The sequence below is a fragment of the Pinus tabuliformis genome, chromosome 4_1 (genome assembly GCF_031772625.1).
Source record: "Pinus tabuliformis cultivar Carrire ecotype Pingquan chromosome 4_1, CPIR1, whole genome shotgun sequence".
Taxonomy (NCBI): Eukaryota; Viridiplantae; Streptophyta; class Pinopsida; order Pinales; family Pinaceae; genus Pinus; species Pinus tabuliformis.
In genome coordinates, this window is record NC_142303.1 from 793522096 (window position 1) to 793593831 (window position 71736).

Consider the following 71736-nt stretch of genomic DNA (forward strand, 5'->3'; position numbering starts at 1 on the left):
GTCAGTGGAAGAGGCTTTCCCCCTCCTCTCGATCTTTAGGCTCAATTTTCTGGATCTTTGTGGTGGCCACAATGGCATTGGGCTCCGCATCAATTATTTGCTTCTCTTTTTTAGTTCCCTTATCAGGTTATGATTTAGATTTAGAACATGTGTTTGATTCAGAAGCCTTCAGCTCGGCCACTAGTGACTGCTTGGCCCGACACTAACTTGTATTGTGAGTGGAGCTCTTATGTAACTCACAACATTTTCCCGTGTCCTTCTTCGTCTTCGTGGTTTTGTTCTTTGCTTGCAACTTCAGTGGGTTGTCCTGGGTAGCCCTTCCTTGGCTTCGTCCTTTGTTTTGTGGTTTGGGGGCGCCTTTTCCTTGCTTTGGATTCGCAGCTCCAAAGTCTCGCTTCTTCTATTTAAACTTATGCTCAATCTTTACAGCGTACCAATATGTCATGTTGAGCGAGGAGATGTCTAGGAACTCCATCTCATCCTAGATGTACTTGTGTAGATAACTGCGGTACTTGAGCACCAAATTCCGCTCAGTATCCTTGATACCCAACTTCATGCGAAGGGTATGGAAATTATTTTTGAACTTTGGCACATCTTGATCCCTTCCCTGTCATAGCGTGGTTCACTTTATGTATTTATCTTCATAGCTTCCAAAAGGATAATACTATTCCTTGATGCGTCTCAGAAAGAATTCTAAGTGGGTGCAGCTGAAAATAGAGAGGGTTCACTCTCTTCCTTTTGTTCACAGTAGGTTTCCCACGAGTCCTTGACGTGTGGGGCAGCTTTGAGAAGTGTAAAAGTAATATTTTCCCGATTGGAAAAGTCATGAACTGAAAAATATCCTTCCAACATATTCAACCATATATCTACAGCGTCTGCATCTATCAAGACTTCAAATATGGGAATATCGAAGTTAACTTGTACCTTAAAAGGAGTAGTGCCTCCAGAGTGGCTACTGGATGAAGATGCATCGCCTGTGGGTAGCTGTCGAAGGATCTGGGCAAAGTTATCCATCATCATGTCCCTCTGTCACTCGAGGGCTTCCTCGAGCAACATTTTGAAAGGATCACCTATCCCTCGTCTTTCTTTTCTTCTGCTATGGGAGATCGTCGGGTTTTGCGAGGCTGATCCTGCAATGATTCAACCAGATCGAGCCCTAACTCCTTATACCCTGACCTCATTGGGGACATGCAAAGAAACACAAAGAAAGAACAGACCCCTCTGATACCACTAATCTGAACTTAAACAGGAACACTATAACTTACACATATAATCATAAACACAGAGGTGCAACACAAAAACACTTCATTTTTTAATAGAAAAATATTGAACTATGCTTACAAACAGAATGGAAATAAGATATCTTGGGCGATGGTAGCTTATCTCTGAGAAGAGATGTGGTGGCTACATGTAACTAAACTAAGTTACAATGAGGCTCAAGGGTCTTTTTATTATTGAAAAATAAGAGAAAACCATAAACAACCAAAACCCTAATACGAGCAGATGTAACACCAAGAGTTTATAGGGCCCGTTGGGATTAGTTGGGCAACCAACTTCCTGGGGTTGTAACTTGGTCATATTATATATGTTTGATGCGTATGATACCTCGTTGGAAAGATCTCTCTGAGGACTACAACTGTCAACGTGATTTCCATGGCAATAGTTGCATTGCTATTTCGCCATAAAAACATTGTTTAGGGCCTCAAAACGGCTTTGGAAGTTCATGACCTGAAAAAACTGCCAAAAATAGTAGTTTCTGATACAATTAAGGAAACTGAAAAATTGAAAGAAGCAATGGTGAGGATCAAAGTGTAATAGGCGAGTGGCCACCAATATCTACCTAGATCAGTCCTCTCCCCTTAGGAAGCAATGGTCCCCATTGCATTGAGTTCCTCCATGAGATGAGGACACTTCTGCTGAACTTGGTCCCTAGTGAGCCATTTGCCTTGGTGAAGGAATTGGCCTGCTTTAGCAACTTGATATAGTTGTATCCTCTGTTACCAATTGTTCTTGATCTACGTTTCCATGATTTGATCAGTTGTAGCCTGTTCCATGCATTCCGGGTTTAGCTCTGTTGGAGTTGTTATGCAATGTAAGATGTGTCCAACAATGGTGGAAAGTATGGCTGAAGGCGATCTACATTGAACATTGGGTGCAAACCAAGGAATGGTGGGATGCTGAGCTCGAAGCCTTGGTGATGGTGTGTGGCCCATATCAGAGTGGGTGAATCTTGGGGTGGGGTCCAACAAGGCGCTCCTTCAGCAGATGTAGCCAAACTTTGTCGCCCACCAAGGACTTGTGTGGCACTCGATGTTGATCATGGCATTGCTTTTACTTAGCATTAGATCTGTTCAATATATCATGGACCTATTGGCATATGTGTTGAATGCACTCAACGAAGTTATTGGCCCTTTCAACTTTAGACTACACATGAGCCGAATCTACCTGAGTGGCCGCAAATCGTATGGGCACGTCGATGGGGCACAATGACTGAAATCATTGCCCTACCTGAAAGGGGTTGTGGCCTGTTGGGCTGTGGAGAGCTCTATTTTAGCTGTGTTGGACATAGGGGAGACTTTCATCCCATGTGCATGGATGCTTTGAGTTGTACATGTGCAAAATGTGTACGATCATCCTATTGACAACCTCTATTTGGCCATTAGTTTTGGGATGGAAAGCCATGGACTTAGTAAGTCTTGCATCCAACATCGACCAAAAACTTGACAAAAATGAACTTAGGAATTATCTCTCTCAATCTCAGATAATGGACTGTGGGATCCAAAAGTGTACCCACACTCGCTCAAAGAAGAGCTTAACGGTGGCCTCTGATGTGATATTCTTCTTGCAGGCCACCATGATGGCCATCTTAGAGAATGTGTCGACAACCACGAAAACTCAATCATTGTCCTACTTAGTAGAAGGAAGGCCCGACATATCATTCATGGAGACATATTCCCAAGGCAAACTAGGAGTAGGTACAGGAGCATACTGGCCTTTCTTGTTGATGGTTGGTTTGGAAATGGCGCAGGCGGTGCAGGATTTAATGTACTTCCCCACATCCTGATGAAGTTTCGGCTAATAAAAATACTTTTGCAATACCACCATTGTTTTCTCTACTCCGAAATATCCAACGACCCAACTATAATGCGCCTCCCAAATCATCTTTGCATGCTCACTTGAAGGAACACAGATGTGTCCCAAGTGGCATAACAATACATCCTAAAGGTGAAAATTTGGAACTTTCTTCCCTTCCAGGAGTGTATGGTATATGCTGCCTAATTCTAGATCTCACTTGTAAAGATGTGGCCACCCCGATGTCTCGTGCTCACAGGAGTTGGGCACAGTGATTAGCACCATGACCGGTGGTCGGCTGAGGCAATCAACGAAATTTTTGGTGTTGCCCCTCTTATACTTAACGTTCGAATGGAACTATTCCAAATAGGTGGACCATTTTTTATGGTGATCGTTCTGCAACTTCCCTTGTGTCTATATGAACTCTAGAGGTCGATGGTCTCTGTGGATGATCATTTCCTTCCCCATAATGTAATGCTTCCGTTAACGGGAGGCCTACACAATGGAATACATTTCTTTGTCGTATGTGGGGTACTTTCGGACTGTGTCTGAAAGTGTCTCATTGTGGTAAGCCAATGGATGCCCATGTTGAGTAAGAATTGCACCAATAACATAGCCATAGGCATTTGTATCAATCTCAAATGGTTGTTATAGATCTGGTAATGTGAGCAATGGTGCAAAACAAAGGTGATTCTTCAACTCAGAGAATGCTCGTTTTCAGGTTTCCAACCAAAAGAAATTTTCTTTCGCTCCGCCCTTGGTGACTTGACTTAAAGGCCAAAATATATGAGAGAACCCCAACACGAATCTGTGGTAGAAATTGGCAAGACCCAAAAAGTTGCGGAGCTCTATTAGAGTGGTTGGGGCTAACCAATCCCGAATGACTTGTATCTTGGATGGGTCCACATGTACACCCTTCTCATCAATGATGTACCCCAGATATTGAACTTGGGTCAAGCCAAAGGTGCATTTCTCCAAGTTAGCACACAACTTGTGTTGTCGAAGGGTTTGAAGCACTTGTCTAATATGGTGGAGGTTATCTTCCCAACTCTGGCCAAAGATCAAGATGTCATCTAAATACACCACCAAGAATGCATTGGTGAAGGGTCGCAAGATGTCGTCCATCATTCTCATGAAGGTTGCAGGGGCATTCATCAATCCGAATGACATGATCAACCATTCGTAAAATTCCTCCTTGGATTTGAAGGCATTCTTCAACACATTGGAGGGTTCGATATGCACCTAGTGATAACCTGACTTAAAGTCAATCTTGTTGAAATATTTTCCCCCGTTGATTTGGTCCAGAAGGTCATCAATTCGCGAGATTGGGTACCTATTCTAGACAATGATCTTGTTCAATGCTCAATAGTCAATACAGAGTCTCCATGTCCCCTCCTTTTGTACCAATACAATCAGGCTCACACAGGGTGATGAGCTTGGCCTGATGTGCCCTTTTTGTAGTAGTTCCCGAATCTACCCCTTGATCTCATCGTTCTCCAAAACAGAGCATTGATAAATCGATCCATTGGGTAGTGTAGTGACGCGCCTGGGGTTAGATCAATGGAGTGCTTGACCTGATAGTGCAGAGGTACCCCTATGGGTGAGGCAAAATTATCCCTGTACTCCTCCACGACTTTGTCCATCTGCTATTGATGTGCAGAGAAGCCCTTCTTGGAAGCCTTGGCCACAACCTTCTTCTTGCCTTGGGGGTGAATCATAAATAAAAAATAAAAATAAAAAAAAATAATAAAATAATAATAATAATATAAAATAAAATTATTGGTTTGGGAAATGATCTTACTGCATTACTTTGCAGTGATCAAAGAGATGAAGGTAGGCGGGGATATCTTCGGTATCCTATACAACTTATGAGCCAAAGTAATAATCATAGAACGACGTCTAGACTCATATACAACATCTGTGAGTGGTAGAGCGTTCCCCCTCCTCTGGATTTTCAGGCTCAATTTTATGGATCTTTGTGGTGGCCAAAGTGGCACTAGTCTCCGCATCAATGATCTTCTTCCCTTTGTTAGTTCCCTTATCGGGTTTTGATTCAAAGTCAGAACCTGCGTATGATTCGAAAGCTTTAGCTTGGCCGCCAGTGACTGCTTGGCCCGACACTTACTTGTATTGTGAGTGGAGCTCTTATGGAACTCACACCATAATCATAAACACAGAGATGTAGCAAAAAAAAAAACCTTCATTTCATTAATAGAAATATATTGAACTATGCTTACAAACAGAATGGAAATAATATAGCTCGGGTAATGGTAGCTTATCTATGAGAAATATGTGCTGGCTACATACCTCTAAATCAAGTTACAATGAGGCTCAAGGGCCTTTTTATTATTGAACAATAAGAGAAAACCCTAAAAAACCAAAACCCTAACCCGAGGAGATGTAACACCAAGAGTTTATGGGCCCTGTTGGGGTTAGTTGGGCAGCCAACTTCCTGGGGTCGTAACTTGGTCATATTATCTATGTTTGATGCGTATGATACCTCATTGGAATATCTCTCTGAGGATTACAACTTTTGACATGATTGAAATAGCAATTATTTGATTGCTATTTCGCCCAAAAAAACGTCGTTTAGTGCCTCAAAACGGCTTCGGAAGTTCAGGACCCGAAAAACTGCCAAAAATAGTAGATTTTGCTACAATTAAGGAAACTGAAAAACTGAAAGAAACAATGGTGAGGGTCCAAGTGGAATATGAGGGTGGCCACCAATATCCACCTAGATCAATCATCCCCCCTTAGGAAGTAATGTTCCTCATTGTGTTGAGTTCCTCCATGAGATGTGGAAACTTCTGTTGAACTTGGTCCCCGATGAGCCATTTGCCTTGGTGAAGGAGTTGGCCTGCTTTGACAACTCAATATAGCTATATCCTCTATTTTTGAGTGTTCTTGATCTGTGTCTCCATGATTTGATCAGTTTTGGCCTGTTCCATGCAGTCTGGGTTGAGCTTTGTTGGTGTGAGTTGTTTTGCAATGTCAGATGTGTCCAACAATGGTGGAAAGTATGGTTGAAGGCGATCTACATTGAACACTGGGCGGCAAGGAAAATTTTAAGAATGGATATTTATCTTAAAGTTTAGAAACCTTGGAAAATCCCACTAGTCCATAATATGTAATCTGTAAAATGTTCGGAGATATTTTTGTAAAAATATTCAAATTTATAATAATTTTATATAGTCTCTATATAAATTTTTGGCAATTTTTGCGGTAAAATAATTTCATACTATAAAATTTTGGCAAATCATTTTTAGATAAAAATGGAAATTAGCGAATCCTATTTTTGGAAAAGGTATAGAAAATTAGACCACCTGCGAATATTAGCCCCTAAAATTTTCCTTGCTGGGTGCAGGCCAAGGAATGGTGGGATGTTAAGCTCGAAGGCATTATCACCAACAACCTTGCTCATGGTATATGGCCCATATGGTAGTGAATGAAGCTTGTGGTGGGGTCCAACAAGGCGCTCCTTCTACAGATGTAGCCAAACTTTGTCGCCCACCTGGAACTTGTGCAACACTCGATGTTGATCATGGCGTTGCTTGTACTTAGCATTAGCTTTGTCCAATATATCATGTACCTATTGGTGGATGTGTTGAATGCACTCACTAAAGTTGTTATCCCTTTCATCTTAGGATTGTACGTCAACCGAATCTACCTAAGCGATTGCAAATGGTATGGCCACATCAATGGGGCATAATGGCTGAAATCCCAGCCCTACCTAAAAGGGGTTGTGGACTGTTGAGCTGTGGAGTGCTCTATTGTAACTTTGTTGGACATAGGGAGACTTTCATCCCATGTGCATGGATGCTTTGAGTTATACATGTGCAAAATGTGTACGATCATCTGGTTGACAACCTCTATTTGGCCATCAATTTGGGGATGGAAAGTCATGGACTTAGTAAATTTTGTATCCAGCATCGACCAAAGACTTGACCAAAATTAACTTAGGATTCTATTGTCTCGATCTGAGATAATGGACTGTGGGATCCCAAAGTGTACACACACTCGCTCAAATAAGAGCTTAACCAGTGGCCTCTGATTTGATACTTTTCTTGCAGGCTGCCATGATGGCCATCTTAGAGAATCTATTGACGACCACGAAAACACAACCATTGTCGTGCTTAGTAGAAGGAAGGCCCGACATATAATCCATGGAGGCAGATTCCCAAGGCCGACTAGGAGTAGGTAGAGGAGTATACATGCCTTGCTTCTTGATGGTTGGTTTGGAAACGGCGCAGGCGGTGTAGAATCTAATGTACTTCCCAACATCCTAACGAAGTTTCGGCCAATAAAAATACTTCTGCAATACCACCAATGTTCTCTCTACTCTGAAATGTCCAACGACCCGACTGTAGTGCGCCTCCAAAATCATCTTGGCATGCTCACTTGAGGTAATACAGATGTGTCCCAAGTGGCCTAACAGTGCATCCCGAAGGTGAAAATTTGGAACTTTCTTCCCTTCCAGGAGTTTCTGGTATATGCTGCCTGTTAGGACTCCAAATTGACCACTTTTGACCTTGTATTTTTGTTATAATATTACCCTCTTCAGTCCATAAGTTGAAAGCCTTGATTATATAATGACCTAATCATTCCAAGGTATGAAGTAACTCTCCTCATTACTATATGTTTAATCATTCATTACATATTCATGTTATCTTTATAATTAATCTTTGGAGAAGTTAACCAAGTTGCTAAGTAACCGTTGAACTGTCTAAAGTCTGCAGAAATTATAGTTCGTAGTTGCTGCAACACCAGAAACAACAACTATCTAAAGCAGGGAAAACGTTATTTTGCAACAACTGTAACACCAGAAATGGCAAGTGGAAATAGCAACTATCAGAAGATCGGCAGAGCTCCATGCTGACACAGCACGATCAGCAACTGTCCAGAAAGGGTAAAACACAGTTACAGTTGCTGAAACACCAGGAACAACATGAGTTTACTAAATCAGCAACAATGGTGAAGCGGCAAAGGATAGTACGAGGATTCCAAGAAGACGGTTGAGGTTCGTTTACCAGTTGTGTAACAGTAAGAGACCCAAGAAAGAATACATCGTCACACTGTTGTAACGACATCCTGTAACAAGGATGGATTTCTTATTTTTGACAAAAAGGTTAAACTGAATGAACTATGACGGTCTATTGTAATAGATGTCTCCTCTATAAAGAGGAGACATCTACATTAGAAAGGGGGGGAGAAAAAAACAAGTTGTAAGGGAAATTTTGAAAAACAAAAGCAAGTCTGAATCTTCATTGTAACTGGACATTTTGGCAGATGAATAAAAGGTTGTTCTGAGCATTTAATTCAGCATCTGTGTTCTGGGGAATCTTGTGAGAGGGACAGGGCCCACCTTCTTCACAAGATTCACCCATTTATTTTCTGTTAGTGTGTGAGTGTGTTTGAATTCTGTAGCATTACCTCTGATAATTTCCTTTTGTTGATACTCTGTTTTGTTAGTTGCTTGATATTGTAAAAGAGTACTTCACCGGTGATTAGGAATTGCAGTGTGTATTGGAAACTTGGTTACAGGGGCAGGTGCTGAACATCCTTACCCTGAGGATAGGGTCCTGATCCTCTGCTAACAGAGCAGCCATTATTTTTCTTTGCAGATTTGTATTCTTAGTTAACTGCTTTCATTTCATCTCTGCAATATATTTTAACTACTATAACATAGAGTAAGGAGTTTGACAGAAAACATAATTGTGTATACTACAACTTTTAATGCTTTTAGAGTTAAGTACATACAGTACGAGGTCACCTTTGAAATAAAAGGACTTTCCTGGGTTGACAAATTAATGTGGTACTCGACTGTTTAATCAATAAACAATTCGAGTAGCCAACATTTTGGCGCCATTGCCGGGGAAGGCGACTAGAGATTTTAAAAGCATTAATGATTTCCTTTTAAGAATAACAGGTGCATGAGAGGACGCAGGAAACCTAATTTCACAGGTGGCAAAGGCGGGGGAGGAAGAAAGACCTTCATTTACGAAATTATTTCAAAGGCTGAGACATCACAGAGGACGAGTTCCCGGAGACCTCAGATCCAGTATTCCTCACAAATAGATCGACAGACGAAGGAAGTACTAGGACCTGAAAGGAAGCTGGAAGCACCAGAGCACACTGAGGAATCGGTAGAAGAACCTAAAGAGACAGAAGATACTGAAGATAGAGCAAGCGATTCAGGAAAAAGACCAATGGAGGATAACAGAGCGGAAGGAAGGGGGGAAAACTCACTCTCTACCCTGGAGTTCCCTATTGGGGAGCTCCCAAGAGGGGCAAACCCTATGAAGAACATTCCACTTTCAGCATTACCCAACTTTCATGGGTTATCCTCTGAAGACCCGGATGAATTCCTCTTTGAATTTGATAGACTATGTAGGAGTTATGATTATGTGAACCCTAATCAGAAACTAAAACTGTTTCCAGCAACACTGAAAGGGAATGCGTTAAGGTGGTTTATGAGCTTAGGAGCTCAGGCAATCACTACCTGGGATCAGATGAAAGAAAGTTTTCTAGCCAAATACCAGGATTACTGCCGAACAAGAGAGAGGAAGGAAGAGTTGTTTAAAATGGTTCAGAAGGAGGACGAGAATCTGGAGGACTTTGTGGAAAGACTGCAGTATAATCTGCAGCGGTCTGACCACCCTACCATGAGTAAAGATATTCTGAAAGCAATACTGTTGAAAGGGGTACGAGATGACTACTTGGACATGTTGAATATGCTTGGAAAAGGGGACATTTCCAAGGAACCATTTGATGAAATTATCAACCTCTGTATGAGATGTTCAAGAGGAGCAGTAAGCAGACCAAAAAGCAGGGACAGCATATATTCAAGAGTCCAGAAGTCAGCAAGTGGAGGAGCAACAAGGGCTGAAATAGGTAATTTGTTGGAAGAATTTAAAACTGAAATGTTAAGCTCTTTTGCTTCACAAATTGGTGCTCTGCAGGTAAAAAAGAAGCAGGCAGAAGCAGAAGCTGCCCTAGCTATTTTTTGTTCTAAATGCAGAGAAAAACACCCACTCAGGGAATGCCCACTAGATAAGGTACCAGTCTGCACGATCTGTGAAAAAGACCATGAGACCCAGCAATGCCCCTCTCTGCCGGGAATAAAAGCAGCACTGCAGTCAATTGAAGAAGAGGCTGAAGCAGTGTACCTGATGACACAGAGGAGGCAATGGCCACAAAGACAAGGTATGAATTCTAACACAGCATTTAGTCGTTGGAATAATCATTCTCCTTTTCAAATGAATTACCCACCCATGAACCAAATACAGTACCCACCCTTTAATCCGATGAATTTTCTACCCATGCAGCAACCAAGTCTTCCTTTTCCTGATCCTACCATGTGGAATCCTTGGGCTCCCCGGCAATCGTATTTTAATCAATGGAATCCGAACTGGGCAGCCCAGCAGATGCCATTTCCTCAGCATCAACAATCTCTTTCCTTACCATCCAATACTCCTCCAAATAATCAAGCAATTAGACCACAGCTGCCTGTGCAACCTAACCCCAACCCAAATAACAATAAAGCTCTGCAAGTAATTGATGTTCAAAATCAGCCTGTCTTCCCTATGCAATGTAATGATATCCATCTTTGTTCTGGGAGAATTGTTGAACCCATCATTGATGACATTACTGACTCTGATAAAGAGGAAGTTGGAAAAGAAAAACCAGCTAACAATAATGCTGAAACAGTTGAATCAGCATCTAACAACACTGCTCAAACAGCAGATCCGCCATTCCCTGAACGTCTGGCTCTCACCAAAACGCTTGAGCAACCTACTTTTAACCTTTTAGGTGAACTGCAGAATTTATATGTCAAAATTCCATTGTTGCAAGCGCTAAGAGATGTTCCCATTTATGCTAGGACTGTTAGAGATATCTGTATAAAAAAACCTGGGAGAAAAGCTAAGGACCCCCTCACAGTTCATGTGATGGGAGAACTGACTGCTTTGATGACAGAAAAAGATCCTCCTGTGAAATATGGTGACCCTGGTCACCCTACAGTAACAGTTCAGGTTGGAAAAACCTTTGTCTCTAAAGTTCTAGTAGATTTGGGTGCTGCAATAAACATTATGACGCTTGAAACATCACAATTGCTGCAGTTAAAAAACTTTATTAGGGAAACTCCAACCATTCTAGAGCTGGCTGATCGCTCTACAATTAAACCTGAAGGAGTCATTGAAGACCTGATAATTTCTGTAGAATCCTGGAATTACCCAGCTGATTTTGTGGTGTTACAAACTAAAACAAAGTTGGGGGGTCATCCACTGATTCTAGGAAGACCTTGGCTAGCTACAGCAGATGCTTTCATCAGTTGTAGATCAGGATCAATGACCATCTCTAATGGGCAGGAAACCAAACAGCTTACCCTTTATCCTCATGCTACACCCATGATTAATAATGACAACTCTGTATGGGTAGATTATGAGGATGAAGAAACCCAACCTATCTTGACTATCGGACAAGCTTTAACTTTCAAAGATTCTACCGAATATGAATTAATCAGTAGCTTCATTTCTGAACCTTTTTCGGTCAGCCCAGAAATGCATAATCACTTCACTGCAATCTTGGAATCTGAATCTCAGCAGAACCTGAAAACTGAAAATTTATCTCAGACAATAGCAGGCAGCTCCTCCAAAAGTACAACAATAGAAATTGAGCCTGGCTAAACATTAAATATAAATCCTAACTTAACTGATAATGAAAAACAGCAGTTAATAAAATTACTCCAGGAGAGTAAAGAAGCATTTGCATGGGATTATACAGACATGAAGGGGATTTCTCCTAAGCTATGCACCCACCGCATTTATATTAAAGAAGGATCCCACCCAGTCTGTCGACCCCAGTGATGGATGAATCCCAATTTAAGGGAAATTGTGAAGGAAGAACTTCAAAAACTGTTGAATGCAGGATTTATATATCCTATATCTGATAGTGAGTGGGTTTCCCCACTTGTAATTGTACCTAAGAAAAATGGAAAATGGAGAGTATGTGTGGATTATAGAGCTCTAAATAAAGCCACCCAGAAAGACCATTTCCCTTTACCATTCATTGATCAGGTATTAGATAATTTGGCAGGTAAGAAATTCTTTTCATTTTTGGACGGATTTAGTGGATACAATCAGATTAATATTGCACCCCAAGACCAGGACAAGACCACGTTTACTAGCTCATGGGGGACCTTTGCTTACAGGGTTCTTCCATTTGGGCTATGTAATGCTCCAGCAACATTTCAAAGAGCAATGATAGGGATTTTTTCTGATATGCTAAATGATTCCCTAGAAATATTTATGGATGACTTTACTCCTTATGGAGTGACTTTTGAGGATGCACTGTAGAACCTTGAAAAAGTACTTAAGCGATGTATAGAAGCACACCTTGCCTTAAGCACTGAAAAATGTCATATGATGATAAATCAAGGTATTGTATTGGGTCACTTCATCTCATTCCTAGGAATTCAAGTCGATCCAGCCAAAATACAGGTAATTCAAACCCTCCCTATCCCCAAAACACAAACTGATGTAAGAAGCTTTTTAGGACATGCTGGATATTATAGAAGATTTATCAAGAATTTTTCCAAAATAGCTTCTCCTCTATTTGTGTTATTAACAAAAAATGTTGAATTTAAGTGGACTGATGATTGTGAAAAAGCATTTAATGAACTTAAACATCAGTTGTCTACAGCTCCCATTTTGAGAGGACCTGATTGGGCACTACCCTTTCATACATCCTCTGATGCCTCAGACACTGCAATTGGAGCTGTCTTGGGCCAAGAAGAAAATAGTCTTCCCTATGCTATTTATTTTATCAGTAAGAATATGACACCAGCTGAACTGAATTATATAGTCACTGAGAAGGAATTCCTAGCAGTCATTTATGCTATCAATAAGTTTCGACATTATATTACTGGCTACATTACTTTTGTGCATACTGATCACTCGGCCATTAAATATCTAATGAATAAATCAGTTACAAATGCTCGAGTTACCAGATGGTTATTATTATTACAAGAATTTGACATCACAATTGTAGATAGGCCAGGAAAAGAGAATGTAGTTGCTGATTTCCTTTCTCGATTAAAAACTGATGAAAATATTCCAGTAGATGATTCTTTTCCTGATGAATATTTATTTGCAGTATCTGCTCACTCACCTTGGTATGCAGACATTGCCAACTATTTAGTTGCAGGAAAATTACCATCGCACCTATCACACAGGGAAAAAAGAAAGATCATTCAGCAAAGTGCTAGGTACAGCTGGATAAGCGGGTGTCTTTTCCATACAGGACTCGATCAGGAAATCTGGAGATGCATTGGTGAAGATGAAATTTATGATGTGTTAAAAGCTTGTCATGATGGCCCTTGTGGAGGGCATTTTGCAGATAAAAGAACAACACACAAGGTACTCAGAATGGGTTATTATTGGCCCTCACTCCTCAAAGATGCAAGGAAATATGTGAAGGCTTGTGATAGCTATCAAAGAATGGGCCAGCCTAATCACAGGGATGAAATGCCACTCAAACCCCAGGTAATTCTTGAACCTTTTGAGAGATGGGCATTAGATTTTATAGGTCCCATTAATCCCCCATCCAATCAAAGAGTGTACATACTAGTGTGCACAGATTATATGACTAAATGGGTAGAAGCTAAGGCACTCCTTAAAGCTAATGAAGAATCAGTACTAACATTTTTATTTGAAGAGATCTTTGTTAGGTTTGGATTGCCTAGAGAACTAGTCACGGATGGAGGACCTCCTTTCAACTCTCATGGCTTCAAGGATACACTTCAGAAATATCATATTAAGCACAAAATGACTACACCTTATCACCCCCAGGCAAATGGGCAGGTAGAAAGCACCAATAAAGTCATAGAATCCATCTTGACAAAAACAATAAAGGAGAATAGAAGGGACTGGTTTCAAAGGTTGCCTGAGGCACTATGGACCTATAGAACTACTTGGAGGAATACTACGGGCTTTTCACCTTATGAATTAGTTTTTGGAAAAAATGTTGTTTTCCTTGTAGAGTTTGAAATCAAAACTTTAAGAACTGCTTTAGCTGTTAACCTTGACTTGACTGATGCACAGACAGCCAGGTTGCAGCAGCTTCAGGAATTGGACGAGAAGAGACTGGATGCCATCCATCAAACAACCATGATACAACAACAAAGAAGTAGGTGGCATGACAGAACCATCAAGCAAAAGCAGTTCTAGAAAGGTAACTGGGCTCTACTCTATGACTCCCGTTTTGAGAATTTCCAAGGTAAGTTAAGAACAAGGTGGTTAGGGCCTTATGAAGTAGATGTTGTTTTTCCAAATGGGACAGTCAGACTTTTAACGATTGATGATAGCAGAACACCACTACTAGTGAATGGGTATCGACTCCGTTTGTATCAGCGACCTGTTTCTAAAGAAGATTTTAAAGCTACTTGCATGACAGACATACACTATGCTTTCTTGGGGGAACTTGCTGTCCCTCAAGGCACTTAAATTTCTGTTCATTTATTTATTTTTTTTAGATTAGATATTCTTTTCAACTAATAATCCCTGCCAAGGGTTGCCATGTTACAATTCATTATTTTGCAGATCTTAGTTTCGGAGAATGGCTGAGAACAAAAACTTCAAAAGAATCACTCTGCAGACTTGGGAACGTTTTTGGACCATAAATCAGTCTTTCACCAATTCCCCGTTGCTGCAACACCAACTCCCGTTGCTGCAACACCAACTCCCGTTGCTGAAACACCAACTCCTGTTTTTGCAACACCACTCCCCGTTGCTGCAACACCAACTCCCGTTGCTGCAACACCAACTCCCGTTGTTGCAACACCAACTCCCATTGCTGCAACACCATTTCCCGTTGTTGCAACACCATCTCCCGTTGCTGCAACACCAACTCCCGTTGCTGCAACACCAACTCCCGTTGCTGCAACACCACTTCCCGATGCCGTAATGCCTTTTTCAGTATTTTTCTCATTTATACTAAAAAAGCACCAATTTCTCCATTTCAGTTCCCAAGAAATGAATTATTATTTGCATAAAACATACCATTTCCTACCAAAAGAACCAGCCATGTACTATGATGATTACAATCCTCCACTATTACTTCCCGTCAGTAATAAAAACCGCCGGTATTCTCATACTTTTAGACCCGCTTTAATCATTATTAATCCAGCAAAAGACAAGATAAGACTTTTTGACGCAGCAACTAAAAAGGTAAAATATAAAGGTACGCATGATTATGCATGGATATTAAATAATAGTTAATGTGGAGACGTTGATAGGACTACCGAATAATTGTACTTCCAATCATATCACTTAGCCGTAGCTTTTGGGGGGGGATTACCAAAGCACTCTCATAATTGTATAGCACGCCAATGGCCGCCGCCCTTAACTCTCCCGGTAATATGTAAAAGTCACCTCATCGTGTCATGTTACCATTTGCAACAGTTTACTCTGGATTGAACTCGGAAACTCGGCTCTGTACTGAGAATTCTCACTGAAACAGCAGCTATGGGAGGAAATCTCATCACATACGAACCTGGCACAACAGCACTTCTTGAGCTCTATCCCGAGGCCTACCAAATCTTCCTGCAAGCGGGATGGCTAGATTATTTTAGGAGACTCCTAGATTTCGACGCACAGCAAGTCCTTGAGTTTGCATGCAATTTAACAGAGGGGTTTTCCGTCGTTCAGGGAGTACAAATTCCAGTCACAGAGGAAGTCATAGCCCAAGTTACCGGGCTACCAGCTAATGGCACGCGCTGGTTCAGTAGGAAGCATCTGATCCTCAACGCGCAGCAGGATTTTCTTCAACCAGGCGAGCAGGTGGAACCCAAGGGCAGAGGCGTAGCACTTCAATCACTGCCTCAACCATGGCCGAAAGTTGTTGAGTTTGTAAAGCAATACCTGACGTGCGAAGGCCGGTACCAAGTAATTTACCAGCACGATTTCGTCTTGTTGAATCACTTGAGGCATGGTCAGTTGATAAATATGCCATACTATCTATTGGGATGTCTTAAAAATATGTCACATTACACTGTCAACGCAAAGCATCCGCTCCATTCCTTGAAACACCACCGTCTAGCTCAATTATTGATAAATAGAGGCCTTGCCTTAAATAACCCCCCTCCCCTCATTAATCCCCACCAAGAGGAAGAAATCCCTCAGCCAGAGCAGGAAATTCCTCATCAGGAAGAGGAAATTCCTCACCAAGTTGAGGACATACCTCAGCAGGATGAAGAAATTCCTCAGCAAACAGAGGATACTTCAGAGCAAATACCCCAAGAAATTCCCCAGCAAACTGAAAAAACTCCCCCACAAGTTGCTGAAAATGTACAATCAGCAGTAGAAACACCCATGCAAATGACCCCATCCCCCAATAAAACTGACCCATCCACTCCCATACTTAGTATTTCTACCGACGACTCTGATGATAACATCCCTATTACCCTTCTCAAACGAAAGAAGCAGCAGAAAAATGAAACCCCACCGAAAAGAAGAAGAACTAGGGCTTCGGTCAAGACAACTGTTATTTCCGCCACTGCCCCTATTTTAAAGGAAGCTAGCCGAAAAAGAAAAATATCTGAATTCCCTGCTTCTCTACCAAAGCGAAGGACTCGGTCGTCTGAAACAGCTAAATCCCCTAGCCCCACTCTCCCCAGCTCTCCACCCATCATGTTAAGAACCCGTACTTCCACCAGCCCTGAACACTCCCCTTCCTCACCCTCTGGGGCTGAGATGCAGAGTGTTCACAGTTTCGTGACATTATCTTTTGAGGCAGCTGTCACACAAGAACCAGCTGCTGACACCCAAGGTAATATTGGCCAAGTGGCTGCGACAGAAACAACCACTACCCCACCAGGTGACACATAAGAACCACCTGTTGGGGCTATAAATGATCAAATGAGTGTTGAAACACAACCTTTGCCTCCACTGGAACCTGCAGTTCCACAAGCTCAGCCTACCATATCTGCCTTGCAGGAAGAAATTGAATTTCTGAAATCCCAAATTCAGGATTATCATGAGGAAATAATAAGGGTCAAAGAAGCTTATCAAAATGAACACAACCTACACATTTTAGCACGAGTAACATCTGCAGCGGAGAAGAGTAAAGAGAGTGAATATATGTGCACTAAGTGTGGTGAGCTCTACACTCAAGCAGGATAAAAGATAATTGCAATACCAGTGATTGGAGTCATTCCAGAACCTTCTGTTGTTGTACTTAAAATGGAAGAACCTGCTGTAACACAAGAACCAGCAAGTTCTCCAAAAACTGTACAGGAGGAAACAGAGCAACCTGCTGTAACACAAGAACCAGCAAGTTCTCCAAAAACTATACAGGTGGAAACAGAGCAACCTGCTGTAACACAAGAACCAGCAGGTTCTCCAAAAAGTGTAAAGAAAGAAGTAGAAGAACTTGCTGTAACACAAGAACCAGCAGGCTCCCCAAAAATTACAGAACAAGAAGAAGAAGAATTGGTTGTTACACAGGAATCAGCAGGAAATGGAGAAGAAGACATAGAATCACCCCGGCCTACCCAAATTGTTATGGAACAAGAAGAAGAAGAATTGGTTGTTACACAGGAATCAGCAGGAAATGGAGAAGAAGACATAGAATCACCCCGGCCTACCCAAATTGTTATGGAACAAGAAGAAGAAGAATTGGTTGTTACACAGGAATCAGCAGGAAATGGAGAAGAAGACATAGAACCACCCCGGCCTACTCAAATTATCACAGAACAGAAAATTCTTGTTGATGCCTATGCACAAACTGAATCTCCCTCTGTCAGCGATGCATGCATAGAGACCGCTAGTTTTCAGGAATTAAAGGGAATATGGTGGAAAGAATATGAGCTGTCACAAGGGAAAGCATTCCAACAGCAAAAGGGAATCTGGTTTAGTTATGCATATAAGAATTGGGAAGCACTTGAGCAGTCTAGAGCTCAGTACAAAGAAATTAAGGAACTAAAAGCTAGACTGTCCCAGATTTTTTATTTGGTTCAAAGAATACTTGCTACAAGAAAACCTTCCTTCAACTATGCAGCATTTTTTAGGGAACGACTAACATTCTTACAGATAAAGGCAGTTATAGATGGTAGACCTCATCAGGTGATTACATCAGAACAATTTATTGAAACCTTTGCAGAAGCACCCAAGAATGATCAAAATTTGTTGTGTGAGCTTTATCTCCACAACGAAGCTATGTCTGAAGACAGAAAAATGAATATACTCCCTCTTGTTGGTGACATACAACTCAGAGCTTTCATTTACTTTCTAGCCAACCAACTCACTTGGCAAAATGCTTTCATCTCAGCACAACACAATGAACAGAACTGCCTCCTTTGGATTAGGGTTGAACCTCAAAATGCAGCTACTTTCATTGCACAGCACCAAAGAATTTTAAGCGAACCTGGAATGACTGGTCACATTAGGCAACTACAAGCAGTGGTCTTGCGAGATTGCCAGCACTATGTGAAATCAAAGGCGCCTTTGGCTATTAAATCCAACAACCTATTCTGGGAATACTGTCCCAAGGAAAGACAGGAGTATCATCCCTACAATCCCCCCAATCTACAGGCAGCAATTTCAAGGGTACCTTACTATGTTAGATGTATGGAACAATGCGCTGAAAAATGGATTGGCTACAGATTTTACTCTCCCCTCTTATGGTTATCTGGTCAGCAATACAAGAGTCAGTTTAGATCATCCAAAAAGGAAGAGGTGGCAGCATGGAGGCAACTAGAGAGTGTCTGTGGGTTCAGAAACAGGTTTGATAACACCTTCCATAGCTACTGTATCAGTAATTTACACTCTTCATCCCAGTATTCCGACTCAGATTCAGAGTAAGCATTGCATGAGGACATGCAACCCTTTCAGTTGGGGGGGATGTTAGTACTTCAAATTGACCACTTTTGACCTTGTATTTTTGCTATAATATTACCCTCTTCAGTCCATAAGTTGAAAGCCTTGATTATATAATGACCTAATCATTCCGAGGTATGATGTAACTCTCCTCATTACTATATGTTTAATCATTCATTACATATTCATGTTATCTTTATAATTAATCTTTGGAGAAGTTAACCAAGTTGCTAAGTAACCGTTGAACTGTCTAAAGTCTGCAGAAATTATAGTTCGTAGTTGCTGCAACACCAGAAACAGCAACTATCTAAAGCAGGGAAAACGTTATTTTGCAACAACTGGAACACCAGAAATGGCAAGCGGAAACAACAACTATCAAAAGATCGGCAGAGCTCCATGCTGACACAGCACGATCAGCAACTGTCCAGAAAGGGTAAAACACAGTTACAGTTGCTGAAACACCAGGAACAACATGAGTTTACTAAATCAGCAACAATGGTGAAGCGGCAAAGGATAGTACGAGGATTCCAAGAAGACGATTGAGGTTCGTTTACCAGCTGTGTAACAATAAGAGACCCAAGAAAGAATACACCGTCACACTGTTGTAACGGCATCCTGTATTAAGGATGGATTTCTTATTTTTGACAAAAAGGTTAAACTGAATGAACTATGACGGTCTATTGTAATAGATGTCTCCTCTATAAAGAGGAGATGTCTACATTAGAAAAGGGGGGGAGAAAAAAACAAGTTGTAAGGGAAATTTTGAAAAACAAAAGCAAGTTTGAATCTTCATTGTAACTGGACATTTTGGCAGATGAATAAAAGGTTGTTCTGAGCATTTAATTCAGCATCTGTGTTCTAGGAAATCTTGTGAGAGGGACAGGGCCCACCTTCTTCACAAGATTCACCCATTTATTTTTTGTTGGTGTGTGAGTGTGTTTGAATTCTGTAGCATTACCTCTGATAATTTCCTTTTGCTGATACTCTGTTTTGTTAGTTGCTTGATATTGTAAAAGAGTACTTCACCGGTGATGAGGAATTGCAGTGTGTATTGGCAACTTGGTTACAGGGGCAGGTGCTGAACATCCTTACCCTGAGGATAGGGTCCTGATCCTCTGCTAACAGAGTAGCCATTATTTGTATTCTTAGTTAACTGCTTTCATTTCATCTCTGCAATATATTTTAACTGCTATACCATAGAGTAAGGAGTTTGACAGAAAATAGAATTGTGTATACTACAGCTTTTAATGCTTTTAGAGTTAAGTACATACAGTACGAGGTCACCTTTGAAATAAAAGGACTTTCCCGGGTTGACAAATTAATGTGGTACTCGACTGTTTAATCAATAAACAATTCGAGTAGCCAACACTGCCGAATTCTAGATCGCTCTTGTAAAGATGCGGCCACCCTAATGTCTCGTGCCCACAGGAGTCGAGTACAATGATTAGTGCCATGAACACTGGTCGAATGAGGCAATCACCGATTGGTGTTGCCCTTATTATAGTTAATGTTCAAATGGAACTGTTGCAGATAGGTGGATCATTTTTTATAGCGATCATTCTGTAACTTTCGTTGTGTCTGTATGAACTATGGAGGCTGGTGGTATGTGTGGATGATCGTTTCCTTCCCCAGAATGTAATGCTTCCATTGATGAGAGGTCTGCACAATGGAATACATTTATTTGTCGTAAATGGGGTATTTTCAGACTATGTATGAAAGTGTCTCACTATGGTAAGCCACTAGATGCCCATGCTGAGTAAGAACCGCACCAATAGCATATTCGGAGGCATTTGTCTCAAACTCAAATGGTCGTTGCAGGTCTGGTAATGTGAGCACTAGTGCAGAACATAGGCGATTCTTCAAGTCAGAGAATGCTCGTTGTTGGGTTTCCAACCAAAAGAAATTTTCTTTCGCTCTGCCCTTGGTGACCTGACTTAAAGGCCAAGTGATATGAGAGAACCCCCAATACAAACTTGCGGTAGAAATTGGCAAGACCCAAAAATCTGCGCAGCTCTGTTAGAGTGGTTGGGTCTAGCCAATCCCGAATGACTTGTATCTTGGATGGGTCCACATGTACACCCTGCTCATCAATGATGTACCCCAGACATTGAACCTGGGTCAGGCCAAAGGATCTCCAAGTTAGCACACAACTTGTGTTTTCGAAGGTTTTGAAGGACATGTCGAATATCGTGGAGGTGCTCTTCCCAACTCTGGATGAAGATCAAGATGTCATCTAAATACACTACCATGAATGCATTGGTGAAGGGTCACAAGATGTCATCCATCAGTCTCATGAATATTGTAGGGGCGTTCGTCAATCCGAACGGCATGACCAAAAATTTGAAAAGGCCCTCCTTAGATAAGAAGGCAGTCTTCCACACATCCGAGGGTTCGATAGGCACCTAGTGATAACCTGACTTCAAGTCAATCTTGTTGAAATATTTTCCCCCATTGAGTTGGTCCAGAAGGTCATCAGTTTGCAGGATTGGGTACCTATTTTGGACAGTGATCTTGTTCAGCGCTCGATAGTCAATATAGAGTCTCCACGTCCCCTCCTTTTGTACCAATACAATAGGACTCCTACAGGGTGATGAGCTTGGCCTGATGTGCCCTATCTGTAGTAGTTCCTAAATCTACCTCTTGATCTCATCTTTCTCCAGAATAGAGCATCGATAAATTGGTCCATTGGGCAACAACGCGCCTGGGGTTAGATCGATGGAGTGCTTAACCTGATAGTGCAGAGGTACCCCTATGGGTGAGGCAAAATTGTCCCTGTACTCCTCCATGACCTTTTCCATCTGCTATTGATGTGTAGAGGAGCCCTTCTTGGAGGCCTTGGCCACAACCTTCTTCTTGCCTTGGGGGTGAATCATAAGAAAAACAAAATTCCTGGTATGGGAAATGATCTTATTGCATTACTTTGCAGCGATCAAAGATATGGCAGTAGGCAGGGCTACCTCCGGTATCTTGTACAACTTATTAGCCAAAGTAATAATCACAGAACGAGGTCTAGACTCATATAAAACATGTCCTTTCCACAAGTATGGTAGTCCTAACAATACATTAGAAACTTCAAGAGGAGCAACGTCACACAATACCTCATCCGTGAAGGGCTTAATGCTGTAGGGAAGGCGACACTATTGGCTGACGTGAAGATCTCATCCTTGGTGAAGCCACCAGATGGTGTACGGTTGCGGATGTTCAATAGTATTTAGGCCTAATCGCTTCATGACCTCCGCTGAAATGAGATTATATCCTTGTACCCATCCGAAATCATTTGAGTTACTTATCCAAAGTGTTTGTCCTCCTGTGGTTGACCGAGATTCCTGCACCATCCGAAGTTTCAGAGGTGTCCGAATATATCTTTTCTGTGATGACCCCAATGGGGTATATATAGTGGTTTGTGTGTAGGTAAGCCGACTTGTATTCATGAATAGACATGTCACTTTAACTAAGCCAACATGACTATTCTTCAATATATATTTTGAGGCCAACTTAATTGTTTTCTTCAATTTTTTGCAGGTAGACTTCTTTGTGCTTGTCTTGGAGGGTTGTTCTTGACTAGTATACATTTTACATATATGCTCAAGAAGAGCCTTTTACATGTGACTTTAACTCTCCTAGACCTATGGAATGAGCAAGAAACTCATTTGAATAATTTACAAAATAATATTTCTTTTTCTTGACAAGTACAAAGATCAAAATTACATTTACAAATACCGAACCTAGTTACACTTTTATTCAACAATTATTATATCAAAATAAGGTTCTATAAACTATTAGTTAGTAGCTCCAAAATTAGGTGACTAATTTTAGAAATTGGTTTTTCCCACATCTATGCAAACTCATAGTTCATCTTTGTTGTGGTCCATGCAACTTTTCCTTCAATAGTCATGCAGATCCATAAAATTGACAAATTTGCATTGAAAAGTGAGGAAAATCTCATTAGATCAAACATTATGGTAAGTACAAGTTGTAGATAGCCATTTTGGATTCATAATATTTGACCACTAAAAGTCTTGGAAATCTTCTTGCAAAGGAAGATAGAGCAAGCAAAAGAAGGGGAGGACCTTCTTTTGGAGGATAGGAGAGGGATCACCTTGCTCAATCCATTCTCCTTAATGTCTCTTTTGTAGACCATTGGCACTTCAATTAATCATCAACACAAAGATGGTTGATTCTCATTAATCTTCATGTTCATTGTGTTTTCATTTGTTTTTTTTTAATTCTCTCATGGTAAAATATAGAAATTTTGTTGTTTTTATTTTATTTTCCATGCTAGCATTTGATTGTTACTTTGTGCAGGTTTCAACTCTTGCACAAGAAGAGGAATATGAGACACTCATGTTGCAATTCCCAAACAATAGTTTTTTGGTGGCTCCACTAACTTCTTTCCGCTCTTAATTGATTGCTCGACTCTTTTTCCTTCTTTGATTTCCTTCTTAGGTGTACCAGGCCCTTCCAACAACCCTCAACCACCTTAATTTTATTTTTTGTAGTTGGAAGTTTTGTATATTCATTACAAAAACAATCTCCATCACTATCAAAGAAACAAACACAAAGATGTTACATCTCTTTGTTCGCAAGTTGGAGGACTTGCACAAATATTTGACAATAACTTGCATGGTTTAGCTTGTTTGTATAATTTTTCATAATTCTTTCCTTTATTTTCAATAAAGAAGACAACCGATAATGGTATGCCCTTGCTCATTTATAATTTTCAAGGTAGTTAAGATCTTGCAGTAGATTAAACCATTTAAAAGGAACCAATATTTTTTTTCCATTTCGATGGATTAAAAATTGCATTTCAAATTTAAATTATTAGTTCGATACTAGAAAATAAATTACTTTTCTAAGTATGCTATTCCCTTTGCACTCAGAGTAATATGGGGGAATCATAAAGGAATCAAAATCATTTTCACCTCCCTTAGAATTAGTAGAAATATCATGTAGACTAAATAGATGGAAATATGAATCACCACATACGTAGATACTTTATTTTTGCAACAAGTAATATCACATATATTTATTAGTTAGTCAAAGTAAGGCTCATTGAGTATTCACGTCGTACAATTTCTTAACATTTGTGATTGGCACGTGACACCTTGAAGACACTACACTCACACACCAGCAAATCTCTTTTAGATCCTCCTTGATGAAGTGTTCTCATCCCCTTACACACATAGTCATCTGGAGCATTTAGAAAGTCAAGTATGATGCTTAAGAATTTTGGCATTCATCATACCATAAGTAAATGAGTTTGGGCCATCCTCCCAACTCAAATATTATCTTAAAATCAACTATAATTTAACCAACTAATGTTCCCCATTATGGGGTCACAAAATAAATATTGTAGATTAAGTTAGGACTCTGAGGGTGTGAATCCAAACAATTCCCCTTAGTTGTTTTGATCCTAAATTTATAAATTTATCATTTAAGGAAATTTAAATTCTCCACAATCCAGTGTAAAAATCCAATGGTGAGATGAAATCCATGAATGCGTCAAGGATTATACCTACAATCTCACAAACTTTCTTGAGTTTCCCAACTCTTAGTAGGGGTTTGAGATCAATGGTTGACACTCGAAAGCTAATATTCTCTTGCCTACACTAGAAAAAGGTAGCTTAGTGACGAAAACTTAGAGTATCCATCCAAGAGGGAAGTTTTTGCTAGCAATTGCCCCATGATGTGATTTGTTATGAACCTTGCACATAAAAATGATAAGAAACCAATAATTGTAGTGTTCTTCAAGGGGGATACCTCATCTTATAATAATTACAATGTAGAAGACATTATTTGATTATCTTAAGATTAGGTCTCCTTAGTATATATACAGGAGACTAAGGGATTATAATAAAATGGGACCATGAAAGGTTCCAATCGGCATAACAATATAACAATAGAAATGTAATAACTCAATATCTAAGGTTTAATAATGGGTTTTTGGGTTAGCATGGGGCTTGTATAGGGATTAACATGCCCCTCTTATCCAAACAAATGTTTTCCCCAACACTTGACTAATTGCTAGTGATTTTTCATGAATAAGTCATCTTCCTGTGTCACCTATTCCAAGTAGGTTCCTTTTTTTGATGAGGTACTCCACAATTGTTGGATTACTCAGCTGCTTAATCCTTGTTTCAAGTACTGTTTGTGCTTCTACTATGATTTCTCCTTCTTTATTTATTTCTCTTATACTTCCAAGCTACAAACACATAACATAGTAATAATCTGAATCAAGTGGAAGTTCCTTAGGCATTACTCCAAAAACCTTGGAATGATTGTTTATCTTTATGGAGACCCCCTAACATAGATGATATTTACATTTGAACATTTAGTGAGCACATTTGTGCAATTACACATTGGTTCCCCTTTGTTAGTAGCTTTGTTGTTTCATTAGAGCTTAACAGTTATGTTTTCCCTTGGATACATCTAAGATCACTTTCCTTGCCTTATGAGGTAAACCTTATGAAGAGATATCGAAAAATAAGGATTATTATTCCTAATGGTTGTAACCATTGCACCCCTAACACAACATCAACACCAATCATTTGTATTGCAATCATGGAACTAACCAATAAATACTCCCCCATATTGAGTTGAATACTATGACATTCCCTCGGCAATTTATGGTACCTCCTTCTACAATCATTACTTGAAACTCTAGTGTTGGATATATGAAACAATTCAGAAGTTTAGCTAATTTGTAACTGATGAATTTATGGGAACTTTTAGAATCAATGAACATTGTTACATTTTTACTTTTGATATATCCATCTATTTTCAAGGTTTTCAAAGTATTAATGCCAACCAATTCATAACAACTTTTTATTGGATTAGTCTCTTTTAGCTCTAAATCTTGTGATGGATTTAATTCTCGATCTTTTTCCTCTTCAAAGTCTTTTTAGAATATTTTTTCTCACCAAATCTATTCCCCCTACAATACTTATTGTCATAATTAAAACATAGTCCCTTTACTCTACTTTCATCCATTTGATGATGTGTCAAGTTTGTTGGTTGAGTGAGATTAGGAGAGGGAGTATGATGTTCTCTATTGTTGTTAGTGACCAATTTTGTGGTAGCCATTTTTTTTCTTTCAACTTTTCTTGCTACATTAAAAGCTTACTCCAAGGATTTGCGTTCAAAGGGACAGACCTCATGTTGGATGCTTTCCTTTGAAGTTCCCATAAATAGGTCCAACATGTTTCCATTTGAAATGTTTTTTACCCGGAGACTCAAGTTTTGGAATTCTTGAATAGGCTTTGTAATTGAACCTTTTTGTCAAAGATTTACCAATTGACTAAAGAATGTATTGCCCTTAAAATCCCCATAATGTGCTATCAATTCCTTTACAAAAATGGATCTAAATACAAGAGACCCCTTTCCCTTTCACACAACCATTAATAACATATATGTTGATATTGTTTTAAAAACATGGTTTTAGTATTTACCACTTATAAGGCTACCACTTGTTGTAGATAAAATTATTGTTCCATCTGGAATATCCATGTTATACAATCATTACCATAAAACTTGCTCATATCAATCTTCAGAATGTAGTAGTTCCTTGGTGCTCATTTGAATCCATGATGATGAAGATCTTGGAATGAAAAAATATCATTATGGTTTTGTGGTTCAATATTTGTGCTCTCTAATTCCTATAAAAATACTCCCCGTATGTCATTGAGTCTCAAGACCATGTGTGTGATTCATGGAGATTCTTCTAGGGAGATATTTTTTCCCCTTGGAAAATTCGTAATTTCATTAATGATGAGAAATTACATTTTTTAGATGCATATGCATATTCAGAAACTTTTCAATGACATGGTTGTCATCAACCAGAGTAGCAGAGTTCAAAAAAACTTGTTACCTTGATCCACGCAGGGAGGTAACAGTCCAAAATATACTATGATAAACACAAAATATAATAGAGACATAATTGTCCAGCAGTGCGATATATTTACAAAAATAAAATACCAAGTGCCCTGCATATCTAAGCAATAATATCCATAAAAGGTCGATGGTAGTATTGATAATGGGCACCAACATTCTGTTCACGGATCATCCAGATGCCCGGCTCCTAGAGTGCAGCTTCTTTGGAAAGGCGATAAGCAGCTGTGTTCTGCTCCCTGTAGATGTGATTGCAAGTAAAAAAATCAAAATGAGTAATCAATCTCAGAGTCTCATCCAGAATATTTCTCAAAGAGAAAGATGAGCATCTAGAGGTTCTATTCAACCAGTCACAAACAATTTTAGAATCCACAAATAATTGTAAGGCTCGACAATTATTCTCCAAAGCAAAAAGAATGAGGTGTTTTGATGCTAATAACTCCACAAAATTATTGGTGCCTCTTCTGAAACCCAGGAGCATACTATATGAGTGTTTTGAAGACATATGTAGTATGGCCCCCCCTCCACAACCATCATCCTGTGCAACCCCGTCAAAGTATGCCCTTGGCATCTAGGGATCAAAATGTTCCGAAGTAATGTTCCTTGGCCGCGGGCTAGGGGGGTCGTCTGGGATGAGTGCATAATTGGCCATGACCTTGGCTGCTATGATAGGCCAGCGAGGAGGAGTGTTTTGAAAGACAAGGAGATTGCGGGCGATCCAAATGGCCCAGCAGTACAGCAAGGGGAGGTTACGCAACTTGTGGGGGGACATTATGGAATACCATAAGTTCTAGGCCTCATTGATAGTGTCTGCGAGCCAGTCACAAGGTGGGGAAACAACAGATGATAACAGAATCCATAACTTACGGGCTTCCGGGCAAATAAGAAACAGGTGATTTACAGATTCGTTATCGCTTTTGCACAGATAACACCAGTGAGGACCGTGAAAGGTGCGTTTCAGTAGATTATCCCGAGTGGGTATTTTATTATTCAAAATACACCACATTAGCACCCTAGTCCTAGGGGGAGCCTTTAGCTTCCAAAGATGTTTCCTCCATGCTTGTATGATTTGTGGTTTCCTTGCTTCCGACAAGACCAAATATCCTTCCTTTGGGGTAAACCTGCCTGATTTAGCTAAGGTCCAAATGAGCTCATCTTCTCCTTCAAATATGTGTATATGTGCCTCAGATAGAGCTTGTGTATAGTCCACCCAGAGCTATTGCCACTGAGGGAGAATGGTTAGTTGGTGGGCGGGTTTCCATGCCTGGTAGAGAAATGTAGAGTTTGCATCATCTACAATATGAGCAATGTGAGAGACATTGTGTTCCCGAAGATGTTGTAGAAGATCAATTGGAAATCTATGAGTGTTCCCACACCCTATCCACAGGTCAATACCAATACGGACCCTGAAACCCAAGTGGATCCTCCATGTAAGGCCTGCCCGAATGGGATCCAATGCCTTAATGACTGCCTTCCAAATAGTTGAAATCCCTGAAGTGTTCTTGTTCGGTCTTCTGATCCAATCCAAGATCTGTAATGGGGCAATGTATTTTGATGAAGTCACTCTCGTCCAAAGGCTGTCAGATGTGACCAGATGCCACCCAAGCTTTGCAGCCAGTGCAGAGGAAAAATCATCCAGTTTTTTAAGTCCCCAACCTCCCCATTTTTTTGGTAGATTGAGGGCGTCCCATTTGACCCATGCAAAAATCTTTCCCAGCTGCCTTCCCATCCATAAAAATCTGCAGCAAAGCGCTTGTATTCTTGTTAGAATTCCTCTAGGAATCCAAGCTAGGGACATCCAGTAAACAGGAGTGGCTTCCAAGACACTCTTGATGAGTGTGAGACGACCAACACGAGATAAATATTTGAGGTACCATATGTTGAGTCTTTTCTCCAACTTAGCAATGAGCCAGGTCCAATCAACAATCTTGTATCCTATGGGCTTTAGCTTATACCCTAGATATTTCGATCCATCAGCTAGACCCAGTTTTGTAAACCGGAAGTGGTGAAGTGCAAAATGAATTTCATGCTGAGTGCATGTTGTTGCTGTAAGTGTAGATTTATTTTCATTGATCATCATGCCCGTAGCTTTCTGAAATAAGGAAATTTTGGCTCTGATATTGGTCAGGTCTCCAATACTTCCATTGAGGAATATCAGAACATCATCCACAAAGATTAGATGTGTGAGCATGCAATCATATGTTATTTTAATACCCTATAGTCTGCCTCTTCTGTGTTCATCCTTAATGATCCTATTGAGCCCCCCCATGACCAATAGAAAAAGTTGCGGTGAAAGTGGACAGACCTGCCTCAAACCTCTTTCCGAGAAGAAGAATGGGGATGCACTTCCATTGACCAGGACACTAAACGGAATGTTAGTGATGCAACACATGATCCATTTGATGAAATTGAAGGGAAACCCAAGATGGGTTGAAAGCATTCTTATGCACAACCAATTCACTCTGTCAAAAGCTATAGATAAATCTACCTTCAGAATCATACCTTTGCATTTTTTGGTGTGGAGAGTATGTAAAACTTCCTAGGCAATGCCAATAGCCTCATGAATCTTCCTGTCTTGGAGGAAGGCAAATTGTTCAGGTGAAATGTGATTGGATAGTATGGGCCACAACCGGTTTGCTATAATTTTGGCGATGATCTTGTATAAGTAGTTGCGGAGAGATATAGGGCGATATTCGTCAAAGGAGGATGGATTATCAGTTTTAGGAATAAGAGCAATAAATGTAGAGGTGATGGATGCCTCCAAATGTCCACTCGATCTGAAGCCCTCAATTACATGCAGCAGATCTGCACCTATGATGTCAAAAAAAGCCAGGTAGAACTCAATAGTCCAAGCATCTGGTCCAGGGCTCTTGTCCTTTTTAAACCCTTTAAATGTGGCCTTCAGCTCCTCTAGAGTGATCTCTTTCATCAGATCAATGCCCTCTTCATGCTCCACATATCATGGGAAATGTTGGGCAACTCTAATGATCTTGGCCAAATTTGCGTCTTGGGGGGCACTGTATGCTCTTTTGAAATGAGAGGTGGTTGAGGGAAAGTGTTAGAAATCTGTCCCTGTTCATCCTGTAGCTGCCATATAGTATTAATCACCTTCCTCCCATTGGTGAACTTATGATAGAATTTGATATTTGAATCCCTTTCCAGCATCCAAATAGCCTTGCTTCTCAGCTTCCAGACTTCTTCCTTGTCCTTAAGAATTTTCCTTCGAGCAGTGTAAAGGGATGTGATCTTCTCCTTATGTTCAGCTGAAATGTACAATCCACCCAGATCATTTTCAAAATCTGCCAGCTCAAGTTCAATTTGTTGCAGAGTGAGTTCATCCTGGGTTCTTTTATGATGTGCCCATTTTTTTGACAATTTCTTCAGCTCTGTGAGGTTATTAATAAAGCCCACAGTGAAATTTTCCCTTTCCCCGGGAGGATTTTCTTTCTAGTATTCAGTAACCATGTTGATATAAGTGGCTTCCTTGAGTCAGGTAGAGCAGAATTTATATGGTCCCTTAGGCTTTTCTCTGCCTCCATCAATTTCCATGTAAATAGGCAGATGGTCAGAGATCCCCCCAGATCCGACCCATTGTCTGATGTGTAGTCCTAAATCCAGAACATTTTCTTTGACTAAGAAGCGGTCCAGTCGTCTAGCCAACCCATTCTCCCCAGTCTGATTATTTCTCCAGGTGGCTTGAATCTTGGCAGAAGGAATGTCGATCAGGTGATGAAAATCCAGAGTGGCAGAGAAAAAATCTGAGAGAGAATCTCTCTGAGCACGATGGCCCCAGGACTCTGAGTGTCCTATGGAGAAATTGAAATCTCCTCCAAGTATTAGATGATCAACAGAAAACAAATCCGAACCTAGGAGATGTTCCCAAAATTCAGGCCTGTTATGGCATGGCCCATATATGTTGAAGATTCTAAATGACATTCCCAGGTCGGCAGAATGAATATCCGCACCAATATGTCTGGCCCCTCCCCAAAAATTGAGTAACTTGATAGAATGCGAATTGTATCTCGAGGCTAGTCCCCCAGATCGACCATGGGAATACAGACCAGTAAATTTCCACCCAGGTAGCATACGCTCAAGTGAGAGAGTAATATCAACAACAAGACCGAGGGTTTCCTGTAAAAAGATGAGGTCCAGCGAGTCGGTGCAGATTAACCTACGAAGTGCTAGTTTTTTCTCAGGCCTAGCAAGCCCTCTACAATTGAAGGATAAAATCTTCATGGCGGGGGTTCGGAGGGGGTTTCTCTGGCTCTAAGGACCTAGGAATAGTGGATTGTTTACCCAATGCAATTTCATCATCCCCCTGTGATTGTGCAATAGTGAGAGAAGAGGGTCAACCTCGATGAAGCTTAGGAGGGGGAGGGGAGGGGATAATGTTGAGTCCGACATGGTCCAACACCTGTTTCTTAGCCTTTGAATGAGTGAGATACCCAGATGCAAGAGGAACAGGCGTGGAGGCTGAGGGTGCCGGAGGTGGGGGGGGGGGAACGACAGGGAGGGGGGAATGAGAGAGATGGTAGGGCGAGGGGGTGCAATATCACAATTGATCTGAGCAATGGAAGCCAAGGAAATTGTCGAACCTGAACCCAAAGAAAGTCCAGATAATAAGATATCATGAATATTTGAGAAGCAATGAGAGGGTACAAAATGAGTGAAATTCTTACCCGATGTATTGGAGTCTCCGGAGGCCGCCATGGACTGATCATGAGGCGGGGGAGGAGGAAGATGAGGAGGTCTGCCTTGCTTCTTTTGGGTGGACTGTGTAGGCGTCGAAGCCATTACCTCAGTGCTAGACTATGAAACCATCCTCTCAATAGAGGATGTTGTATTCCTAGTTTGTTCCTCAGAAACTCGTGGTTGTTCCTCCAGTACTGGTTCCTCATGAACCTGTGCCTCCTGCTCCAATGGTTCTTGTCTAGTAGTCTTCCAGAGCTTCCCACCATTAAGGGGGAAATCCTTGAAGAGATGCCCCACTTTATGGCATTGCCTGCATTTGAAGGGGACGCCCTCATAATCCAAAATCTGTCACCTTGTAGCATTCCTCCATTGAATGTTTATGTGCTCCAGTAATCCTTCAGAGAGGTCTAGATGCACCAGGATCTTGGCAAATGCCATACGCCCTGTAGTCTGAAAGGAGGCGTCAAAAGTGAGGTATGTTCCAATAGCATCCTCAATTCGCTTGAAGATATCTTCCATCCAAAAATGAAAGGGTAGCCCCAGGAGTCATACCCAGATTGGCCCAGCATCAACCCTTTCAAGCTCAGGATCAAACATTGGCGTCCATCGCCGGAGAAGAACAGGGGCTTGGTCGATATGCCAAATAGTAGAGAGAACCCAGTTGGTATGGGCCAAGCAGTTGAACCGCAACGCAAACCATCCCTTGACAAATGTTTGTACTCTAGGGGGGTCCTTCATATGATGGCCCCAAATCTCCACCGTCCATTTCTGTAGCCTCTCCACACTGTAGTGCCTACCGCGAACTCGTCCCACAAGTACTTTCTCCGCCGAGTCCATAGATTAAAGTAGCGGTGTGTCCTCTAATAGCTTGAGGAAAATCTCGTTGCTCCGGAGTTGTAGGCACCGTTTTCTTTTAGAAGCCCCTCTGTTTTGGTTGCCTGAAACTTTAGAAACCCCAATAGGATGTGCAACCGCTGGAGAAGCAGCAACCCTAGCCACAGATGTATTCTTCATCGGGATGGAGTCGAAAAAACCAGGAATGGAGCCGATGCCTGTGAAATTGCCAAGTGGTGGAGCCACTGAGACCAATGGTGCAGATGTGGTGCATGCCTGTGATACATTATCCAAATGGTGGACTTCCAAGGGTTTGTTCAAACCGACCAAAGAGGGATGCGAACCAGATACCACCCCTAGGGTTTTCTCACCTGAACGATGTGAAGGCTCAACAAAAGCCAAGGAATGTGGTGAGATGGGGTGGTAGGTGAACTCCTGGATTTCAGATGCGTCTTCAGGAAGCGAGATGGAAGGAATACGAGATCGATAAATGGAGGGGAGGGCTTCTACTTCCTCAGAGAGTTCATGGTCAAAAGTGAAAAAACCATCCGCAGTGGTCCTGGTCTGCGGAATAATCAAGAAGATCTTCCATAACTGTCAATCTGGTTGGCTGATAGCTACCTGCAGGTTCGATGCAAGAAAAACAGGGAATGTCGGTGAGAAGGACATAAACCGTCCAAGGGAAAACGCCTAATTGGATGACAGAGCCTGTAAAAAGTTGAGATGAAGGTTACAGGAGTCGTAGAGAGGTATGACAGTTATGGGGGTTGATGGTAGAGACAAGTTACTATCCCTAAAGCCTATGAACAGAAACAGCCTCGAAACCCTAACCCCATTTTCGACTAGAAGAAACTTCCCGAAGATCCAAAAACTTATCATCAAGAGGAAGGAATCTTTGAGATTTTTTGGCATAATTTTGGTAGCATGTACCTATTCTATGTGGATGGATGATCTGGGGAGATCTTGTAATAGAATGGTTTGTAATTTTGTTATTTCTTCCCCAATGAATTTTTGTATTTCTTCAATATGTTTATACATTTTATTTTCAATTTCACCCATAATTTCTCTTTTAAGGTTTTCTTGAGACCCTCATAAATACACCTTTTTCAACATATTACCATTCATTTCATTTACTTCCTTCTTTAATTAGGAGAACCTAAATTCTAAGTCTTCACTTTCTTCATGAACCCTGGATGAATTTTCAGGAGGTTTAATTGGTGTAGTAGTTTTTTTTTAGGCATGTTGGAGGATAGTAATAGTACCTCTATTCATCATAACTTTCAATCATAAACACACACACACACAAAATATTGGATCTAATCATATCCATGTCACTTTTAAGTTACATATCTTAAAAAAGTTAATTTAGAGAACATTTAAATGAATAAACTTGTGTCTTGATATATCAATGAGATTTGAGCCCTTATAAATCTAAAATTTTGTTTTATAATATTTTATAATACTTCGATATGTATTCTCTACAATTTCATAGGTATGACCAGAATTTGATGTTCCAAGTTACAGTAATTGTCCCAAAACTTGCTAATTTTTTGCTTCTTTCCAACAACAAAGTTATAGCCTCATGCCTAATTCTTCAAATATAACTCTAAAATTTTCATTTGAGGTACTTTTGTATGTCTATTAAGATCTCTAAAAATTTCACAATATGAAAAGTCTTAGAAAACAAGTTATAACAAAAATACCAAGCTAATTTATTTGGAACTAATGTTATGACCATTTAGGGACCCTCAGTTCCACAAGGCATATATTTTTCATGATAAAATTTTTTATTGAAAATATCTATAGTGAAACTAATGAATTATGTAATGCACTCATATCTAGATTCATTTGTTATAGTTTATTTGGATGATATCCTAGTTTACAGCGCTATACACATTTCATATTTGATGTAGCTCCTAGAGACTTTAAAGTAACGTCAACTACTAGCAAATCTCAAGAAAGGTGAGCTTTCACAACAATATTTTGTGTATTTAGGTTATGTGATTACTTGGGGGGAGTTTCAAATAGATCTTGGGAAGATGGAGGACATCATGAAGTGGTTGGTGCCTACAAATGTATCTAAAGTTAGGAATTTTGTTGGGGCGGCATAGTAATTGAGGAAATTCATAACTTATCTACACCATAATGAGTGGCAAGAATATCTAATGGTGAAAAGTAGGCATTTGATGGGTTGGAAAGAAAAATCATCCAAGCACCAGTTCTTGTGTTACCAAAATTGCAGCAACCCTTTGAAGTGGAGACATATATGAGTGGGTATTCCATGGGAGTAGTCTTGATCTAGGGAAGAAGGCATGTATGTTACCATTATGAATTATTTCATGGGGAAGTTATTAGCTACACTTCCATGATAAGGAGATCTATGTCATGGTACAAGCTATCAAAAAGTGGAAACACTATCTAACGGAAAAGGAGACCATCATCCACATAGGTCACCAATTTCTTCAATACTTGTAGGCCAAGAGTAAGTTACAACAATAATACATTAAAAAGGATGGGATTCTTAAAACAGTTTCATCTAGTAATAAGGGAAAGACACCAAGTTGGTTGGAATGCTTTAAAATCCACCCACATAGAATATTATTGCTTTGGGAACTCTCATGCACATGTATCCTTTCATCCATGATGCATATTGAGAGGCATGGATAGAAGATGAGTACTTTAAGGAGGTGTAAATTCATGTAGATTTTTATGACAACACAATTAACTATCATCTCCATAATGGGTTAATCTAGGGGCCAGACAAGCTTTGTGTTCCTAAAAGTGTGCAACTATCGCTGATTAGAGAGGCTCACACCTCTGAGGTTATAGTGCATTTTGATGTTGGGAAGATAGTTTCCAACTTTCAAAGGTATGTGTACCAACCTAGAGTGTAATAAGATGTTGCAAGGTTCATTAGAGGGGATATATTTTGTTGTATGAACAAGCCCGATGTTATAAAAAAACGCTCACAAAGCATTACAAGTGATTGTAAAGAAATGTCATAAATCTATCAAAATAAAGGCTTCCTGAGGTTATTACTTTGCATATCAAAAAGTGGGTGATTAACTTTACAAATTGGGTTTTTCACCATCTTTGCAAATTCACATTTCAAATTTTGCATGATCCCCAAGACTTTTTCTTCAACAATCATGCAAATCCATAGACATGACATATATGCATTGAAAAGTGTGGAAAATCTCATCAGATCAGGAATGTGGTATGTACAACTTGCAAATGGAAAGCTTAAGGGCTCAAGGAAATTTATGGAGGGATACATAGAGCCTCCAAGCCTCCATCGCATTCATTTCAAATGTGAATGAACAAACATCCTCATTCAATGAGGCAAATGCCATAAGAGCTTGGGAAAAATATATAAATACTTGATTTGGGGGACTAATTCAACAAAGAGAAGAAATACATTGTCATGCTACCAAAATCTAGTTGGAATTCCCCCATATTTCCAAGCTTGATCGTATGACCATTGTGAAAATGAAATCTTTCACCATTGAGTGTCTTGGAAAGATTATTTTCAAAAGGAAATAGAGAAATCAAAAGAAGGATAGGTCATTCCTTTAGAGGATAGGATAGGTCTCACCCTAATCAATCTGTTCTCCTTAGGGCCTCTTTTATAGACCATTTCCACTCCAATCAATCACCAACAAAAATAGTGTTGCTTCCCATTGCTTTTTGTGTCCATTGTGCTTTCCTCTATTTTTTAGCTTTTGTTATGGTAAAATCTAGTAAGTTTTTTGACACATAAGATAAATACATTGTCATACAATCAATCTTGGAAATATGAGGAGAGCTAGGATAAAACTAGAGGGCACATGTGCTAGGGTTTCACAGGAGGGTGTTACCAAGAATAGTGTCTATGCAGAACTGCTAATCCCACTAAGGCTGGTAGCTACCTTAGAAACAAACAAACTAAAACTACTTTCGTTTTCCTTTACAAGAGATAGATGAGAGAAGAATAAAGGAGACCAACCTCTGTCTTGCACTTGGTTCCTTGCTTGATTCCTCTCTCTTCTGATAGTCCTTTTCTACTTGCTTTCTTGTGTACCCAGCTTCACAGAGTACCTATAGAATTAAAGTAGCATAACACTATACGAGAACATAGATCTATTATCATAAGCAATATAGGATCAGATGTATATTAACCACACAAATGCATAAAACATCAATCACACAAGTGTATGGAGGAAAACTTGAATAGCTTTATTGATAATCAAGAAAGAGCCAAGAGAATTACAACCAATTGTTCTGACCCAGCATCATCCTCTCAGTAAGAATCCCTTCTTCACCTCATGACAAGCTTAGATCACCCAACACTATGATATTGCACTAAGAAACTAGCAGCATTTCCTTACAAGATACAAAATTTCAGCCTCCAACCTGTGGATCTCTGGGATGAGAGATCTATATATAGATATTTGCAGAGGTGTGAGTCAGCTCTGGGTTTTTTATTAGTGTCTTCTCTCTGATAGTTCTTGATTCCACTTGGAGATTGATGATCTCTTACTCATCCCTGGGCGAATTCAGAGAGACAAGTGTCCTGGGGAAGTTTCTAGAAGATTCCAAGATCATCCACTTAGCAAACTGCTTCCGCCATTTGTCTACTCTCGTCCATCGCACCCCATAGAAGGGCTTTTCAACATGCATCGCACCTCCCGAGTGCATTTAGGTGGGATGCATCGCACCCTGGCCATGGAGCAAGTGAAATGATCCAGTTTTGACCAGTTCTGAGTAGTTTTTCATGGAGAACTTCTGGGAGATGATGTAATCAGCTGACCTTGTTATTTTAGGGTGTGAAACAACACATTTAGGGACTTAGGAGCCATTGGTTTATGGACATATATGATTGGGGTTGCAGTGCCCAAAAATGTCTATAACAGCGGGGTTTGTGGGCTTGGGATCAATGGCTATGGACAAGCCCAAGGAGGGCATGTATGATGACAACAGAGTTGTGGCACCTCACATCTGGAGGGTAGTAAACTTTGGTTGGGCATTTGCTATGTCGCCTTTGATGGGGGGGCATCCTAGATACCAGAATGCAGGGTACCCGAAGCATCCAGAAGAAGGAGAACATGACCTTGTAGCAGCCATCATCCTTGGTGCTACCAATGCAAACAATCATAGGATTTGGATGACAGGACCCTTGCAGAAGGATTTAGAGCAAATGAGAAAGGCGACGACAACTAGGATTACTATGGACCATGACTATTCACCGCACCAAAACAGCATACTGGTACTCCTCTGTTGTCTCAACATAATCGCTCTGGATAGAGTGATCATGAATAGAAACCCTTCGATATTTTCATATTTACAGTACCACCAGCTAGCTGACATTGGAATGGAGGCTGGGGGTATACAATAAACGAGCTTGCTTGAAGGCACAAAGCAGGATAACCATATAATTGTGTTGGGACAGTCGGGCATAGAGGCAATAGGCTCTGAATTAAAAAAGGACAAAAGCCCACTGTACTTGGAGATCCACACATATATTCGCTTTCCAAAGACAGACCTGAGCATCTGCTACAACTGGGTATTGTGGGGATGGCCCCTGATACGAATCCATTCAACCATCAGACCAGACAGACATCATTGCAATGTAGATCACCTAAAGCAGAACGACCAAGCGATTGCATGCCGGATATTGATCCCTTGCATTTGGTTAAATCACTTCGCTTTCAATTTTTTATAAAACCCCTTCAGGGAAGTCTTTATTAGTTTAGGTATCCGCATGAGACAGTGTGATGCATCTGATGCAAACCATCTCACAAATTTATGGATATCCTGTTGCATTACAACATTTGATCTTTGGGGGCAGAACATTGCAGGATCACTAGACCCTGATGGACTACAATATCATATATGATTCATCTATAATACTCAACCTGAGACTGCGTGGTGGCGTTGCGGCCTCTAGTAAAATTAAAAATGCAGGAGGAGGGATTGGGAGAAGTTCATCAAAAAACACAGAATCAAAACAGAAGCAAATAAATGGAGGTCTTTCCTTCAAGAATATCCTACAAGGAAAAATCATAGCTACAACACCATCAAAGCAAGCAGGTAATGATCCCAATCCATATATTGTTGAGCAACTGAATTATACTCCAGAACTAGATATAGACATTCCAGAAATAGATGAGCATTGTGCTTCATTTGAATCACAAGCCATTATATGTCGATTCAACTATTTCTGGCCAAAACCTACAGAGCTTTTTCATTGGATTTTCACTAACTGGACTGTACATTGTGAGATTCACCTCTGCTCCAAGGGGTTCTTCATTGTCAAATTCCCTTCATCGGATGCAAGAGACATTATCCTACAGGAAGGACCATGGTTCTGGGGATTGACGGGCCTATTCATCACTCCTTGGTTTCAGGAATTTGATGTAAATACTATGGTCATTTCGAGGATGCTGGTATGGGTTCGTTTACACAACCTCCCTCTACATTTCTGGGACAACCAAGTCCTTGCTAGTATTGGGAACATCATTGGGAGATACATCAAAATAGACACACAAATATTGGAGGAAAGAGTCTTCACATTCACACGAATTTGTGTGGAATTAGACCTCAACAAAGGCTTAGCAGATCGCATACAACTGATTCATAGACAACGAAACTGGACACAGATATTAGATTATGAAAACACAGCCTTTAGATGTAGAATCTGTCAGCAAATAAGACACCTACAAAATACATGCCCTGAAGCTAAGAAAGACACCCGAAGAAAGAAGAATATTGGGAAACAACCTAAAGAATGGAAATTTCCCCCACATGAGTCGGAAGAGGAGGGGGAAGAAGCAGAGGAAGAACCCACACCCAAGGAGAACAATCAGACAACCAAAGAACCAGAATTATAGGAGAATAACCCACATGATCCTATTGTACCACTGTCATCTCTAGATAAGCTTCCAGATGCAATGGATACCAATGGATCCAAATGCCTACATACTTCAGACACCTTAGATTTTGACAAGGACAATACAAGGCCTGAATTTGGAAATCAGCTTGCACTTGTTTCTTCGTTGCTGCCACAAGGGGAGTGGCGCAAGGTAGAGAAAAATAAAGGGAGAAAAACATGAATTTTCTCTCCATTTGTACATTAGTTTGTTTTTATTTGAACCTTTGATCAACAGTCATGGATTTGTCGATGTAATGCACCTCAACATATGCAAAATGTATTTTTTTTCATTAATAAAATTACTATTTTTTCCTAGGAAAAAAAAGGGAATTGCTTACACAATTGAAAGTCTCGGAAAGCTTCTTGCAATGGGAGAGACAACAAGCACAAGAGGGAGAGGACATCCCTTCAAAGGATAGGAGAGTGATAACATTTCTCAATCCATTCTTTATAGTGCCTCATTTGTGGACCATTTCCACTTCAATCAATCGTCAACAAAAATAATGTTACTTCCCATTACTCTTCGTGTTCATTGTGTTTTCATTTGTTTTTTTAATTATCTCATGGTAAAATCTAGTAAGTTTGTTGTTATTAGTCAATTTTTCATGCTAACTCTTGATTGTTACTTTGTGTAGGTTTCAACTCTTGCACAAGAAGAGGAATTTAGGACACTCATGCTACCAATTCCAAACTATAGTTTTTTGGCAGCTCCATTGGCTTCTTTCCCCTCTTTGTTGATAGTTCGACTCTTTTTCTTTCTCTGATTTTCTTCTTAGCCATACTAGGCCTTTCCAACAACCCTCAACCACCTTAATTTTGTTTTTTAAAGATGGAATTTGTGTTTATTCGTTTTGTATATAATTTGCATGACTATAAGAGAAATAGACACGAGGATCCTGCATCTCTTTGTTTATGGACTGGTAGAATTGCATAATTTCCATAGAATAATCTGTGCGGTTGATCCTTTATATAAATTTTATAGAATTATTTCCTTTATTTTTAGGAATGAGGAATCCAATAATAGTATTCCATTTCTCATCGATAATTTTCATGTTATTTGGGCTCTTGGAGTAGATTAAACCATTGAACAAGAACCAATTAATTTTTTTCCATGTGGATGGCTCAATACTCGCATTGCAGATTTAAATTATTAGTTTGGGACTAGAAGTGAAATTCCTTTTCCAGTCATGCTTTTCCCGTTGCACTCACAATGGTATGAGGAAATCATAAAGGAATCAAAACCATTTTCACCTCCCCTAGAATTATTAGAAATACCATATAGACTAAAGAAAAGCAAGTAAGCATCACCATACACACACACACACACTTTCTTTTTTGCAAGGAACAATATTGCATAGATTAATTAGTTGGTCAAAGTAAGGCCCATCAAGTATCCACAATTTATAACTTCATAGCATTTGTAATTGGAACATGCCAACTTGCAAACACCAAACTCACACACCAAAAAATATCCTTTAGATCCTCAATGATGAAGTCTTCTCTTTCCCTTGCACTTAGAGTGATATGGAGGAATCAAAAAGTCGAATATGATGCTTAAGAAGTTGACATTCATCACACCCTAAGTAAATGGGTTTGGGCTATCCTTCCAAATCAAATATCATCTTAAAAGAAACTCTAAATTTACTAACTATTTTCCCCACTTTGTGGGGTCGCAAAAGAAATTTCGTAGATTAAGTTATGATTTTGGGGGTAGGCATCTAAACAATCCCCTTTACTGATTTTTCATCTTAAACTTAGAAATTGTCTCTTAATGAACTTTAAATCCTCCACAACCCAATGTAAAAATCCAATGGTGAGAAGAAACCCATAAACGAGGTAAGGCTTATACCTACGATCTGGCAGACCTCCTTGAGTCTTCAAACTCTTCGTAGGGATTTCAGATTAGTGGTTGACAATTGCAATCTGAGATTCTCTCACCTATACTAGACAAAGGTAGCCTAGTGGACAAAACTTAGAGAATCCACCCATGATGGTGGTGGGTAGAAATTGCACAAAGAGGTGATTTATTTTGAACCTTGCACCATTAAAATGATAAGAAACCAATAATTATAGGAGACCTCCTTTTACAATGAATATAATGAATACAATGTAGAAGACAATATTTGATTATCTTAAGACTAGTTAACCTTAGTGTGTATGTGTGTGTGTGTGAGACAAATGGTACATTTTTAATAAAATGGGATTATAAAATGTTCTAATCGGCATAACAACTTAACAATAAAAACATAATAAATCAATATCTAGGGTTTAATAATAGGTTTTAGTTTTAAATTTGGGATTATATAGTGCTTAGCATGCCCCTCCCCTTCAAACAAGTGTTCCCTTGAAACTTGACTAGTTGTTAGTGATTCTACATGAATAAGTCATCTTCCCATGTCACCTTTTCCACTAGTAGGTTATGTTGTTTGATGATGTAGTCTGTTAGACTCCGTCTCATGTCAGAGATTGATTCTTCTTCAAAACTCTGTTTTGAAGAAGAAATCATTAATATGTTGTTCTAGATTATGTAATTTATTCTCCAGCTCTAGATTATGTAATTTGTTCTTCAGCGATCCAAAAGGCAGCAGTGACTTCAAGCTTATATCCCTGCACAAACAAAAGAAAGCAAATCATACATCAGACTCAAATGTTGATGAATTTGGTCAAGTTTTATCTTCATATGGTTTCAACTATCATGGCACAGAGGTTCTCTACAGTGGCACTCATGGATTGCTATGGACCATTGGGAGATGGCATTTCAGCGAGCAGTTCCCTTAGGCAAATGGTTAAAGCATGTCATAAAATTGGCATCAAGGTAATACTGGAGGTCGTTTACACACAGACTGCTGAAAAGGGTGATGCAGAACCTGAAACATTGTCATTCCGTGGAATTGATAACTCATCATATTACGTACTCGGTGAAAACAATGAGGTTGTTGTTGCTGAAACTGACAATCTATTCAACTGCAACCACCCAGTAGCACAAAATATGATCTTAGACAGTCTGCGCCATTGGGTAAATGAGTACCATATTGATGGTTTTTGCTTTTGCAATTCTTCATCTCTAATGAGAGGGCCACATGAGGAAATCTTAAGTCGACCCCCATTGATAGAGGCCATTGCCTTTGATCCTGTTCTTTCTAGGGTTAAAATTATTGCAGATCCATGCTTGCCAATTATGGCATCGTGCAAGGAAATCCAATTTCCACATTGGAAGAAGTGGGCAGAGCTAAATATCAGGTTCCATGATGATATTAGAAGATTTCTAAGAAACGACAAAGGTCAATTAAGCAACTTTTCAACCAGGCTTTGTGGCAGTGGAGATCTTTTTACTGATGGCCGAGGTCCTAGGTTTTCCTTCAAACTTTATTACCCATAACGTTGGATTATCTCTGGTCGACCTAGTAAGCTTCAGTTCTGCAACATATTCAACAGAATTAAGTTGGAACTGTGGTGAAGAAGGTGGCACGAACAATCATCTGGCTCTGGAAACACGATTGAAACAGATTCGAAATTTCCTTTTCGTTCTATTCATATCACTTGGAGTGCCTGTGCTAAACATGGGAGATTAATATGGACAGACAAAGGGAGAATCAATGCATTTAAATGACAGGAAACCCTTTAATTGGGATGCTCTGAAAACTGAATTTGCTGTTCACACTATTCAGTTTATTGGATTTCTTAGTTCCTTCCGCACCCGTCGAAAAGATTTGCTTCAACGTAAAACTTTTGCGAAGATTGAAAATCTGAACTGGCATGGACCTAATCCAGATCAACTCTAGGTGATTTGTACATTGCTTTCAACTCTCAGCAAGCGTCAGTCAGTGCTACCCTGCCTCAACTTCCTGATGGAATGTTATGGCACCGTTTGGTTGATACAAGTCTTCCATTTCCAGAAACTTTCTCAATGGAAGGGACAGCTACTGATATGTTGGGAATAAGCTTTTTCACTTACCAAATGCAGCCCCATAGCTGTGTTCTGTTTGAAGCTCGTTCAACTAAAGAATGAAATTGATCTGTGGATTCTGTTGTCAAAGGATGAAGACAATCAATAGACAGTTTGGTTTTTGTACGGAACTGTAAATAATATGGATTACATGTCTTGCGCAGCCTTCTATGTCTTTGTCATGGAATATTGCTTGAGTCTCAGGATAAATTTCATTCGGGCAGCATTACCTCTACTCTAGCAGACAGGTTGAGTGGTTTGTCATCACAATTGCCTAAAAACAAAAAACAAAACTAAGACATCATTGCGGGCTTTTTCTAAATCTGTTGAAGTTTGTTGCAAGTTGCAGTTCTGCGATCCATGGGGACCGCTATGCATTTATGGAATATATGGTTGCAGGCGAAGTTAGCATAGGTTTCAAAACAGTCTCTAGTGGTCAGTTCTGGAAATTCTCAGTCAATTGCGTTTCATTATTTGAGGCCTAGAAAAGGATTTTTGTTCGATGTTTTTGTTATCCTCCCTTTGCCTCAGATGGTTCACCTATTGCATATCTTAACCGTGTTCCTAAAAATGAATATTATCCAGGCCACTATTTTATTTCGACAGCATCTTTCGATGACATTGATGTCAGCATGTATGATGGGTTGATAGTTCCTGGAGGAAGGGCATCCGAGTACCTAGCTCTAAATGAATCTATTCTTAAATTGGTCAAGCGGTCTTCTGATTCAAACAAGCCCATTGCTTCTATCTGTCGTGGGCAATTGATTCTTGCTGGTGCAGGTATACTGAAAGAGAAAACATGTACTGCGTATTCAGCTGTAAAGCTTGATACATTGCTTTCTGGCGGTGAATGGTCAGAGCCGGAACCTATAAATACGCCATTTTACTTAAGTTGGGAGGGGAGATTTCTCCAAATATTCTGTGATAACATATATCAGATATCCACTTTGTGTGTATGGCATGAACTGCAGAAATTCTCATGCTAAAGCTGGAAATCATTAGAAGCTTCTAAAGACTACAAGCTTTTCTAGTATACCCAATTGCCTCATTTTAAGGAGTTATCTTCTTTTCCCGGGATGTCGACTGCATGCAAATCTTTGCATTTTTAAAACGGGAACATGCCTTCAACAGAAACACTTGTCATGATATTTTGAGGGAGAATAATTATCCCAGCACAGAAATCGAATTACTTAGTCTATTCTGGGTCCTCACACTGAAGCGGTTAGGCAAGCAAAGGCGATTATGCGGATGAATAGTGGCAATTATGAATGGCTGGATATGTATGCGCTGATCTTCAGGAACCGATTTCCCATTTCAAGACCTCAGTTAGTGATTTAAAGGTAGCTGCTCTCCAGCTGTTATTCCATGTGTCGGCCATCGTAGGATTTTTAGGGAGATGCTGTTTTATTTTAGAATAGATGAACGCTCCTTTCTAATTTTTTGTAATTGCAGTTCAAACAGCGCCCTGATGGTGGGGTCGATCTGTTGTTTTTGTTTTAGAATAGTTTATAAAAATAATCATTTGTAATTAAAAAAGGGAGAGAGTTAGAGAGGGAAGTTTTATCTGAGTGGTGAGTGCTGGAACAGAGCTTTCGATGTACAGTTTTCTGCAGGGATTTTTAATGAAAATTTCACAGCTCTAATTTCTGAGATTCATGTGGTATGTTAATTTAGCATAAGTTTTCCCTTTGTCTCATATGTAAACTGTTATGTTTCATTCACCTCATGATCATATCTAATTGAGCAAATGAAGTGCTTAGGTAGGAATTCATAGTATTGTATGCTCCTCCTATAAATTTGCTCATATTCAATGTTTTCTTCTGTTTAAGGAGGATTCAAAGTATTGTTTGCCCTCCTTGGCTCCTCACCAGTCTCGCCATCCCATTTAAAATCTAGATTTGGTGTTAAATTGCTTGCCTACCTTGCCTCAGTTGATAATCTCTGTAGTCATTATATTTCTCTGTTCAAGCTGTGATTTTGCCCATGCAGCCCAGAAAAAACCCGTCATTAAAAACCCCAAAAACTTTAAATCAACCATCCTCATCAGTTTACTAGCCTAATATCTTTGATCCTAATTGGTCAGCTCACCCCATTGAGAAAAAACCTTGAGTCTGACCGGAGAGAGCCTTCTCCTTCCTCGTAGGGCTAGCTACGAGGTGTAATGGTTTGATGTTGCCTTGAAGGTTTACCTTCCTCAGCCTAGGGTGAAATCTCAAGCGCTAACATATTTGCGACCATACTGGGGAGAACAAACTTGATTATGGGTTGATGTGTTTGTCTCATAAGTCTTAGACGGAGCCTGAAGTTACGCCAAGTAGCCTTCGAAAACGCTCTTGTTTCACATCAGCGTTAGTAGATAAACGATGCTTCAGTCAATCTCCGTGAGCTTGTGAATATAGCACTTCATTTGAATTTTACCCCAGTACATGTATCAATTTCAGATCTGATGCTGATGGTGGACAGCAGTCAGATACATATGCAGGCTGAACCATTCACCTGGCGACTCCAACTCGATCCAGACATTCCAATGCTTGCTGATCCGTTCATGCAATGGTAGGGTATGTGGCAGACCCTGCAATTTGTGAAGCTCTAAACGCAGTTAGAGAGTGGTTAGTAGATATTGAAATTAATGAAGAATTTTTCAGTATTTTCCTTCAATGTTTGAAATCTCTGAAGCTTCATCTTGAAGGCAAAACTAGATTTTGTGAGTTGGTTGTTGAAAGAGTTGAAAACGAGATTCAGTGTCTCGATGAGCAGATCCAGTCTTATGATTTCCAAGACCCTAAAAAGTTCTTGGAAATCCTTCCTCCTTCACAACAAGAAATGACAGACTTGCCTATAGAGGTATACATTGACAATGTGCAGCTGGAAGTATGCATCACAGAGTTGGGGCAGCCAACAGAGTCCGGCTTCCGTGATCCTATTGCGGCATATATGGACATGTTTTTCAGTTTCATTGACAGATCAGACTGTCTTTTCCGCGACCAGGCTCAGTACGTGCATGAAGGGCTGCCAGAAACTGCATCTATGTCTTGGCGGAAGCATTCTCGGGCTACGTCATTCTCAGGTTTACTCGAATGGTTAATATGGCATTTTAGCATTACCATATCTCTTGTTTATACAGCAGATTAGAGTAGGTTTTGTAAATAAATAAGCAGCCATAAGGGCAGCATCTTGTTTTAGTTTGCTTGAAGATTGTTTGAGTTCAGTTTCAGTTTGAAAATAAGTCAAGAGTTGTGTTGATGATGACTCCATTGCCCAATGGATGGAGGCACTGTCTGCTCTCCCAAAGTTCTGCGGTTCTTGGCACCTCCAGGAAGCTGCAGCTGCCATCCCAAATGGAGCCAATGTTAGACTCCGTCTCATGTCAGAGATTGATTCTTCTTCAAAACACTGTTTTGAAGAAGAAATCATTAATATGTTGTTCTAGATTATGTAATTTATTCTCCAGCTCTAGATTATGTAATTTGTTCTTCAGCGATCCAAAAGGCAGCAGTGACTTCAAGCTTATATCCCTGCACATACAAAAGAAAGCAAAGCATACATCAGACTCAAATGTTGATGAATTTGGTCAAGTTTTATCTTCATATGGTTTCAACTATCATGGCACAGAGGTTCTCTACAGTGGCACTCATGGATTGCTATGGACCATTGGGAGATGGCATTTCAGCGAGCAGTTCCCTTAGGCAAATGGTTAAAGCATGTCATAAAATTGGCATCAAGGTAATACTGGAGGTCGTTTACACACAGACTGCTGAAAAGGGTGATGCAGAACCTGAAACATTGTCATTCCGTGGAATTGATAACTCATCATATTACGTACTCGGTGAAAACAATGAGGTTGTTGTTGCTGAAACTGACAATCTATTCAACTGCAACCACCCAGTAGCACAAAATATGATCTTAGACAGTCTACGCCATTGGGTAAATGAGTACCATATTGATGGTTTTTGCTTTTGCAATTCTTCATCTCTAATGAGAGGGCCACATGAGGAAATCTTAAGTCGAACCCCATTGATAGAGGCCATTGCCTTTGATCCTGTTCTTTCTAGGGTTAAAATTATTGCAGATCCATGCTTGCCAATTATGGCATCGTGCAAGGAAATCCAATTTCCACATTGGAAGAAGTGGGCAGAGCTAAATATCAGGTTCCATGATGATATTATAAGATTTCTACAAAACGACAAAGGTCAATTAAGCAACTTTTCAACCAGGCTTTGTGGCAGTGGAGATCTTTTTACTGATGGCCGAGGTCCTAGTTTTTCCTTCAAACTTTATTACCCATAAAGTTGGATTATCTCTGGTCGACCTAGTAAGCTTCAGTTCTGCAACATATTCAACAGAATTAAGTTGGAACTGTGGTGAAGAAGGTGGCACGAACAATCATCTGGCTCTGGAAACACGATTGAAACAGATTCGAAATTTCCTTTTCGTTCTATTCATATCACTTGGAGTGCCTGTGCTAAACATGGGAGATGAATATGGACAGACAAAGGGAGGATCAATGCATTTAAATGACAGGAAACCCTTTAATTGGGATGCTCTGAAAACTGAATTTGCTGTTCACACTATTCAGTTTATTGGATTTCTTAGTTCCTTCCGCACCCGTCGAAAAGATTTGCTTCAACGTAAAACTTTTGCGAAGATTGAAAATCTGAACTGGCATGGACCTAATCCAGATCAACTCTAGGTGATTTGTACATTGCTTTCAACTCTCAGCAAGCGTCAGTCAGTGCTACCCTGCCTCAACTTCCTGATGGAATGTTATGGCACCGTTTGGTTGATACAAGTCTTCCATTTCCAGAAATTTTCTCAATGGAAGGGACAGCTACTGATATGTTGGGAATAAGCTTTTTCACTTACCAAATGCAGCCCCATAGCTGTGTTCTGTTTGAAGCTCGTTCAACTAAAGAATGAAATTGATCTGTGGATTCTGTTGTCAAAGGATGAAGACAATCAATAGACAGTTTGGTTTTTGGACGGAACTGTAAATAATATGGATTACATGTCTTGCGCAACCTTCTATGTCTTTGTCATGGAATATTGCTTGAGTCTCAGGATAAATTTCATTCGGGCAGCATTACCTCTACTCTAGCAGACAGGTTGAGTGGTTTGTCATCACAATTGCCTAAAAACAAAAAACAAAACTAAGACATCATTGCGGGCTTTTTCTAAATCTGTTGAAGTTTGTTGCAAGTTGCAGTTCTGCGATCCATGGGGACCGCTATGAATTTATGGAATATATGGTTGCAGGCGAAGTTAGCATAGGTTTCAAAACAGTCTCTAGTGGTCGGTTCTGGAAATTCTCGGTCAATTGCGTTTCATTATTTGAGGCCTAGAAAAGGATTTTTGTTCGATGTTTTTGTTATCCTCCCTTTGCCTCAGATGGTTCATCTATTGCATATCTTAACCGTGTTCCTAAAAATGAATATTATCCAGGCCACTATTTTATTTCGACAGCATCTTTCGATGACATTGATGCAAGCATGTATGATGGGTTGATAGTTCCTGGAGGAAGGGCATCCGAGTACCTAGCTCTAAATGAATCTGTTCTTAAATTGGTCAAGCGGTCTTCTGATTCAAACAAGCCCATTGCTTCTATCTGTCGTGGGCAATTGATTCTTGCTGGTGCAGGTATATTGAAAGAGAAAACATGTACTGCGTATCCAGCTGTAAAGCTTGATACATTGCTTTCTGGCGGTGAATGGTCAGAGCCGGAACCTATAAATACGCCATTTTACTTAAGTTGGGAGGGGAGATTTCTCCAAATATTCTGTGATAACATATATCAGATATCCACTTTGTGTGTATGGCATGAACTGCAGAAATTCTCATGCTAAAGCTGGAAATCATTAGAAGCTTCTGAAGACTACAAGCTTTTCTAGTATACCCAATTGCCTCATTTTAAGGAGTTATCTTCTTCTCCCGGGATGTCGACTGCATGCAAATCTTTGCATTTTTAAAACGGGAACCTGCCTTCAACAGAAACACTTGTCATGATATTTTGAGGGAGAATAATTATCCCAGCACAGAAATCGAATTACTTAGTCTATTCTGGGTCCTCACACTGAAGCGGTTAGGCAAGCAAAGGCGATTATGCGGATGAATAGTGGCAATTATGAATGGCTGGATATGTATGCGCTGATCTTCAGGAACCGATTTCCTATTTCAAGACCTCAGTTAGTGATTTAAAGGTAGCTGCGCTCCAGCTGTTATTCCATGTGTCGGCCATCGTAGGATTTTTAGGGAGATGCTGTTTTATTTTAGAATAGATGAACGCTCCTTTCTAATTTTTTGTAATTGCAGTTCAAACAGCGCCCTGATGGTGGGGTCGATCTGTTGTTTTTGTTTTAGAATAGTTTATAAAAATAATCATTTGTAATTAAAAAAGGGAGAGAGTTAGAGAGGGAAGTTTTATCTGAGTGGTGAGTGCTGGAACAGAGCTTTCGATGTACAGTTTTCTGCAGGGATTTTTAATGAAAATTTCACAGCTCTAATTTCTGAGATTCATGTGGTATGTTAATTTAGCATAAGTTTTCCCTTTGTCTCATATGTAAACTGTTATGTTTCATTCATCTCATGATCATATCTAATTGAGCAAATGAAGTGCTTAGGTAGGAATTCATAGTATTGTATGCTCCTCCTATAAATTTGCTCATATTCAATGTCTTCTTCTGTTTAAGGAGGATTCAAAGTATTGTTTGCCCTCCTTAGCTCCTCACCAGTCTCGCCATCCCATTTAAAATCTAGATTTGGTGTTAAATTGCTTGCCTACCTTGCCTCAGTTGATAATCTGTGTAGTCATTATATTTCTCTGTTCAAGCTGTGATTTTGCCCATGCAACCCAGAAAAACCCCGTCATTAAAAACCCCAAAAACTTTAAATCAACCCTCCTCATCAGTTTACTAGCCTAATATCTTTGATCCTAATTGGTCAGCTCACCCCATTGAGAAAAAACCTTGAGTCTGACCGGAGAGAGCCTTCTCCTTCCTCGTAGGGCTAGCTACGAGGTGTAATGGTTTGATGTTGCGTTGAAGGTTTACCTTCCTCAGCCTAGGGTGAAATCTCAAGCGCTAACATAGTCCATACTTGTTGGATTACTCAACTTCTTAACATTGTTTGAAGAATTGTTTCTACTTTTAATATGACTTTCCCTTCTTCATTTATTCCTCTTACACTTCCATGCTGCAAATGAATAACATGGCCATGATCTTGTACAAGTGGAAGACCCTCAGGCATTACTCCAAAAACCTTGGAATGATTGTTAATAACTTTATGGAGATCCCTTAACATAGTTGATATTGACATTTGAACATTTAATGAGCATAATTATGCAATTACACCCTAGTGCCCATTTTTTAGTAGTGTTTTCTTCTATCAGAGCTCAACACTTTAGATAGTTTCCCTTAGATACATCTACGATAAATTTCCTTGCCTTATGAGGTAAATATTGTGAAGAGATATTGAGAATGAAAGGCCACTTTTCCCTATTGTTGTGACCATTGGATCCCTAATACAACATCAATACCACCCATTTATATTCCAATCATGGGACTACCCCAAAAATATTGCCCCATATTTAGTTGAAAATTATGGTTCTCCCCTTAAAAATTTATGGTATCTCCATCTGTAATCATTATTTGAAACTGTGGTTCCATATATACAAAACAATTGAGAAATTTTAATAATTTTTAATTGATGAAGTTAAATTGGGAACTACCAAAGTCAATAAACATAATTACCTTATATATATATATATATATATATATATATATATATATATATATATATATATATATATATATATATATATATATATATATATGTCCTTCTATCTTCAAGGTTTGTGGAGTATTGATGCCCACCAATGCATAATATGATATTGTTGGAGTAGTCTCTTTTAGCTCTAGATCTTGTGACACTTCCAATTCTTGATCTTCTTCCTCTTCAGAGTCTGTGAATAATTTATTCTCACCAGTTCTATGCCCCTTACTTTACTGCTTGTCACAAATTAAATACAATCCCTTTTCTTTTCTTTCACCGATTGACTTAGGTGTCAAACTTGTTGATTGAGTGAGGATAGGAGAGGGAGCATGATGTTCTCTATAGTTGTTGATGACCAATTTTCTAGTAGACATATTTTTACTTTCAACTTTTTCTTGCTAGATTGAAAGCATGCTCTAGCTATTTATGTTCAAAGGTGCACACATCATGTTGGATGCTTTCCTTTAAAATTCCCATCAAGAGGTCTAACAAATTATCCTTTAAAATGTTCTTTACCTCAAGACTCAAATTTTGGAATTCTTGAACGTGCTCTATAATTGGAATTTCTTGTCAAAGATTTGCCAATTGATTAAATAATGTATTGCTCTTGATATCCTCATAATCTTTTATCAATTCCTTCGTAAAAATTATTGGAATTTTTTTTTTTAACACTGTCGGATACTTTTATATTATAAAAAAACTGCTTATAGCAAGTGCTGTTACATAGATTGGCGAAAGTAGAAGAAAGGAAGTCCAAAATGGGTGCGCAGACCCTGACTTCTTGAAATTAAACTTGAAAAGGATAAATTGAAATAAGTAGCGGCTGTATTGCCGAACAAAGAGACCAGCGAGAAGACAAAATTTGCTGGACATATGGCTGATTACCAGAACTGGTTGACCGAGTCTTCGACCTGAGGTTCCTTTTTGATGCTTGCTTTGGTTGATGCCTCAGCTTGCATGCTCTGTGTGATGTTCTTGATGTGGGATAAGGCCTCCTCCATATGATTACATTTCTCTTTAAGGCTCTCGATCTCGGCTCTTTGCTTTTCGAGTTTTTTCCTCTTGGACCGGCTGTCTGCCTGGAAGTCTTCTTTAAGTTCATTAAAATGCTTAATGAACCTTGCAATCATGAAACAGTGTTGTTTGCAAAGGGTGCAAGTGTTGTTGCCCAGCACACGGTCCAGCGGGTTCTCCGGCTGCTCTTGGCCCTCCTGAGTCTCATTCTGCCTTCTGTTCTCTAAGTTCTCTGCCATTGCTAGGAAGACAACCTTGAGGGAGAAGAGGGTCAGCAATAAAAGAGCCTGTAAATAACACAATTTATACCTGAGTACAGTAAAAGGAGAGCGCTCTTCGAAGTTGCTTTGGGGGCTGCCTCGCTTGTTGCTGGGCTGCTGGATCCAAATGTGAGACGGAGGATGCTTGGGGGAGCAAGACCGCTGGCTGCTTCTGCTGCTGAGAGCTTCTAGGGGCTTCTCTGATCTCACTGCATCTCTAATCGGCTTCTGAAAGATCGAAGGCATGCTGAGTCGAGCGAGGAGAGGAGGGGCGATATAAAGCATCGAGGGAGGCTGGGCATGATGGGAGATCGGGATATTTTCTTGGATTTGGGCAGGATCCGGATCATGCATAAGATCCTTGATGTAGTCGATATGGATTATAGGGGGAAATTTGCCAGGATTCCAAGAGAAGGGGTCACGGGAGACATGAGGAGATCGGATCGATGGGGCAGTCCAGAGTGTGTGATGGTAAGGCGGAGTTGCACTGTTCACGATGGAGCAGAATGGAATTGGCTTGGCAAAGGAGAGATAGTGAAAGTGGAGGAGAGTGTGACGGCTGAAAAGACCTGCTTTCAAGCGTATACTGGTGGTGTTGTTCAGAAGAGTTGTCTGACAGCTGATTCTATTATGGGATTGCCTTAACATATATTCGCTCGTTTTCTCTGATTTGGCCTCTTTGTCGGCTGACAGTCTTGGTGGCAAAAATATCCGCTTCAGGATTATTTTCTCTTAAGACATGCTTGAAGGTGATTTCTCCCATAGTTCTGAGATTGTCATGAATCCTGATCTTTATATTGTTGAGGACTGCTTTGCTAAACTCTGTTCCTGAGACCATGGCAGCGATGACAATAGCCGAGTCCCCAAGAATGATTGCATTCCTTATTCCCATTCTATTCAGAATTGTGGTGCCGAGAAGGAGACTATACGCTTCAGCCACGTTGTTGGAGGCTTTCCCCAGACCCCATTCATAGCTTAGAATAGTTTTCCCATTGTGATCTTTTATGATGCCCCCAGCTCCAGCTTTCCCTGGGTTATTCTTGGAGGCGCCATCAAAATGGAGTGTAGGGCGCTTCTGATCGAGAATCCACTGGTTTACCTCTTCCTTGGATCCTCTGAGTTTCCAGTGCATCATTTTCTTGCGTGCTTTTGCTTGGGGGTATTGGGTTTTGGTGTGACTGAAGCTGAATTTGTTGTACCAATCCCTCTCTTCTTGATGCCAGCTTGACTGATTTGGGAGGGCTATGAAAATTGTGCTAATAGTTTCAGAGATGCTGGCAAATGTTTTAGCAAGGATACTAGTCATGATGGGCTTTTTATTATTGAAGACGTAGTTATTCCTAGCTAGCTAGAGATGCCAGCAAAGAGTGGCTGGAATACATTTCCACATTCTGTTGATGTTGTGTTTGCCTTTCCTGGGGAAGGGATAACATTTTTCCCAATTTTTCTGAAGAGTGGAGATCTGATCAAAACTTTCACGGATTCCCATGGGGCTTGTCACCTGCTTCCAACAGCTTTGGGCGAAGGGACAGAGTAAGAAGGTGTGCTGAATGTTTTCCTCCTCTGCACGACAGAAGCAACATATTGATGGCCCCAGGATTCCTCTTCTCCTTAGGTTCTCAGCTGTGAGGATCTTACCTTTAAGGAGAGTCCAGTTGAAATGTTTAACCTTTGGAAGGCACTCTGATTTCCAGACAGTTGTATAGAGATTCCAATTTATAGTATGAGTTGTGTCTTGCAGGGTTTTGTATCCTTCTTTTACCGTGAAAGTCCCTCCACTGGAGTCCCAAATATACCTGTCTTCAATCCCAATATTGATAGGCGCGGAACCAGAGAGAGAGAGCTTGAGATTGAGCCAAAGATCTCTGAGATCAATGGGGGTTTGCAGGTCCTTCCAGTCTTGCCAGTTGTTTTGGTTCCAGATTGATATGTCAAAAGGTTGTTAAATTCCTGTCTTCCATCCATATCTGCAGAGGTCGAAAGGCTGGGAGGAGGTTTCTCGGCTTAGATCCCATAATTCTATCTGACCAAATATTAGTGTCCTTTCCATTTCCAGGGAGTTTGGAAGCATTTTCTCTAAATTGAGGTAGGACTTTTTTAATAAGTCTCCAAACCTGGGTGCAGGGTCTGTCAACTATTGGTTCAGAGAGAATATGAGAGTTCGAACCTCTGAGATATTTCCTTTTTATGGCCTCCACCCACCACGATACTTTGCATGAGAGAATTCTCCAAATCAATTTGAAACCTAAAGCTCGATTGGAGAGGCTTGGAATTTTAATGGATAGGCCTCCCTTTTCATATGGTAGAGTTACCTGATCCCATTTGACAAGGCTAAATTTCTTGGACTCCTGTTTTCCTCCCTGCCATAGAAAACTTCGCATGATGAGTTCCATATGTTTATGGGTACTGGCCGGGGCCATGATGACCGCATACTGATAAATTGGAAGAGCTGAGAGAATGGCCTTAATAAGGATCGTTCTGCCTGCCAAATTGAGCCAAGACACTCCCCAACTCTGAAGGAGGCCTCTCATCTTTTCTATGTGTTTGACCCAAATCTCAGCCTTGACTGTTTCTTTAGCAAGAGGCAGACCTAAATAGGAAAAAGAGCTCCAATTCCTTTGAACTGGGATGTCCAGTATCAAGGATATTCTTTGTTGTATTTGAAGAGGGACATTCCAGGTGTAGATCTTGCATTTCCTGTTGTTCAACTTACCTCCTGAGGCTGTTAGGAAGGCATCCAACACTTTCTTGAATCTTTTTGCCATTAAGCTGGAAGCTCCCCCAATGAGAAGTGTATCATCCGCGAAGAGCGAGTGGTTTATCTCTTTTATCCCTCTTTCAATACAGATTCCAGTGATCTCTTTTTGTCTGCGAAGATGTTCTAGATGGATACTCAAAGTCTCAGCCATGATAATATATAAGAATGGGGAAAGAGGACAGCCTTGTCTCAGCCCCCTGGAGCTTCTGAAGTATTTGCTGGGGTGACCATTGATCAAGGGGGCAGTCCAAGGGTTGGAGATGCACCCATTGATGATGCTGATGAAGTTGTTTGAGAGCCCAGATTTTTTTAATGCTGCTGTTAGGAAGGAGTGGTCAACTCTATCAAATGCATTTGCCATGTCGAGTTTGATTATCATCCCTCGTTCTCCTCTGTTAAGGCTGTTGTGGATAGCTTCTTGGATCAATATGACATTGTCGGTTATTTGCCTGCTTGGAACAAAACCTCCCTGATTTTCGGATATTAAAAGAGGAAGGAATGTTTTTAGCCTATTGGCTAAGATTTTTGTTACAATCTTGTAAGAGACATTACATAAGGATATGGGACGAAACCTGTCAAATGAGAGAGGGTTCGCTTCCTTAGGGATCAGGGCAATGTGGGAAGACTTTGTGTTTTCTCCCATCTTATGGTTTCTGAATACATTCTTTACCATCCGCACGAAGTCTTTTTTGATTATTTCCCAATGGTGTCGATAGAAGGCAACCGTGAACCCATCCGGGCCCGGGGCCTTATCTTGCTGCATGCTAAAGGTTGCTGCTCGAATTTCCTCTTCTGTAATGTCCTGGTCCAACTCTTTGTTATGAGTATCTGATATTTTGCTCTCTATTGCACTGAGAAAGTCAGAGCTGTCCGTTTGCTGAGGAGCAGCAGAAAGAAGTGAATTAAAATGATTGTAAGCTGCTTCTTTAATTTCTTCTTGGTCAGTAATCTCTTTTCCCTCAGCCTCTATTTTATCTATTTGGTTTCCAGCTCGCCTGAGTTTGATATTGTTGTGGAAAAAGGATGTGTTTTTGTCTCCGGCTTTCAGCCAAAGGCACCGGGATTTCTGTCTTTGATCCTCTTCCTCTACTCTGTTTTGTCGAAAGAGTTCCCTGTACATGTCTTTTTCCTGCTCTAAGTCTTCAGCTGTATATTGTGTGAGTTCTTTGTCTTTATGCCACTGCTCCATCTTCGTGAGTAGATCTGATTTTTTTTTGTTTTCCAAGATCGCTGCTTCCTTTGCCCACTGTTTGATGACTGCTCTTAGGTGTTTTAGTTTCGTTTCCCAAACAAAATGGGGCGATCCAATTACTTCCTTGGCCCACTGATTTTGGATGAGGGTGCGAAAGTCTTCTTGAAGATCCCATGTTTTATTATACTTGAAGGGGAGTGGCCCCAAATTTCTGCCTTTGTCCAGATTTAGGATCACAGGCTTGTGGTCGGAGGCTGAAGCATGAATTAAATGACTCTTAATAGACTGAAAACTTGCTGCAATTCCTTCCTGTAATAGAAACCTATCCAATCTCTCTTTAATATTATGGAAGCCGGATCTTTTATTACTCCATGTGTATTTCCCGTTGGACAGAGGAATGTCGATCAGGTTGTGAGACTGTATAATGGATTCTAGCATATCTCTTGAGGAATCTGCATGGTAATTTCCTCCTAATTTTTCTTCCACGTTTCTTATTACATTCATGTCTCCTCCCAAAATTATTCTCCTGTTTTGTACAGATTGAAGATCTGAGGCTATGGTGTCCCAACAGCGGACTTTGTCCCTGTAATGGTTTGGGGCATATATATTATAGATGTAGTAGACTTCCTGAGTGTCTTTGTTTTTCAAGTCTGTTCTGACCCACCAGTTGCAAAATTGAGAGTTGATAATTTCCCATTTATTTTTATTCCAAATTGTTCCTATTCCTCCTGAAGCACCCTTTGAGCCTATTGATACACCTGTGAAATTTTTGAAGTTTTGGAGTTGTTGTTGAAAGTCCTGTTCAGTGATTTTGGTCTCCTGGATAAGGAGAAAGTCTGGCTGCTCCTGTCTTAATAAGTCCTTGATTGCTTTTAGTTTTAAGGAGGAGCCCATCCCCCTACAATTCCAAGAGACCAAGATCATTATTTACCATTTGTTGGGTGAGGTCCGCTCTTCTCCTTTACTTTTTCTCCACTCCCTTTTAACTTGCCTAAATATGAGTCCATGGGCTGCTGCGCTCCCGTTGCCATCTCTTTTGTCGCTGTTTCGTCTCTGAGTTCTTTATTTGACTTTCGGCCGGCTTTTCTCGGAGGATCTGTGGGTTGACTGGCTTCTTTTGATTTGTTCCTAGTAAAGATTCTCTCAATGGTAGGAGGGGGGGAAGGGGGAGGGCTCGAGCGGGGAGAAGCTGCACGAGGGGAAGGGGGAGGGGAAGGAGGTTCTTCGGCGGACAAGGATTCAAAGGGATTGGAGGATGAAGGGAAGGTTGAGCTGGAGGGGGGAGGAGGAGGGGGAGGGAGGGGTTCCGGAGGGGTTTTGGTGTTGGGTCCTTCAGTGGGGGTAAGCTTTTTCCTTTTTACTTGTTCCCATGAACCTTCAGGGTTTTCCTCATTATCAGCAGATTCGTCTACTTTTAACTTACTACATCTATTTGCGAAATGACCATACTCGTGGCATACCTTGCATTTGAAGGGAAGCTGCTCGTAGTCCAACTGCTGAATATGCGTCCATTGATCCACCTTGATCTTAATAGCTTCCGGCAGGCCTTTCCCTAGGTCTACTTCCACGCAGATCCTCGCGCACGCATGCATGTTCTCCCTTGGCTCAGATCTGTCAATGTATTTTCCTACTGCATTTCCTATTGCCCTTACTGATTCATCTCCCCAGCAATGGAGCGGCAAGTGAGGAAGCCGAACCCATACTGGGACTGCATTTGGGATATCCATTTCCGGATCAAAATCCGGAGTCCATCTATTCAAGTAGAGTCCTCTTGAATCCATGAAGTAAGGGCCGTTACGGAAGATGAGGTTCTTGTCCTCTTTCGATTCAAAGAGAAAAGTGTAATATCCGCGTCCACAGAATCCGATAGCGATCTTCCCTTGGATCATCGCACTCCAGTTGCGCTCAACCCATTTCTGAACTGATCTCGGAGAGGGCCAGAGACCAGTGAACTGGCCTACAAGACCTCTTTCCGCGAGAGATATTGCTGACTTCCTTGGAAGAGAAGGAGGGAGATTAACCTCTGGGATTTCATCGAGTTTTTTGATGAACTTGGTCACAGAGGGGCGAGGTCTTGCATCTGTAGATTCAGAAAATAAAGAGGCAAATATTTCCTCATGGTTCTCTGAGTTTGGAGGGGGGGGAGCGAGCCCGGCCATTGGAGGCCCGCAAGGGCTGCGTGAAAGGGTCAGCGCAGGTTAAAGGGAAGGGCTGGGCCCCCGGAGGCAGGGACCAGCAGAAACGACAGGATCGTGAGGGTATCGAGGAGGGCGGAGGCCCAGCCAGGCAGGGCCTGGGGGCAAGAGCAGGAGCGCGGGAGTCGAGTTTGAATCGCCAGAGCTCTGCCCAGCGATCAAGCCACCGTTTTCTATTCAAAAAAATTATTGGAATTTTTTGTCAAAGATTTGCCAATTGATTAAAGAATGTGTTTCTCTTGATATCCTCATAATATTTTATCAATTCCTTTGTAAAAATTGGATCAAGATACATTAGAATCATTTTTCCTTTCACAAATCCATTGATACCATATATGTTGATCTTTTTCTAAAACAAGGCTGCAGTATTTACATTTTTTAAGGATGTCACTTGGTATAGATTAAATTATTTCTCCATCTACAATATCCATGTTATACAATCGCCACTGTTAAACTTCCTCATATTGATCTCTAGATTTTAGTAATTCCTTGGTGTTGACCTGAAGTCATTATGAAGAAGATATTGGAGTGAAAAATCATGATTATGGTTCTGTGATTTAATCTTTGTGTTCTTCAATTCTGATAAAATACACTCCATACATGATTGAGTCTAAATTCCATGCTTGTCCTTATGTTCATGATTTCCTTGGACCTCCATATCCCTTTTGGTGGGATATTTTAATAGAATGGTTTGTAATTATTTTATTTCTTCCCTAATGGATTTTTTTATTTCTTCTTTATTTTCATTCATATTATTTTCCATTTAATCCATAGTTTATCTTTTAACATTTTCTTGAGACATTGATAAATTTACCTTTTTCAACATACTTCCATCCATTTCATTACTTTCTTCTCTAATTGGGAGAACCTAAATTCATTGTCTTCACATTCTTCATGAGTCTTGGATGAGCCTTTAGGAGGTTTAATTGGTGTAGTTGCTTTCTTTGGAGGCATGTTGGAAAATAATAATAGTACTCCTCTGTATCACAACTTTCAATCATCAAAGAAAAATTGGATCTTATATATAAAAGTAAGGTCACTTGTAAGTTATGTAACTTAAAAACCTTAATTTGGGGAACATCTAAATGGATGAATTTTTTTCTTGATATATTAATGGGATTTGAGCCCTTATGAATCTAAAATTTTATTCTCTAATATTTATATATGTCTTATCTATAATTCCATATGTTTGGCCATAATTTGATGTCCCAAGTAAAATTTATTGTAACTTTCCCAAATCTTGTTGATTTTTTTCCTCTTCCCAAGATAAAACTTGTATAGTGTGCCACATGTCCAATTCTTCAAATATAATTATGAAATTTTTATTTGATGTACTTCTATACTGTCTCCTAAGATCTCTAAAAATTTCCCATCTTTGCAAGTCTTCATAGATAAGTCATAGAAAAAGTACTAGGTTGACTTGTTTGAAATTGATTTCAAGATCATTCATGAACCCTTAGTTCCACAAGGAATATCTCCAAAGGTATAGCAAACCAAAGTCTAAATTTTTTCCATAGGTGCCTAGATATCTATCCTTTGTCTTACCAAAGTTTCATGATTAGAAACATCCTTGAAAATAATTTATGGCGAAAATACCAAACTGATGTGTTTGAAACTAATTTTGGTAGCAGTTAAGAGCCCTAACTTCCTTAAGGCATATCTCCAAAAGTATAGTGAACTAAGTGATCAATTTTTTATCATAGATACTTAGTGATTTCACCTCTATATCCTCAAAATTTCATGGTCTAAAGCATCCCCAAAAATATTATAGCAAAAATTCCAAACTAACATCTTTGAAATTGAGTTCAAGAGCATTCAAGAACCCTAACTTCCTCATAGCATATCACTAAAACTGTATTGAAACAAGATTTAGAATTTTAACCAGATTTTCCTTAGCTTTATCCTCAATATGCTTAAAAAATGATCTAAAGCGTCCCACAAAAAAATTATATTAAAAATGCCAAGATGACTCGTTTGAAGCAACAAAACCCTAGGATCATATGCTTTGATACCAAATGTTATGAACCTTGCGCCTTTAAAATGCTAAGAAGCCAATAATTACAGTCCTCTTTAAGGGGGACACCTACTTTTGTAATGAATATATATATATATATATATATATATATATAGGAGACAAAGGGTACAAATATAATAAAATGGTACCATGAATGGTTCTAGCCAACATAACAATATAACAATAGAAATGTAATCACTCAGTATCTAAGGTCTAATAATGGGTTTTAGGGTTAACATGAGGCTTATATAGGGCTTAACATGATTTTTAATAGCTACCTAAATTGTTATAAACCACTCTAGAATGTGCCCTAGTACCCCTCATTATAACCACCCTTTACACATTAGCTAATTTTCCTCTTGTAGATCCATGCCCCATTGTGGAAAATATTTGGAAGGCCCAGTTACAATTTGAGCATAAGGACATTATATCTTATAAGGCCTCGAGTTTTAATATTTTCACCTTCCTTAAATATTTTTAGTTGATAAAAACATGTAAATATCATTCACATCACCTTGCTTGATTTATATGCTCTAATTCAACCAAACTACTCATTATATAACTCGAAGCCCTCCCCTCCAAGTGCACGCACAACAATGATAACCATCAGGGGCTAAATTACAACCCCTCATTATTTTCATCATTAAGGCTTCTTGCCTTTGGTAGGAGGTGTTCTTGGTATTATAGCCTCACCAACTTGACCTTCACCACACTGGACAACACTTGACCCTACCTTGTTAGGTTCATCTATTTCAGGATCATCTTTTCTCAGTACCCTTATAACTACTATTAATCCTCATTTTCATTGTCATAGAGCCCATGCCATAGCAACCCCCACCCCTAACCTTCATTGTTTGCTTCACTCAATCTTGCAGATTTAACGAAATTAACTAATGATCCCATTTTGCTTGATGTTATTGATTTGCAATGCCCATGAAACTTCCTTCAGATATCCCAAAGTTTCAAGGCAATTCGGGTAAATACACTACTAGCTACATCATGACTTTTCACCTGTGGCACTCTTTCAAAAACATTATAGAAGACTCCATTTGCTTGCAATTATTCCAATGTAATTTGTCTGACCGCTTGACTAAATTGTATGTGAATGAGAATTATGGGGCCCATAGTGATTTTCGCTTCCATAACAAAGTCATTGTAGTGTAATTCACATGAAATATAGTGAAAAACCAAAGAACATGAGAAAAGAGAGAAATAAAGCAAAGAAAGATCTCTTTGATGAGAGATAATAAATAAATATGTTCACCTGCCTCTTCAACGGGGAAAACTCCAAGAGAAATGCTCTAAATACAATATCAACTATTTATAAAACATTATATAACCTTATACTCAATATATATCTATCCATGAATAATTTTAACTACCTATGGGCCCACTTCTAATGAGATCCTACTAGCTAATTTGGGTTTTCTTAACAAACAGAACCCTTTTTACAATGAGTGATTATCAATTAACTATTTAATTAAAGGGGTTAAGGTAGGACACTAACATGCCCGCGCACCCACCCCCCCCCCCCCCCCCCCCGTCAAAAGCAAAATCGTCCTCAAGGTTAAAGATGAGGAAATTGCTGGAAAATCACTACTAGTTCTCATGTGGCATCTTTTGGTTGCATATCTTTCCACTGGACCGATACTTCCTTGATAATGCATGGCATAATTGATCCTCTCTAGCATCCAATGTCGCTTTTATTTGGATCCATATGGAAACCTCTTCATTAAGTTTTGGTAGGTTGGTTTACAATTTACAACTTTATCCCACAACCTTCTTCAAACAACACATGTGAAAGATTGGATGAATCTTAGAGTGGGTTGGAAGAGCCAGTTTGTAGGCAACCTGACCAATGCATTGTATGATCTAATAAGGTCTGTAGAACTTAGGATCTAGCTTATAGGGAACATTATCCTTGAGCGATGTCTATTTATAAGGTTGTAGACAAAGGAACACTTGATCCTCTTTAGCAAAAGAATATTTAAATATATGTTTATCAATGTTTTGATTGATTTGATTTTGTGCCATATTTAAGTTGACATTAAGGATATGCATAATAGCATCTATACTATGAAGTGTTTTATTTATTACATTAACCTTACATGTGCATGGTACATAGGATGCCATTGGCGAGTGTTCTTGGCCATAAACTGCTTCATATGGTGTCATTTTCGTATCTCTATGATAAGTGGTATTCTACCACCATTCAACCAGGGGAAACCATTATGCCCACTAGTGTGCAATTTTAGAAGAAAAGCATCTCAAATATGTTTCTAATCGCATAACCAATTCCATTTAACCATCTATCTAAGGATGATATGTGGTGCTTGTATTTAGATTTATGCCTTGAAGTTTAAATATCTATTTCCAAAATTTGTTTGTGAATGTGGGATGTTGATCTAAAACAACAGAAGTGGGCATACCATGTAGCTTGAATATTTGATCCATGAAGGCCTGAGAAATCGAGGAAGGTTTGAAAGGATGAGCTAGGGAACAAAAATGAACAACTTTTGAGAGACAATGGACCATCACCATAATCATTTTTAATTTTCCCACTATGGGAAGTCCCACAATCAAATCCATTGAAATATCTATCCAAATTTGTGTTCATATTGGTAAAGGTTGCAATGCCCATGGTAACTTTATTGTCTCTCCCTTGTTTCTCTAGCAGGCATCATAAGATTCTATAAAATCCTAGATATTTGTTTTCATGCCTTTCTAGAAGAATGAATGCTTAGTTATTTCATAAGAATTATGAAGGCTACAATAAACCATTGTTGGTGATGAGTGTAGGTCCTCTGAAAATCATTGTCTTAGGGTGGAACCTTTTTCCAAAATGTGCACCCTTTATACCATAATGTATCTTGTTTCCATGCATAATTTTTAGGAGGTTTGGCATCTAACTAAAGCGGTTGGATGATTTTTCTTGAAGTATTGTTTTCTACCATTCCTTCCAAGCTTCCTGAAGTCATCCTGGACTTGGCAATGATAAGGAAATGAGTGATGCATCCTCTTCAATTTTTTTGGATAAAATAGATTGAGCCACAATATTTTCTTTACCCTTGTCATATATAATCTCGTAATCATGACCCATCACCTTAGTCACCCCTTTATGTTGCTTTGGTGAAGATAACCATTATTCACAAAAGTATTTTAGATTATGATGGCCAATCTTGATCTAAAGGTGTCTCCTTATGAGATATGGTTGCCAATTCTCAACTAAGGATAGACATCATTTCCTTCTCATATGTGAATTTTCCCAAATTATAGTCACATAACAGCCTAGTGGTGAATGCCAAGGGCCATCCTTCCTTTATAAATATTATCGTTATACCTCTTCCTAGGGCATCACATTCAAAGACAAAGGTATTATTAAATTTGGATACTACCAATTTCAGAGTAGTGTGCATGGCTTCCTTTAAAGGAATGAATGCTTGTGTGGCTTCTTTACTCCATACAAAGGCACTCATTTTAAGGAGTGAATTTAAGAGAGTTGAATTTTTTCCCATTTTTTCACAAATTTCTTATAGTTTCATATAAGTCGCAAGAATCCTTGAAATCCATTTAACATTTTGGGTCATGGAAAATATTGCATAAACTCCACTTCTTGACTTAAAACATGACCTAAATATTGAACTTGAGAGGCCCCAAAAGAACATTTGGATCACTTCACATATAATTGGTTGTCTCTTGAAGTTGCATGCAATTATTAAAATGCTCCATATGTGATTCCCATGTTTTATTATAGATCAAGATATCATTGAAGAAGACCAACACAAATTTGGGTAGGAAGGGTTTAAAAATTTTGTTCTCGAGGCTCTGGAAAGTAGATGTGGCATCACATAGACCAAAAGGCATCACTAGAAACTCGTAATGAAATTCATGTGTTCTTTAATTTGCCTTAAGGATGTTTGCATCTTTCATCCTGATTTTGTGGTATCCTAAATGTAGATCAAGCTTAGTAAAAAAAACTTTGCTCAATGAAGTACATCCAGGAGATCAACAATAACTAGGATGGTGAATTTGTCCTTTACTTTCAACTTATTGAGATCCCTAAAATCATGACACATGTGTTAAGTGCTTTCCTTCTTTAACACCATGACTACTAGTAATGAATAAGGGCTTGCACTAGGATTTTTGACAATTGCCTCCAATAGTTCATGAATGATATTTTCTATTTCAAGATTTCATGTAAAAGGGTGGAGATAAGGATACACATTTGGTGGTTGAATTCTTGGAATTAGGGGAATGGTATGGTCATGATCTCCTCAAGAAGGGGGTAAACTCTTTGGAATCTCAAATACCTAATGATGTTTTTCAAGCGTCGGTTGCAAATCTAGGTGTATTTCTTATGTCATATTAACCATGACCCGTATTTCAATAAATTGGGAAATAATGTCTGAGTAACCTTTCTTTAATAAATTCTCAATATGTTGAGAGTTAAATATTTCAGGGGGACCTTCCTGTAACACTTGAAGGATGTGTACATGTGTCCATATTTAGTGAAACTCATATGGAGCTCTTTGAAATTTTTATAATTGGTCCTACCGAATGTATCCATTTTGCCCCCAATACTATGTTATAACCTCTTATGTCAATGCAAAACATAAGCATTTTTAGTTCATAGTCTCTCATCCAGAGTTTGATATTTTCACATCCACCCCACATTTTGTCATACCTCCAATCATGATCATGATTTAAAAGTTGTACATTGGGTGTACAAAACAATAGGTTTCTTTTACAATTCTCTTATGAATGAAATTGTAAGTATTGCCACTATCAATTAAGATTGTAACTTTCTCATGCTTGATGTAGCCTATGAGTTTCAAATTTTGTGGATTCGAAATGCCTAATAATGCATGTAAGGAGATCAAGGGCTCTTGAGGAGGAGATGATGGTTCAATGTTTGCCTGATTTTGAGTGTTGATATCTTCGACTTGTAATGCCAAATTCTCTTCAGTGTTTATGTATTTTATCAGGGTCTGAGTATTCATTTCAATTTGGAATTTTTTTGCTCTTTACACCTATGACCTAAAGCATATTTTTCATCACAATTGTAGCAAATTCTGTGTCTTTGGTGATATACCATTTTTATTGGATACAATCTTTGTACCTTTAAGTGATGAGTAGGAGTTGTGTATGGTGAATTAACTTGGGGTGGATAAGTGTGAGGAATGAATGTTGCCTTTTTTATTTGCACATTGATCACCATTTCAACTTCTAGGGCCCTTTGGGTTGCTTCTAACCATGTAGTAGGATTACATTCTGAATTGTGCTTGAATCTCCTCCTTGAGGCCACTAATGAAACATTATTTATAGAAGGAATATATAAGTCTCTATATGGATGGTTAATTGCTCAAACATTTCTCTAAATTCAACAACTAAGCTAGTTTGGTGTAACATGGTAAGTCACAAAAAATAATGATCCCTCTCAAAGTGTGCATAAACAACTTTAACCAATTGACCCCCACCTTGAGTTTCATCGCATCATTAATAATACCTTGTTGGGTGAAATAATGTTCCATCTAAGTGACCCATCCAAATGGATTAGAACCATCAAATTTGTACGAGTACACCCTAGGAGAATGATTTGATATGGTGTTATCAATTAATCTATTGTTTTGTAGGCATGTTGAGTATAGTTGTTAGCTAAAACTTTATGAGTTATAAGTTTCTTCTTGGTGTGGCTCAATTTTCTATGCACTCATGTGGTTTTCTCCTTATATGAGTCAAGCTAACATATTCAACAACTTGTCCATGGAATTATTTTAAAATTTATCAAATTTCTCATTGAACTTCTCTTCCAACCCATTTATGTTTTCCTTCCATTGCTTAAGTGGGCCTTCCATTGATTCTGATGTAGTTGTAGCAGAGTGGGTGTTCATATTGTCTAGGGAAGTATGAGGATGTTTATAGCTATTCTCCTTTATAGGTGAGCTCACCATAAAAAACAATTGGGATAGTACCAATTTTATTTGAATACTTAGGAATACATCTCTAAAAAAGGAAAAAAAATGAGCTTGATAAACCCCCCAAAAAGCTCTTAAAATTCCAAGAAATTTCCTGTGTAAGGGATGGTTTGACGCGAAAAATGTAAAATAATCAGAACTCATGCTATACTTTTTAGATTGGCTATTACGACCCTGATCATGAAATGCAACTATTTCTTTGAATCTTATGGAACTAATTTACTATGGGAGTTGAGAGTAATTGTAGCCTTCCTTTCCTTGATGTTCTTATTTCTAAGAACATTGATGGTTTCATTTCGCACTAGGTCTTTCATAAAAAGAATCACATAGAGAAATACCTCCATGTTGAGACTCATCACCATCCAACCCAAAAATTTGGTGTATTAAACACCTTGGCCATAAGGGCATTGAGGATATCAAATAAGAATCACTTAATGAGGAGAATACTCACCTGATGGATGTCTTTGTAAAAAATGCTTATAAGAAATATCAAGGTATCAAGGCTTTCCAAAAAGCAAACAAAGGCCCTTGAAAAAAGAGGCACATTGTTAATCATAGCCCCAAGGTTCAACTTCAATAAATTTAGAGAACCACTGATAGAATTGCTCGCATTTTAAGGTAGAATCCAGTTTTTGCCTCCTTCAAACCGTTGAATACCATTCGGGGTAAGTTGAAGTCGCTAAAGGATCCTATTGACCCTTCTAACATGAAAGGTGTCTATTTAATTCCTTGCTCATGTGGTGCTCCTTATGTTGGTGAAACAATAATATCTTTTAAGCAAAGGATACAAGAGAACATGGTTGACATTAAACATTATTGGTTTTGTTCCTATGCTCTTACTGAGCGTGCAGAGAAAACAAAGCACCATATTTGCATTGAGGTCTTTAAGATCCTATCTAAGACTAATCTCTATCATCACAGGAAGTTCAGAGAAGCCATTGAGATTTAATAACACTCTGGAAATCTAAATAGAGATGACAGTTGGAAGGTTTAGCCTCCTCCTGAATCCTCGCTCCCCCTTCCTTCTCTTTCTTTTTCCTCTGTTTTCTTATTGGTATTTGTTTATATTTATTGTTATTATTAATTTTGGTTCTTCATGTATTATAGCTTTATATTTTCCTTTATATATTATTAGATTAACATTTATTTTAGTTTACAATATTATTAGATTATGGATCTTCTTCATCATCATCATTATCATCATTTTGGAGAGTTGAGGGAGCAAGGGCGAGGTGGTTGAACCCTAGCTGCCTCTGCCCCTGGTTCGTGCCTCTCTATTGTTTCATGACTTGGTCTCCGGGTCTTCTCAAATGTTGTTGACGATGCTCTTGGGCAGAGTGTTTGGTTTTGGTTATCATGCCTACGTTCAAGGGGAGTGTTGACGAGGTGGATGCCCTAGCCGCCTCTGTCGCCGGTTCGTGCCTTTCCATTGTTCTTGACCAGGTCTCTGAGGCTTCCCGATTGCTTTCTGACGTTGTGGAGGCGTATTGTGAGTATGCCCGCGTGGGTTTGGTTCCGGGGTTTGTTGTTCATGGTCCAAGTGTTGACGACATGGGCACTTTCTTCTGGTGATATGTTTTGGTTTTCATTGTGGTTGTGGCGGGTTTTGTTGGGGTTTATGCCCTGCTCCTTCTGCTGCCTTATTTCTGGGCATTTTGTTTTGGGTTCCTAGGCGGCCTGTGCCCTGGATATATTCTGGCTTTTGGTAGTGTTTTCTTGCGTGTATGGGAATGTGTCATAGGTCGTCTACCAACATTTGTTGCCTCTATGGGGTTTTGGCTCATGTTCTTTTAAGTATTTCTTGGGTTTTCAACCCGTTTTTTGTAAATGATTTGAAGCCTGTTTTTTAGGGCTTTTGATAGGTACTCTCTTTGGAGTTTTCTATTTGCAAAGAACAACACTGTAAGTGGCTTATGACCATAATTTTACATATGCTATCAACATCTACAACATGTAATTTTCTGATTATCATCAATGAAAATTATGATTTTTCCATGTGAAAAAAAATAAATATATATATATATATATATATATATATATATATATATATATATATATATATATTTTAATTATTTAGTTATATTAGTCGTATTCTTTTTTACACTTTTATTTTTTTAATAATTTTTTATTTAAAATTGGTTATATATTTTCAAATTAAATTTTGAATATTGATTTATCTTATTTTATATTCCCTTATATTATCTAATGATTACTTAAATATTTTTTTTTTAAATCTTTCCAGCATTTAAACCTTTTAAATATATTCTTCAATTTTTTAATCTCATTTATTATTTGAATGTAATAATCTTATGAATCTTTTGACCTCCTAACTAACCTAACATATATTCTCCTTTCTAACCCCACATCTCTCACCTATTTATCTCGCAATGCCTAGTCAAATTTTGTATCTTTGTCCTTGTTGGCCTAGGGGGTCCTGACCCAAGTTCAGAGATAGTTGCGCCAACCAACAAAACCCTACACTACTGGCCCTTTCGGCAACAACCCCTGTAGCACAGGCTGCAGTCTCACCAGAAGCAGTATGGGGGGATGCAAGAACCAAGTTTCTGCATCTAGAGACTAGTGTGATGTCTTCCAATGCCTTGGATTTGCCTTCGCGTAGATCAATAAACTCTTAGGGAATGTTACTGCAACTCTGTTAAACAGCCTTCAAACCTTCACGAAGGTCTATGATCAGCCCTTGCGGACCTATAACAGTCGATTTACCTACTTACACACATCAGAAAGCAATCCTAAATTGGTATTCACACAGATCTACTTAAGTTGTTAATAAACATAAGAGGAATCACCCGAGTCTTTGCGAAGTATTAAAACATTCATTGCATACATTATTAAGACTTATTCAAGAGAATCACGTAGCATTCAATCAATATTTCATAAAACAAGTCATTCATCAATGGCAGATATCATAAATAGACAGGAACAAAAATACTCAATAATTCTTTAGAAACTTGTTTTGATTGATCTCAATTCACAAATTATAGACTCAAAACTACCCTGCACATACAGTTGCAGGGGTCCGTGCACTCAGCTATGGACTCTACCTAGGCCTCCGCACACTCAGCTGCAGAGCCTTTCCTTCTCTATCTAAGCGCAGGAAGAAGAGACTTCCTACCCTAGCTTCTTCAATCAACCCAATTCCTTAGTTCAGTTCCACTTAATTCTATGTCTTCCTTTCACTAAGACTCAACTATTTATAAAATTTCTTCATACAATTCCATGGTCCGCGGACCATGGGTGAATCTCAAAAACTGACTCAAAACTTATCCAAAACAAGGGGCTAAGCCCCTTTGACTCCTAATCATCTACGCGCTCTGCATCCACAAATCGCGGAGACTTTACATTATTTACAAAATTGTACCAAAATTTGGGTTATCTTAACCCCAAACTAACCCAGGGGACCCCATCCCAACAGGCCCCCAACACAAAGATCGTGACTCACCCTCGAGTCACTCTGCTAGTGTTGCGATCTTACTGCAAAGATCCCCTAGCTCCACCTAGATTACTGCAACATCAGCAACGCTCTGTGTTTCTTCCTGTCAAACTTCCTTGACCAATTTTTCAATGGTTGGTCCTTCTATTGCTAGCCTCATCGTCCACTGCATCTATTGCAGTCCCTTAAGCTTATCTTGAATGGAGAGCGTGATCTAATAAGCCTCATCCAACCAAGGCTGCAACCTAGCCTTTAGCAAGGCCTCTTTCTTTTGTGCTTCCTCTACCTGTGCCAGTAGCTTCTTTCCTTCCTGTAACTTGGCAAGGCACTGCATTGGTGCTAAGGTGCGCGCAGTCGCCCTGACCTCATCATATTGGCGTTGCATCTCCCTTACCTCTGTGTTCAATGTTTGTAGGTTCGGATCCTCCTGCAAATTGGTCAACAGCTCCATAGCCTGATCAAACAGTGTCACACAGTAAGTGGTTGTGGTATCCAAGGTAGCCATGCCTTCCTTAATTGTGACTTTGCGCTGCTCCTGGACCTCAAGCAGAGTTGTGGGCTACAACTTTAACTGCAACTCTACAATCTTCATGTTAAACTCGAAAGTTACTCGTCCAACTTCTGCTCTAGCCTCATGCACACCAGCGGCTAATTTTATGACTTTGGCTTGAAGTTGTGCATCCTTTGGGATGTGAATTTGAGGTACTGACTTACATGCCTCTGCTACTACTCACTCTAGACGTTAACTACGCGCTTGTAGTGCCTCCTTTTCCTTCAGAGAAAACGTCTTATCAATGAACAATTGTAGATCATTGACTTTGAGCTCACTAACGGCAGTGAGTACTCTCTTTTCTCTAATCCTGAGCTCTTCCACGACCCCCTGATGTAATGCATGTGGCAACTCAAGTGACAGCGTGGAAAGGTTCAGTCCCATGTTTTTTATTGTGTGAAGCACCACGCATTGTTCTGTTGAAAAGTGTGCAACAAGAAATGCTTGTTGAGAATGCAACAAGATGATGGAGCTTAGTGGAAAGGAGTCGCCTTCACTAAGTGGGCCCGCGGGCAATTTATGGCGCAAAGTCTATTTTTGGATCACAGCAGGAGTGATCACAGCAGGAGTGATCACAGCAGCAGTGATCACAGCAGGAGTGATCACAGTAGGAGTGATCACAGCAGGAGGGATCACAGCAAGAGTGATCACAGCAGGAGTGATCAGAGTCTACTTTTAGACTGCTAGTCAAAAATAGAAAAGTCAAATATTATTGTCTCATAATAATATTTATACTATAAACTTTATCTTATCCTATTGGAGCACTTCAGTTTGAGCTACAAATGTGGCACATGCAGCTGTCAGAAGGAAATACGCTTTCTTTATGAGTCAGTTGAGTTATTGCATGCAGGAAATCAGTTAGAACTCATGTGGTTGAGTTCTGTGGAGTTGGATGAGCAGTTAATGGAGTTGTGTTCAGTTTGACTTAGTTGAACTAGTTGTATTTAGTCTAACTGGCCAATAGACTAAGTGATGAGTTGTGTGAATTAGTTATTAATTAATTCACTAATTATTAACTCATAATGCAACTGAAGAATACATCAGTTAACTCAGTGCATGTACAGTTCAGTGGAGACAGGTGTTAAAGGTTGAGATTGCTATCGGTTGTGCACATGCATGGGATTGAGTTATGCCAATGATCTCTGCACAGTGTGGGCCAATACCAAGTGAAATATAGCTTGTGCTCACGTGATTTATAGTGTGGGTGATTTTCACAAGGTAAATAGGAGTTTGGATCAGCCATTCTTATTCATTCTCAGTAGGTATTGTGCAGTGGAGGCAGGCAAGCAGCGGAGGAGATTTGGAGATCAGATCTGAGCTGTATTGTGTGTAACAGGTGGAGATAGTACT

The 71736-nt window shown here is 39.7% G+C and overlaps 1 protein-coding gene and 3 pseudogenes across 1 annotated transcript; 3 read left to right on the plus strand and 1 right to left on the minus strand.

Annotated features, from left to right (window-relative positions):
* Positions 1 to 30320: 30320 nt before the first annotated feature.
* LOC149178583 (uncharacterized) lies at positions 30321 to 31067 on the minus strand. Its single transcript, XM_089422153.1, has one exon. The coding sequence runs from the start codon at positions 31065 to 31067 to the stop codon at positions 30321 to 30323; it is 747 nt and encodes a 248-aa protein (XP_089278279.1).
* Positions 31068 to 41962: 10895 nt separating this feature from the next.
* LOC149178584 (isoamylase 2, chloroplastic pseudogene) lies at positions 41963 to 43355 on the plus strand (annotated as a pseudogene).
* Positions 43356 to 43845: 490 nt separating this feature from the next.
* Positions 43846 to 44199, plus strand: LOC149178585 (protein DJ-1 homolog D pseudogene; annotated as a pseudogene).
* A 2617-nt stretch (positions 44200 to 46816) lies between these two features.
* LOC149178586 (isoamylase 2, chloroplastic pseudogene) lies at positions 46817 to 48185 on the plus strand (annotated as a pseudogene).
* Positions 48186 to 71736: the final 23551 nt, after the last annotated feature.

Coding starts and splice junctions, on each gene's coding strand:
- LOC149178583 (XM_089422153.1), bottom strand. CDS start 31,067: ATGAAGATTTTATCCTTCAATTGTAGAGGGCTTGCTAGGCCTGAGAAA.